Source organism: Oryx dammah, unplaced genomic scaffold (genome assembly GCF_014754425.2).
Source record: "Oryx dammah isolate SB20612 unplaced genomic scaffold, SCBI_Odam_1.1 HiC_scaffold_11, whole genome shotgun sequence".
Classification (NCBI taxonomy): domain Eukaryota; kingdom Metazoa; phylum Chordata; class Mammalia; order Artiodactyla; family Bovidae; genus Oryx; species Oryx dammah.
Window position 1 is genome coordinate 23,718,101 of NW_024070195.1, and position 65,848 is coordinate 23,783,948.

The window sequence follows — 65,848 nt, forward strand, 5'->3', positions numbered from 1 at the left end:
AAAATACAAGATGAACCTGGAACGCCTTATAATGCCAGAAAGGAAGGCAGTTCCCCAAAATCAAGCATGCCAAAGGGACATAGAAGCCAAACTGAAAAAGCTCCCTATGAACAAAGCTGGAACAAATTCAGCAGCAAAATAACAATAATATTGGATTGTAACCCAAAATAAAAAACATTGAGTTCAGGGACTTCCCTGGTGGTCCAGTGGCTAAAACTCCATGGTGCCAGTGCAGGGGGCCAGGGTTTGACACCTGGTCGGGAAACTAGATCCCACACGCCACAGCTAAGAGTTTCCATGCCACAAGTAAGACTGGTGCGGCCAAACAAAGACAATTTTTTAAAAAAGATTCGAGTTCATATTGGAATACATGAATGACTGGAAAACATTTTAAAGGGAGGGAGAAAGGACACACTTTCCTTACAGAAGAGTATCAGGTAATATATGAAGAGAATCCCCATTTCTTACAGAAGAGTATCAGGTAATATATGAAGGGAATCCCCATTGCAGGAGATGGAGTTTAATTACCCTCCCTTGAGTGTGGGCTGGACTTGGTGACTCATTTCCAAACAATAGAATGTGCTGTGTGCTCAGTCATTCGGGTGTGTCAGGGTCTTTGTGACCCTTTGGACTGTAGCCCGTCAGGCTCCTCTGTCCACAGGATTTCCCAGGTAAGAATACTGGAATGGGTTGCCATTTCCTTCTCCAGGGGATCTTCCCAACCTCGGGATCGAACCTGCATCTTCTGGGTCTCCTGTGCTGGTGGTCAGACTCCTTACCACTGAGCCATCTGGGAAGGCAAAAATAGAGAATGGAAAGGGAAAAACTACTACTGAGTGGAGAAATTTGGCAGATAAAGATCATGTTGATATCATGTACCCTTGATATGATGTGATAAGAAAGGCCTTTCACATCTACAGTGCTCTTCCCTAAAACCCATAAATCCAATTATTATAATCATGAGAAAATATCAGACAAACCCAACCTGACTGATATTCTCCAAACGTTCTGTCTGGTACTCTTCAAAATGTTCATGAAAACAGATAAAGAGTAAGAAACTCAACAGATCAGAGGAGACCAAGGAGGCATGACAGCCGAATGCATTAGGGTTCCCTGGATTGGCTCCTGAAATGGAAAAAGGACATTAGTGGAAAAACTGGTGAAATCCAAACAGTCTATAGCTTAGCTAATGGTATTGTACCAATTTTAACTTCTTAGTTTCTTGGTCTCAGCACAGTTTTGATAGATGTTAACATTAAGGGAAGCTGGGTGAAAGGTACCATATGATATTATCCATATGTGGAATGTAAAATATGACACAAATCAACCTAGAAACAGAATCAGGTGAGAGTGGTGGGAGAGGGTTGGGTTAGGAGTTTGGAATTAGCAGATACAAACTGGTGTATATAGAATGGATAAGCAAGGTCCTACTGTATAGCACAGGAAACTATATTTAATATCTTATGATAAACTATAATAGAAAATAATATGAAAATATACATATATATAGCCAGTCACTTTGCTGTACAGTAATTAATACAACATTGTAATTCAATTATACTTCAATAAAAAATAAATTATATTGGCATTTTTTACAAATCAAAGGTTTGTGACAACCCTGTGTTGAGCAAGTCTATCAGCGCCATTTTCCAACAGCACTGCTCTTTAAGGTATGCACATTGGTTTTTTAGACATAATGCTATTACACACTTAACAGACTGCGGTATAAAGTATATACAGGCTTCCCCAGTGGCTCAGAGATAAAGAATCTGCCTGTCAATACATGAAATGCAGGAGACACAGGTTCAATCCGAGTGGGCAAGATCCCCTGGAGAACAAAATGGCAACGCATTCCACTATTCTTGCCTGGAAAAGTCCATGGACAGAGGAGCCTGGAGGGGTGTAGTTCATGGGGTTACAACTTAGTGACTGAGCCCACACACTCACACGTTGTATAAATATGACTTTTATATATTTAAATTGAGAAACCAAAAAATTCATGTGACTCACTTTATTGCAATATTCACTTTATTACAGCGGTCTGCAAAGCCATAATACTTCCAAAGAATGCCTGTATTGACAAACTGATTCTAAAATGCGTATGGAGAGGCCAGAGAGCTGGAACAGCCAGCAAACTATAGAACAGTCAGTGGACACTTGAAAACCCTACCTGAGTTCAAGACTTCCTATAAAGCTATGCTAATCAAGACAATGTGGTACTGGTGAAAGAAAAAACAAGTAGGTCAGTGGACAGGACAGAGAACCCAGGGATAGACTACATAAATGGTGCTGGGACAACCAGACATTCACATGCCAAAAAAAGTGAAATGAGAAAGTTCTCTTGAAAAGTTACCGTGAAGGTCACCTGTGACAGGAACAAAAAGTGCCTCTCGGTAAACTTCTCAGATTAAAGCAGTGGGTGAACTTAAACATACCTAAGTACCCATCTCCCCAAGTTTCACATGAAGGGTACGTGACTCACGTCAGTCCCCCCAAGGCCTGCTCATCCACTGGGCAGGATGCGGCAGTGAAGGTGGCATCAGCAGGGCAGCCCCTTGACCTTGTGCCAGACACCGCCCATAATCCTCTGCTTGTCCCTGGCTGAAGACAGGCCCCTCCCGCAGAGGCCAAGCCAGACCTCTCATTTGATTACGACTATGAGACATAAATAAAACGGCACCACATAAAGAAAAAGACCATTAGCCCCTCAGGAATAACAAGAATAAATATACACAGTGACATAACTCTAGGTTTACATTTATCTACTTTCATCCCTTCATTTCCGTGACTATGAGATCCACAGCTCACCCAATCTGAACTGATCCAAATACCAGTCTTTTCTTTTTTAGCTCTCCCAGACAAAGCCAAATCCAGACTCTACTATAATTCGTGGCTTAGGACTGCCTACTGCAAATCACTGGATGTTGGTCTGTTTTGGAGTTCGTAACCTGAAACAGAAATTCAGATGATAGAAATGTCTAATCTTCGGGTAGGATATTTTGTTACTAGTGCCTCATCTAGACTGTTTTACAGAAGTTTCTCAGTTAATAGCTGCTAATCTTGCTTTTAATTTATAAATGTGCTTAGTTGCATTTCCATGTTATGTGGCTTGTTTAACCTTGTACTAGTTTCCCTTATTTGTAACAACAGTAGTTTGGGCCGCTTATGTCTCAACAAGACTTAAAGCTGTGCACACACTGCAGTTCAAAAATGAGCCCCCACATATAACCCTATCACTGAGAGACAAGAGGGAAGGCTTGTCTCCTCCAAAATTGTACAGGGACTCTCCATTCTTTTTCCACTAAAAAATGGGAACCTGCCAACTAATGGGGAACCCAGAGATCTCTGACTTCATCTAAAGTTGCTTCAGCCCAAGTTCAAGAATCACTGACCTCCAGGAAGGTCTCCCTCTCTGCTCCTCTGACCCCCACACTATGGCAGAGGCCATCTTCCCTCCAAATTCAGTGATGTCCCAGATAGCAAACTGCAGCTATCCACTGTCCAGCAACCTTGCTTTCTGGGGCATGTTTTTCTGAGGACCTACTTTTTCCTAGAAGATCAAAGGTGGAACCATCCACTCTGTGAGCCAGGGGTATGACTGTGCCCTCTAGCCACAATAGGACATTTCAGAACACACTGCAGGAAGTCCAGTATGTATACACAAGCCTCAGTGAGTGGACAAGGCTTTTGTTCTAGTGCGGATTTGATGGGAGGACTCACCAGTTCAACCAAGCTTGAAACCGGTAACTGTATATGGTGCCGACTTAACAGAGGAGGCAAACCCCAACAATGTACAGTGTACAACAGGGACAAGAGAAAGGTCAGTGGCAAGAAGAGGAAAGGGAAATAAAGTGAAAATCAATACTTGAGCCAGGTCAAGGGTGTGAGCTTTCAAGTCTGGCAGACCTAGGCTTTTCCAGCAGGCTGTGGAGCCTTGAGCACATCCGGCCCAGAGCAGGTCCCAGCCCATACTTGCTGAATGAGTGCTAAATGAAGTTCTGAGCATTTCCTCATCTGCCAACCAGTCATGTAATTCATTCTCCCTTGCAGAACTGAGAGGAACAAGTAAGAAACACACAGTGCTAAGAATTACTGACACAAGACATGGTAGGCTGAGGACCAGAGTTCTAAAGCAAATTTTGCCTGGCAGGAACAACTTCACACTAGGGAACCTGAGTTCCTGGACTCTGGGGCCAGGTTGGGAGGTGGGTGGGTGCAACAGAGCAGGGCAGGGGCAGGGCCAGGCATTGAAGCGAGGCCACAGCCCGGAGGGAGCCAGTTCCTGGTGGCTGTGGGGTGGCTCAGACAGCTCCCTGCCTCACCCGCCATGGTCCTCCCTCTGGCCTGGCTCTCCCAATGCTGCCGTCACCTCCTCCTGCCATCCTGGGCCCCCACACTCCGGGGCTCCTGGAGGTGCTGCTCCCAGGGTCCCAGGAGCACAGCAGAGACGAGCTCCACACGCAGTGGGAAGATGTCACCTTCCAGGGTAAGTGGCACCAAGGAAGGTGGAGGGCATGAGGGCAAATTTGTACTGGGGGGGCAGAGAACCCCCTCCGTGTCACCAAAGGTCAGCTGAGAGCAGACCCGGTGGCTCAGGGGATAAAGAATCCACCTGCACTGCCAGAGACCTGGGTTCGATGGCTGGGTTGGAAAGATCCGGAGGAGGGCATGGCAACCCACTCCACTATTCTTATCTGGATAATCCCCATGGACAGAGGAGCCTGGAGGGCTGCAGTTCATGGGATCGCAGAGTCCTAGATGACAGCAACTAACCACAGCACAGCACATGACCCCCACCCCACGCTTGTGGCCTAGTCCCAACCCTCAGTTCCCTAAAGCACCCTCCCTGCCCCCACTCCACTCGAGACAAGACACCCTCTATCTGCACCCTACCCTCCTTGCAGTTCACAAAGGCCTTGAACAGAGTAACTTCCCCTCATCTATCAGTTAATTATTTCTCAGGAGGGTTGGGACAGCCAGTTCTCCCCTTCCCAAACGCACCTTCAAGTCCAGTTACAGCACCTGGGCTGTGAACTACCACCACCCCACACCCCACTCCAGGACTATGCCCAAGACAGGAATCTGCTTTGGCTCTGCAGTAAGATGACCTCAAATTAATGGGGCAGAGGTAGAATTCCTGACTTCCAGTGAGCCTCAGCCTACAGCCCTGGCTGATGACCTCTCCCTAATGCCCTGCCCTCCCAGGAGTGCCAGCCCCGCCCCACAGCTGAGCTGGCTCAGGCGGAGGAGCTGCTGGAGCAGCAGCTGGAGCTGTACCAGGCCCTGGTGGAAGGGCAAGAGGGGGCCTGGGAAGCCCAGGCCCTGGTGCTCCAGACACAGAAGCTAAAGGAACAGATGCGGAGACACAGAGCCTGGGAGAAGTCGCCTAAGCGTTCCATCAGTGGCCCCTTCACCCTCCAGCCCTGAAAACTGCATGCCACCCTCCCCAGCCCTTGGATCAGCAACATCCCAGCCTCTCCTAGGGCCTAAGAAAACAGACGAAACTGCCACAAAAGGGCCAGAAATTGGATAGTCATGAGAAGTCACGGCCTCTGCAGTCTTCACTCACATCCCAATTCAACACCTCCCGCTGACCTCAGCCCACAGCAGGGCAGTGTCCCCACAGGAATTTACTCTGGATTATGCCCCAGAACCACCTCACCCCAAATTCAATAAAGGGATGGAATGCTCATAGACACCACAGACGCATGAGTTTTTTAGTTTTGTTAAAAAAAAAAAAAAATATTCCGACAAATCGGGGAAATGGGTTTTAGGAGTGGTGGTGATGGCAGAGGGAGTCATGGGGTGGGGGCCAGGGCCAGTAGTGTCTCCTTCACCCCCACGCCTGGTGTGGTCTCCTGAAGAGGACTGTCGCGTTCCAGAATGGGTGGCTGAGTCCTCTACCGTGTCTGTTCAACTGAAAAGAAAATAAAGCAGTTAGACTAGAGCATAGGATAAAATTTTTTTAAAAAATCTTAGTCGGCACAAACAACCCTCTCCCAACACATCCAGATGTCTGTGTGGTATGCGGGTCAGAGGGTAGGTCTGGGGATAAACAAAGAGAAATAATTTGATAAGAGACCCCCATACACAGGCCAACTAAACATCCAACAGAGCATGAAAGTGGGGGCAGCAGAAATATGGATGATGACCTTGTCAAGTAGCCACCATGCACCAGGGGCTTTAAGAAAAAACCCACTAAGCAACGAAGAGAATCTAAAGGACTGGGGGAAGCAGCTTCATGAGATCATTACTCACTGTAGGAGGAGATGTCTATCTCATCAGGCAGCTCACTTATATTGACTTCAAAGCGATCCTGCACATCATTGAGGATCTTGGCATCATTCTCATCTGACACAAATGTGATGGCCAAGCCCTTGGTGCCAAACCGGCCTGCTCTGGCCACCTGGAAGGAGACATGTGATAGGACCAGCAGGTCCCACAGCAGGAAGACTCACAAGAGGAGGGATGAAATGCAAGGCATGAGAAGATAAAGAAACTGAAGGACGGGGAGAGGACACTGGGCTATCCTCCAGGTGTGGGGCCTACCCGATGCAGGTAGGTGTCTGAATCCTCAGGCATGTCGTAGTTAAAAGCAATGTTCACCCGCTCGATGTCCATGCCTCGGCCAAACAGGTTGGTAGCCACAAGAATCCGTCGTTGAAAATCTTTAAACTGCTGATACCGAGAAAGCCTTTATGAGAAAGGAAAGCAGAAAGAGTGTTGAGATTCTCTTCTCTCAATGGTCCCTTTTGCTCACAAGGACACAAAACATCTTGCCCATCTCTGACTCACCTCTCCTCCTGGGGCATCCCACGGTGGATAGCAATGGCTGGGAAGTTCTGCTCCACCAGGAGCTGGGCCAGGGCAATGCAACGCTGCACAGACTTCACAAATATCACCACCTGTGTGCGTGCGTGGTGTGTATGAGATTGGAGAAATGTGCGTCCATGTGGGTGTGTGTGAGAAAAATTACGAGCGGGAGTTCTCAGTAATTACACTCTTCTAAAAGAACTCCTTAGTCCCCATCACATACTTCCTCTTCTGCTCTAAATACTAAGTCTTTCCCGCTTGGCTCTGACTTTTCCTGAGCAGACAAACATGCTGCAGAGGATATGGAAAACAGTAACCAAAACTAGCAGATACATTAGGAGACAAGAATGAAGCCACCACATGAGAACGGTAAAAATCTGACCTAAGTCTGGAAAGACATGACCATTATTCCCACTCAACAAAACATCAAACATAGTTAAGAGCTTATAGAAAATGATTTTTAGTGCAAACAAATCACACAACAGGTAAAGTAATGAAACACTTCTCCCTAGTGAGCAGTGCAAAACACAAATTTAAGAACCTAACATGTCCAATTATTGTGGGACTCTCATCAACTTTAAGACTCAAGGATTTTGTAATTTGAGGTTTACTTTCTGTGTCAGGCATGGAACAGAAAAGCAGTTCCCATCGCGCTCACGCTCCTAAAAAGCCCCTAAGTCTCTCATTTAAAAGAATTTTTCCACCATTCTCTTTCACATGGCATACATGGCTTCCTCAATAAAAAGGTTTCTGCCAACAGTTGGAGACGTACTCATTCTCCCTACTGGACCCTGCACAACTAACCTGGTTGAATTCAAGGACATCCAGAAGGTCAAAGAGCTTCCGGTTCTTCTCGTTGTCCTTCAGTTTCACGTAGTACTGCTGCAATCCATGCAGCGTCAGCTTCGTCTCATCATCCACGAAGATCTCCATTGGCTGGGGGGGGGGAGGGGGGAGGGAAGGGGTGGGGAACGGGAGGAGGGCAGAGTGGGGGGGTTAAACCTGGGGGGGTGGAGGAAGTTGCTCTCCAATACACCCCATGGGGGGATGGGGAGAAGAGAGAAGATTGAAAACCCAGCCCCACCCCCAAAAATACCCACATTTTAATGTGGTCTTTTGGACATTAGATCTGATTTCCTTCCTATCAGTTGAGTTTTAAGATTTCCCAACTGAAAATTGTTATAGGAAAGGAACTCTGCAGGGAGGAAAGGGCAGAGTCCAACCATTGAATGGCAAGATGCCATTACCTCAAACGGAGGTGGTGGAGGAAAGAAAACAAAGGGAAGTGGTTCTCAAAGCGAGAACATGAAGCAAACACCTGGGAAATCATGGCAACAGTGACTCGAGGTCAGAATAACTCCATTAGAGCTAGTTTAATACGGGGGAGAGCTCCATTTGCATATTCTCTCAACTAGGAGAATCATATCTCCATAAGGAAGGTAGATGTCTTCCCATATCCCCATTAGGAAGGTGGAAGATCAGAATACTTCAATGGACTTAAGGTCAAAATGCCATGAAAAGAGAGGCAAAGATTGAGTAGCAACTTGCTCTAGGACCACAAGGAAACAGTTTTAGATGAGATTGGTCTCTGAACGAAAAATCAAACCATCTACAGTGTTACAAGGAATGTACAATGAGTGGTGGTAAGAGGCAAATTCAGAGCAGCAGAGTTACTCAGTCATCTTTAAAAACAAAACACACACACACAACCCTTGAAGGGAAGGTAGATAGCATTTACCAAAAAAAAAAAGTGGTAATTGGCACAAGAGTCAACTCTAAAGCCCAATTTCCCTTGTGTGCTGTGCTTAGTCACTCAGTCGTGTCCGACTCTTTGTGACACCATGGACTGAAGTCCACTAAGCTCCTCTGTCCATGAGGATTTCTCCAGGCAAGAATACTGGAGTGGGTAACTTTTCCCTTCTTCAGGGCATCTTCCCAACCCAGGTCTCCCACATTGCAGGTGGATTCTTTACCATCTGAGCCACCAGGAAGCCATGATTAACATAAAACCCCAGGGTACAAGATTTGGGGAAAGGCTAAGTGTGTCATAGGCGAAAACCAGAAGCCGAACTTCAGAATGCAGACTAGCAAAGGAAGGATTTCCAAAGAGAAGTTCCATGGCTTCCTTCCAATCTAACTTGAACCCCCAATACAGCTAAAGGTAAGAGTTATGGTCCATGGGAAGGAGCACAGCAGGGAGGGAGGGAAAGAACACACTCCACTGCTTACACAAGGGCCCGCCTAGCCCAGACCCTACCACCACCTGGTTACACCCAAGTGGAGCTCCTCACTTTACTTTTTCCATATCCCTCTGAATATTAAAAAAGTTAAAAAGAAGAAAAAATAAAAATCTACCACCCTACTCAGAACACCCCTCCCCACCAACACAAATGGAAAGAAACAGGGAGCACGGCACGCCTTGGGTTCAGGAAAAAAACCGGGAACAGAAAAAGAGGCTGGTTTGGTCCTCAGCTTCCTGGTCAGGTTCCCCGCGGCCTCCGCTGCCGCCATCCACCGCCGGGTGCGTCCGCATTCCCCCGCCGCGCCACGGTGCTTCTCTGCTGCTGGTTCACATCAACCGAGGTTCCGACGGGTGCGAGGAGGTACGGGTAGGAAGGAGTATGGACTCGGGGATTGAGGTGCCAAAGGCCCCCACCCCTGGAGGTGGGGAGGGAGCGGATTCGTGTGTGCTGTTTGCTCTTCTTTTGGACATGCCCTGCCATCTGTCTGTCCCTCTCTTGCTCTCCTGCCACCGGGAGGTTATGACTTTGGGGAGCAGAAGGCTCCGGCTGTATGCTTGACGCCACCTGGAGGGTGCGTGGCTGTAGGGGGTATGTAGAAGATGATGGGTGGGTGGTAGGGCAGAAAATCCTGCCCTCCCCCAAAAAGGAAGAAGAGGTTCAAAAATGCTGTGATGAAAAAAAAAAAAAGTCGAACACTACCCGCTCTCACGTTAACCCGACCAAGTCTTCCGGAGTTTCCCTGGCGCCGCGCAGACCCTAACACTAACTGTCTCTGCCTCTGTGTGTCTCTTCAAGGAGTCATCACTTTCAAATGGGCACGTGCCCCCTTCTTGGCGCTTGAAGGACAAGGGAGTCTGGAGGAAGAGGGCGCGGAGGGGGAGAAGGCAGCGGGCGGGGAGTGGAGGGAGAGAAGGTAGAAGGGTATTTACGTCTTGCATGAACTTGCGGCAGACTGGACGAATCTCTTTGCTCAAGGTAGCACTGAACATCATGACCTGCTTCTCATGGGGGGTCATGCGAAAAATTTCCTGGACATCCCGACGCATGTCTACAGGAAGAAGAAAAAAAAATTATGGTAGAAAAGAGACATATTATCATAAATGAAGATCAGAGACAGGCTTACCAATGAGGTAAGGACTGCTGGAAATGGGTGAGCCAAGAGTTGCGGGTCAGGGTTAAGATTTGCCTCAGGTCTCTCTCTACTCTATTATCTCCAACCGCCATGTAATCATGTCCAGGGTTGCAATACAGTGGGAAGAACAGTGACTATGGACCAGGTTCCAGCCATGTATTTTAACCACAAAAGAAATTAGATGAAACCCCAAAGCCCACAACTGGAAAATGGGGATAAAGCCCACTGCAGAGGCTCACAAGATTAAGTCCTTACAAAGCCCTTCTCCCTACTCCTCTCTCCCCAAGCTCCAACTGTCTACCAATGTCGCGCACCTATTACATTCCAGCTGTCAGAGTCCATTCCACGCTTCCTCTGGATCACACTGTCCTATCCAGTCAGGCAAATATGACATCTCTACTTGGAGCCCACTTTATAGCTCGCCATCTAGAATAGCCAAAGATCATTTGGAATGACTTATCCCTGGGTATATGCCCATCCCTAGTCTCATTCACCAAATTTGAGTTCTCATAAAACATCTTCTTTTCTTCACAGCACTTAGCACACTGGAACACCACACCACACAGACTCCCACACACACTCTCCACATTCATTCCAGAACTTAAGTCGAAACATTTATTCAGCTATAATCTGATGATACACCCTGAGTTGAGGATGCCAAACAAGTAGACTGTCTCCTTTTCCAGCTCCATTTTCTTCCCTATGACACCCACTATAGAGATTTACAAAGGACACAATGGTGGTGTGACTAACATCCAAGATTAGCTAAGTCCCTCCTCTCAAAGATAAACATCTACCACAAAAAGGAAGAACATGATCCCCTTCTCCTTGATCACCAAGGAAGCTTAACAAGCCTAACAGAGACTGACCAGGGAAGCCAGAGCCATCAGTCATGGGTGATAGATTAAGAGTCGTCCTGGCACTAAAGTGCTCCAGTATCAAATAAGCATCATTTGGCTCCAAAAGGCAACTTCCCAGATCACTAGACCAGCCCCAGCCCGACTGGGACAACTCACCGAGCTGTTCAAGCATCTTATCGCATTCATCCAAGATAAAGTGTTTAATGTGTTTGAGGTTGAGGCTCTTATTTCGAGCGAGGGCTAGGATGCGGCCAGGGGTCCCCACGACAATATGCGGGCAGTTCTTCTTCAGCACCTCTTCATCCTTCTTGATAGACAGACCACCAAAAAACACTGCAACCTGCCAACCCAGAAGAGAACAATATTTCACAAGGAAGGAAAGGGTCAACCTTCCCAAGGTTCCCATCCTTTCAATTTGCTCTAAACCAATTATCAGAACATTTCAGAGCTAAAGGGAACATGAGATCACCTAATCTCAAAGTATCGTATCCCCCAAACATTGAAGCTAAGAAACAAAAGTGACCTGTCCTAAACTACATGGCTGATCATGGCTCTGAGGACTAGCATTTAGTTCTTCTGACTTAATCTAACAATTTTCCTTCTCCAACTCCAAAGCCAGGCTTCACTGTAAAAATGAGGATGGCAAGAAATTAACAGTGTCAAGTACCCAAAAAAAGCTGACGGGTATCAAGTGTTCCTAACTGACCCTAGATTTTTTAATTCCTTTGAATAGACCCTGTTTAGGCTACACGTATTACTCCACCTTAAAACCATTCGGGAAATGGCTGTTGAGCCTTTAATACAGCATCAGAAACTGCTTTTTTAGTTTCAAAGGGGGAGACCAATCAAGGGATCAGACTATCACAACCCTAAGTCTAGGGTAAATCTAAAACCATTAATTGTGGGACAAGTGGTTTGCAACAAAACAGGAGATACACAGCATCATCTATGAAGAATTTTTGCCCCAAATCTTTAACTTGAATCAGTTAAGCTTTCAAACATAACTTTCAGTTTAGGGACTTCCCTGGCAGTCTAGTGGTTATTGCACTTTCAGTGCAAGGGGCATGGGTTTGATCCCTAGTGGGGGAACTCAGATCCCACACACTAGGTGCCACAGCACCAAAAAAAAAAAAAAAAATTCAGTTTACAGGAAACACTGGGAGTGAAAAACAAGTTAAAACACCACCACAGGAGAGTAACCAGACAAATCCAGAGGTAGGACATTTTGCAGAACTAGCCCAATCTCTCTATCAAATCACTGAAGCATAATATTGAGCAAAAGGACAAATAGACTCATCAAATTTATATTTGATCTTGACACCAAGAACATCCTCTTTTTGAGTCCACAGGTGATGAATTAAACCTACTGAGGTGAAACTACATCCTAGCTCTCTATTGAGCTCAACAACAAATGTTTTCATAGTCATAACAATGGAAAGTTATGGAAAGTCTACTTGCTAAAAGGACAGAAAGTAAATGCTAACGAAACTGACAATGTATGAACACAGATATACTTTACACACACACACAGAGCTTTGACTATATTTAGAAAATTAAATAGTTTCCCCAAGTTCTGGGAAAAAGAACCGTGTAAAAAAGCTAAACAGTCTTACATGAAAAGTCAAAATGGCTTTTAAGTAGACAAAATGAGAAAATAGTGCCCAATACTTGGTTTCACAGAACATTAGAAGTAAAAAAAAAAAGTTAACAAGTGGTACTCTGTGTGAAGTATGATTAGACAGGAGAACACAAATTCATCATAAGATCTTTCGGATTAACTACACATTTTATCAAGCGCAAGTACTACTACTACTATTTTAAACAAATTACTTTTAGTTTAGCGCTACTACTCAAATATTCTTAGTTCTAAATATAATAATTAAGGGGGAAAATTTTAATCTGGACAAAACTATATTTTTTCACCCAAGGAAAATAAAAAATCATATACATCAAGCATATACATATGCTTCTCAAACTCTAATTACCTGAGAATCTTGTTAGAATGCATGTTCGTACTGGATAGGTCTGGGTGGAACCCATGTTATCTACATTTCCAGCCACTCCCAAGTGACACTGAAACCACAGGTCTGGGAACCACACCTTGAATATCACAGCTACACAATGCACACCCATATTGACACAGTGTATATACATACTGATACAATGTATACACATATCAATACAATATAGGAGGCACCTCTAACAAGTATAATTCATAAGGGAACATAAATCTCTTACACACTTAAGCTGCAGGAACTTACTATGTCCTACAAGTTTATTTGTGTACAGGTATTTAATATCTGTGGGACGTGAAGACTACTGATCTAGCAAGTTCCCAATGCCTCCAACTCCCCACACCCTCATTCCCCCAAGCCTCTTACCCTGGCTTACCTTGACGCTGGGCATGTATTTGGAGAAGCGCTCATACTCCTTGCTGATTTGAAACGCCAACTCCCGAGTGTGACACATCACCAGTACAGACACCTGGGGGTGGGGGGGGTGGGCAGTAGATGGAGACACAGACAGTACATCCCTTCACCAGGGATGCCACAAAAGCATACCCAGCAGATCACAAGCGGCTACAATTCCGGGTCTAAATCATTAACCCCATGATTACTACAGAATATTCCCCAGAGCTCTCAGTCAAGAGTGATAAAGGTCATCTTAGCAGCAAGAACTCACAGCTCTGAAAGCATCATGTAGCTGAGACAATACCCCTCCTGAACACTACTAGCCAAGAGGCCTTGCCCAGCACTCTCCCCAAGTGTACCTGTCCAGTAACTGGCTCCAATTGTTGCAGGGTAGCCAGCACAAACACTGCTGTCTTTCCCATGCCTGACTTGGCCTGGCATAGGACATCCATTCCCAGGATGGCTTGAGGGATGCACTCATGCTGGACTAGAAGTAGGGAAGAAAGGGTAAATTAGACTTCAATCTCCAGAGAACTCCACCACATTTTTGCACCAGGCCAAACCCATTTCTCACCACTCAATTCTCAAGTAATTCTTGTCAATTTCTATACCCTCTCTCCGCTCCCTCAATCAAAGTGAAAGTGAAGTCGCTCAGTCGTGTCCGACTCTTTGCGAGCCCATGGACTATAGCCTACCACACTCCTCTGTCCATGGGCTTTTCCAGGCAAGAATACTGGAGTGGGTTGCCATTTCCTTCTCCAGAGGATCTTCCTGACCCAGGGATAGAACCAGGTCTCCCGCACTGTAGGCAGACGCTTTACCGTCTGAGTCACCAGGGAAGTCCCTCAATCTAAGTGATTCCCAAATCAAGACCTTCCCAGTTCCTTCTAGTAGCCTCTTCTAACTCCAGGGCCCAAAGTCCTGCCATCAACCCTCTGGGCATCTACCAATCAGTCATTTTAGGTGCTCCTCTGTCCCAATGCTCCTTAATCTGTAACAATCCATGATTTTTGAGTGCCTGTCACAGGCTACTTCTCCTACTTAGACTGTCATGCTTTGGGTGACATAACTCTGCACCTTGGGCAAAATGAACTTGGTGAAAGTGAAGTTGCTCAGTCATCTCCGACTGTGACCCCATGGACTACAGACTGCAAGGCTCCTCCATTCATGGGATTTTCCAGGCAAGAGTACTGGAGTGGGTCGCCATTTCCTTCTCCAGGGGATTTTCCCGACTCAGGGATTGAACCCAGTCTCCCGAATTGCAGGCAGACGCTTTACCATCTGAGCCACCAGGGAAGAACTTAGTACTTGACCCAAAAGACAGCTATCTTTAGACCAGCCATAAAGGTTTGCAGAGACCAGAGGTGACTTGGTCCAAGGGTCCAACCAGCTCCTCTTTGGAAATTTTAAATTAAAAGACAAAATTTAAAACAAGGAGACAAGGAGAAAAGCCACTCTAAGTTGCTTTGAAATCACTAGCACTTACATACTATCATGAACAAAGACTAACCTACATAAACATCTTCTACTGCTGAAATAGGTTCTGGTACTTATTTCCTGATCTATCCTATATATAAAACTGTAAGGGACCGTGGCTATTATCTGTTTTCTTGTATCCTTAAAAGCACCAATGAGTACTCCATGCCCAACAGGAAATTTACCTTCTGATGGATGCTCAAAGCCACAGTCAACAATGGCCCGGAGCAACTCTGGCTTGAGCAGGAAGTCACGGAAGCCAGAGCTGTGGATGGAGACATAGGAGCCCTTGACATCCTTCTTGGCAGGGGCCTCAGCCCCATCTCCCCCAGCTGCCGTCTCCACCTCATCATCTTCATAATCCAAGAGCTCATTGTCCACATCGTTCTCCGCCATAACTGTGCCGGCAGGAGAAGGGGGTCTCCGGATGGGTTAGCGCAGAATAAAGGAAGACAGAGGAGGAGAGTGGGGGCTTGAGGAACAGAAGAGGAAAAGAAACACAGTAGTTTCTGACAGAAGAGCTGGGAGGGGGGGAAAAACAGGGAGAAGACATCAGTCATGAGCAGAGCCTTCACCATCTATCCCGTCCATCGCCACACTCTTCCTTTCCCTAAACTGACACAAGTACGTGGAAACAAAAGTAACAAAGGGGGGAAAAAAGTAACAAAAAAACACAAGACAAAGAAACAAAAGGTAAACATAACACACGGAACGGGAAAAGTGCGTTTCCCAGGAGTGACGATTAGGACATAGGTTCCCAAAAAGACAGGATCGGGGAAGCAGAAACCGCAAAGCTAGAAAGGCAAGGCCAGCTTCTCAATTCCTGCTCCAGGACAGCAGTAAGGATAAAAATTAAAAACACATAAAAAACAGGCTGCTACTAAGAATTTACAAGACTGGAGAATGTTAAGTGACAAAATGAAAAATCCTCAACGAAAGACCTTGTACTTTCCCTATAATCTCAAGGTGTGGACAGCAGCCATCAGTCAAGGGTGATAGATTTACGGTCGTCATTGCGCAAAGCGCTCACTTTTCAAAATGGAAACATCATGTGGCTGCCATCCACCTCTCCCAACACTCCAGTGTCCCACTCCTCAGACACCTCACACTCGCGCGTAAAAAATCCTTCGGCGGTGGTGGCGGAGGAGGGTGGGGGCTAGAGAATGGCTCGGCAGGAGAAAAAACCCACTCCTCCATCACTCCTCAGGTATGGCTCGTTTCCGAAAAACACACAATGACACCACTCGTAAACACTTAGGAAATGCTCCAAATAACGGTGGGCAAATCGGGCCGAGAAACGCCCAGGTAGGCCTAGAAGCCGGCTCCTCTTCCTATTCCCGCCGCGGACCGAGGACCCAGAAATAAGCGGGAAAGTGAGAAGACCCCGCCCTCCGCAAATACCCAGGACCAGAGGACGCCTGGCGCCGCCTCTCAATGTCACTGGGGCCTCGAGTAATCGAGGGGGCCACCGAAGGAGCAAGAAGCAAAGAAAACACAATGGCGCCGGGGCCACCATCTTGGATTGGGCCCCCCTAGCTTCCCTACCCCCCCCCAAAGTTTCTTCATCTCGAAATAGATGCAAGCGATGGAACTAACGACCCAATCAGACGCCAGCAACCAGACCATGGCCTGTACAAGGGCTATCAGGAGCTCGTGCGACAGGATGGCCGCAGAGAAACGCAGATGGAGGCGGATGGTGCCGAAGGCCCAAAGCTTACCTGAGCAAGGCAAAGACGTATGGCGGCGGCAAGAGCGACGAAGAAGGGAATCTGCCTTCACTTCCGGTTCCCGGTTTTCCCTCCACCCGGCCTCCCGCCTTCGCTGATGCGAGCGCGCAGGCGCAAAGAACCGGAAGACGGGCCTTCTACGGTTGTGTAGTTCTGCGCGTTCTAGGGTTGCCTTTAGAAAATGCCTGCGTGAAAAAAAAATTTTTAAGCCACTTCTTACTTTTTTGCTACTACCAGTAACAAAATGCATCAAGGAAACTATAATCCTTCCCATTGTTATGTTTTTTCCGCTTGTCCAGTTCTTTTCCGCGCCTCTCTCTTCATTTAGATTCTTGCCACTCAGGTCTTCTCTCTGGGCACCCCTCCTCTGAGCGCAGGAGGACCCAAGGTTGCGGGACTTCGATTTCCCACGGGGTCCTTGGCCCGGTAGTCAAGGTGACCTGGGGGCGCTGGCGCTGGAGTTAGGGAACGGCCAGCCCCAGGTGTAGGTAGTGAGTAGGTCTCACGGATCCTACCCCCTACCTTTTCCCCAGCCTTGGAACGGCATTTACCCAAAGTAATGGTTGGCTGATGTATCTGATGTCTTAAGGGCCGTGGGCTTGGGCTGTAAGTCAGGAAGGTGTTCTGAAGCCACTGCGTGCAGGACTGGGGGTCTAGATTCTGCCCCAAGTGTTAATGATAAATACTAGGGCATGAGGGTTACATGGTGGTGGGTTAGTCGCTAAGTCGTGTCAGACCCACCAGGCTCCTCTGTCGATGGGATTCTCCAGGCAAGACTACTGGAATGGGTTGTCATGCCCTCTTCCAGGGGATCTTCTCCACCCTGGGGTTGAACTCAGGTCTCTTACATTGCAGGCTGGTTCTTTACCTACTGAGCCACCAGGGAAACCTGAGTGTTACATAACATTTTATAAATGTTATTTCAACCAGAATGTGCTTAACCCTTTACCCAATAATCCCTCCCTTGGTTCATCCTGGATATTTTTCCTGAATGAAACATTTGATATCTCCCGCCTCACTTTTATATGCTACAGAAGTCAGATGTGACTTAACTGATAACAAAAGTTTGATCTTTTACCTGTTATCACTTAACCATTTAACACCAAGGTGTACCATTATTCCCATTCTATATCAAGCAAACAGATTCAAAGAAATAAATCAACATGTCCAAAGTAATACAGCTAGCAAGGTGACAGAGCCAGAACGGAGACACCTTTTTATTCTCTACTGTATCCCGTCTCCCTGATTAAAGAGTGCTTAATAAATACCCTACAGATAACCTCATTGGTTCAAGGCTCGTTTTCTGTGGCAAAAAGAAATAACAGTGATTCAAGGATGATGTTACAGAAGGGCAGTTTTTCCAACACACAAGATCTTTTTTTCAACAGCATTTATCAACTGCCAGTCCTGCGTCAAGTGCTAGCCTAAGATCTGGGTACATAGCAATGAACAGCCCTACCATCACAGAGTTCATTTAACAGGGGAGACGTCAAGTAAGGATAAATGCTATGAAGAAAAACAAAGCAACGTTCAGTTCAGTCGCTCAGTCGTGTCCAACTCTTTGCGACCCCATAAACTGCAGCACGCCAGGCCTCCCTGTCCATCACCAACTCCCAGAGTCCACCCAAACCCATGTCCATTGTGTCGGTGATGCCATCCAACCATCTCATCCTCTGTCGTCCCCTTTTCCTCCTGCCCTCAATCTTTCCCAGCATCAGGGTCTTTTCAAATGAGTCAACTCTCCACATCAGGTGGCCAAAGTAATGTTACTACCTTTACTTTACTTTAAAAAGTAATGGCATTACAAAGTAATGCCAAAGCAATGTTACTACCCCTCAGATTTTCTCTCTAGTTACCATCTACAGTCCTCAGGTTTGCAAAGGAGGAGCCATGTGTTTCTCACTTAGGAGAAAAACTTACGTGCCATTTGCTTTTGTTTCTCCAACAAGCTTCAAAGGACATCCCTTTTGAGTGGGGAATACATAAGCAAGGAACAAAAATGACTGAAAATGATAAATGAGAAGCACAAGGAAGCTGACTCAACCCACCAATTGATTTGCCCATAATTATTTTATTGACACTTTTATTGTCACAAAGGGAAAGTATGGTGTTGAGGATGTAAAAGGAAGGTCATGCACACAAGGAGACACAACATCACTTTAGAACTCAGGAAGCAGTAAGCAACTGATGGTTCTTTAAGGAAATAAGAAAAGGGGGAAAGCCAATAAAGAGAAAGACCAACTTAAGAGAGACAAAAAGGCTAAAAAATGCAAACATCTTCCTGGAACCACAATAGAGAGGCTAAATAAAGCCATCATTTCATCTTTTCAGGGATCATAAGGTCTTTGGGAAAAGAAAGATTGGAAGAACCAATTCTCTTGAGAATTAGGAGGGTCACAAGATGAATGAGTAGAATTAGAAAGCCACAGACAGAAGTGAGAAAACAGTTGTGTTTAGGTTTTGGCAGGTGGGCAGGGGGTCTTTATAAAATCACAGATTTGTCACTTATTGAATCCAGCTAATAGAAGCCATGCTAGGCTCTTTACAGAATGATTTCTAGTTAATGCAACAACAAGGTAGCATTATTCCAGCCTTACAAAGGACACGGGAGTTACAGTTTAAGTAGCTTGTCATGGTTGCCCAGCCAGCAAGTGGCAGAGTCAGGAGAGGGACCCAAGCCTGCCTGGCCCTGAAGTCAGTGTTTTCCACATCCCTACTTCTCCAAGCTACAAATTTCACAAAGGATCTGAGTGAAGGTGACTTGGCAGTTTACACGGTCCCGGTAAAAGAGCAATAAGGATTCTGGTCTGAGCAGGGTATGTCTAAGTTTCACAGGAGAATCATTGGATCCTGCTTCCTAGAATTTCTAGGGAATGCAAGGGAGAGAAGAATTATGGTGGAAGTTGATTTTGACTTGAGGATTTCTTGGCAGGAAGGAGCTGGGAGGAGGAGTCAGGCCCTAGGTTAGGTCCTAGGCAGCAATCCGGTAGTTGGGATGGACCTGGGGCCTGACGTCGCAGACCATGCCGAGAAGCTGGGCCAGGACACGTTCACGGTTTCTCTGCTGGGAGCTCTGCATGCCCTGCACCTGGCGCCTTGTAGCCTGCTCCACCTCAGCTGACAAGTTCCCTTGGGAGCCCATGGCCTAGAGAGTGGGAGAAAGGGTGGAAGAGAGAAAAGAAAAAGCAGAAACAGAGAAAGAAGCATCCAGGCACGTGGAAGGAAGGGTCCTGGAGCAAGGCCAGGAAGCAAGGCCCTCTCCAGAGTCATGCCCACCCATGGAAATATCTAGATAGACACCACTCGCATCCACAGAAATATCTGGACACCAAAGAGACCAACATAATGCCCTCTCCTCTAAGATCTGAAATGCAGCATCATCCTACAACAGACTGTAGGATCCTCACCATCTGTGCCCATAAAACTCTGCCCTCCACCCCAAATGTCATCATACCCTGCATGGACCTCAGCCATTCCCCCACCTCCACCAGCTACACGAGTCCTTCAAAACTCCCAGACTCTCTTACATACAACTAAGCTTGACCTCCCCAGGGTCCCCTTCGACCCTTGACCACCTTTTTTCTTGTGGAATCACCCTGTACACATCCCACCAGATATACCCACCAACATGCACACTGGGGGTCCCATCTCAACTCCCCCACGACTCACTGCCTGCTGCTTGCTCTGGAATTCTTGCTCTCTCTCTCTGCGGTACTGGTCCACCTCCATTTGTGCCTCCTCCTTTGCCTGCTTCAGACGCCGGGCCTTCCCTGGAGGCAGAAGAAAGGACTGAAAGTGGGGGTAGGACCCCTGCCCCATACACACACACTGTAAGAGTAGGGGGTCAGTCTCTCCCCCAAAGTTACTGCCTTCTCTCTGTCAGCCAAGAACTGGATTCTCATCACCCACCCATTTCTTCCCTCCTAAAAGCAACCGCAGCCCCCAGCTCTCTCTCTCCATCAGTCTTGGGTTATCCCAAGGACTCAAATGTCTGCTGTCCCTCTACCCCCAATTTTCTCTCCAGAATCCTAAGGAAAAAATGAGACTCACTCTTTCTGGCATCTGCCACCTTCTCAGCCGCCCGCTTCTCGGCTTGCAGGAGCTGCTGGATACCCTGGGATTGACTGGCCATTTCTGTTGTTATGACCGATGTTGTTTGTTTCAGAAGCCACCAAGGTACCAGATGGCTCCCCCTCTTCCCTCTCCCCACAACGCCTAATCCTCCTTCAGCTGTTTGCTGCAGACTTTCACTCCCCCTGGGTCTTAGTGCTCCCCTTTCGCTCAGCCTCCTGTACCGGGTGTCTCCCCCAAACTGATCCTCCCATTGATGGCTGGTCCTCCTTTCCCACCTCTCACACTGGCAGTACTCAGAATTACCGCCTGGTGGCAGCAGAGACCAGGTCCAAAGGTGCCCGCTAACTACAGCAGGTGCAGAGCTTTCCCAGTTGGAAGAAATGGGGGGCGGCGGCCGAAAGGAGAAGAATGTTTAGGAAAGAAGGCGGCAGAGAGAGATTGAGAATGGGGTGAGGAGGTAAGGAAATTATGCGTGGTATGTTGGGAATAGAATATCTGGGCTTCTCTGAATTCTTCCAACTTCTCTTCCCTTCTTTTTTCTCCCTCCCATTTCCATCTTTTTTCGCTACATCTTTCCAATTCCAAATTTCTCCATTCATCTCATTTGCTTTGTCCTACAGTTGTTTTCCTTGTCTTTTACTGTATTTTTCTTCTATGATCTGTCCCTTCCTTGGCCTTACTGTGGTTTGGGGTTTAGTTTTGCATTTTAACTGCGGTTTTTTTTCTTGTCTTTATCTCCTCTGTTTTCTCTCTCGTCTCATCTTTTCGTCTATCACTGAACCATCTCCTCTCTCCTACCAGTTGAAGGAGGCGGGGTTAAACTCCCCAAGAGCCTTGGCCTCTGTTCTTTTCCTCGCCTGTCTTCCAGACTTCCGGTTTCAGACGGACCCTTTATCTTAAGTTCCCTAGTTTCCCCCCGGAGGCTGGGCCAAGGAAACACCTCCTGCCCCCTCGGGGAGGAACGACATCCGGTAACACGCCTCACAGTTCATTTCCGCCCTTTACCTGCTTCTCGGCTTGCGCCACTTCCGTCAGTCTAGAGTGTCTCCGCCCTTCCCGCCTCCCTTCCTCCGAGCTTCTTAAACACGGGCTTCGGGCCTACTGCTCCGGGGGTACTTTGGGGGCGGGGGGGGGGGGGCAGGTCTGATGAGTAACCCCTCCCCCCAAGTCCCAGAGGGAGAAGCCTCTACATCTGTCTGCCGGGTACATTATATTCAATTTCTAGATCATTATTTGAAATTGTCTGTGACTTTTTAAAATTCAGGTATCTATTGATAAAAATTTCCCCCATCATTCTGTTTTGTATTATATAACAAAATCCTTTATGGAAATTTACCTGGGCTAATGAGCCTTTAAGTAATCATTTACCCTTTTCTCAAATTTTACATTAAAAAAAAAATGTGACCCCAGCGCCTCTCAAAATTTTTTTCAAACTTCTCATCTGGTAAAGGGATGAGGGTTCGGATTGGCCTCATTTCTTGTTGAAAATTGTCAGAAGCAATGGGGAACCGAAGGGAGAAACAGAGAGAATGCCAGAGATGGAGGGGGAGGGACCATCCAAGGCTGGGGTCCTGACTGCTGCCTTCTTATCCTTCTTCCTCAGCCCAAGAGTTCCATGGCCTCCACTTCCCGTCGCCAACGCCGAGAGCGTCGCTTCCGTCGCTATTTGTCTGCAGGACGGCTGGTCCGGGCCCAAGCCCTCCTCCAGCGACACCCAGGCCTTGATGTAGATGCTGGGCAGCCCCCACCTCTGCACCGGGCATGCGCCCGCCACGATGCCCCTGCCCTGTGCCTTCTGCTGCGGCTTGGGGCTGACCCTGCCCACCAGGACCGCCATGGGGACACGGCGCTGCATGCCGCTGCCCGCCAGGGCCCTGATGGTGAGTCTGCCTGGTGGGGAACAAGGTCATGAGCAACGATGGGGTCTGAGATGAAGGCCAGTGGTAGAAGAAATAAGCTAGTTTTTTGGTCCTGGGACTTAGGGAAGTAGTTGACCAAGTTGGCTTATGGCTATCGTTTATGCCTTCACATTACTGAGCTACCACTGTCTGAGGAGCCCAACATTACCCAAACAGCAACTAGTACTTAAGCTTCACATCTCTCTAGATTGTTGTATGTTAATTGCTCAGTAGGGTCCGACTCTTTGCAACCCCATAGACTGTAGTCCACCTGGCTTCTCTGACCATGGGATTCTCTGGACAAGAATACTGGAGTGGGTTGCCATTCCCTTCTCCAGGGGATTTTCTTGGCCCAGGGGTCAAACCCCGGTCTCCTGCATTGCAAGCAGTTTCTATACGGTCTGAGCCACAATATCTAGGTTAGTAGCTACTTCTTTTTCTTAACTGGTTGTTTGCCTGTAGTATGAAAAGTAAGATAGAGGCTACTCTCGGCAGTTATAATGCATGGATTCAAATCCCAGCTCCACAATTAACAGCTGTGTGTTCTTGGGCAAGTAACTAAACTTTCTTGATGCTTAATTTGTCCCTGTGCAAAATTAATTAGTAGCAACCTTTGCTGAGTGCCAGGCACTTCTCACAGAGCAACTCATTTAGGGCTGCCCTAGTGGCTCAGACAGTAAAAAATCTGCCTGCAATCAGGGAGACCTGGTTTCAGTCCCTGAGTTGGGAAGATCCCCTAGAGGAGGGTATGGCAACCCACTCCAGTATTATTGCCTGGAGAATCCCCATGGACAGAAGAGCCTGGCGGGCTACAGCGCATGGGGTTGCAGAGTCAGACACAACTGGGGGACTAAGCACACAGCACTTCCCACGAAGCCACTCATTTAATCCTCACAACTACCCTGTGAAGATATAAGCACTAACATCAACCTTCACTTCTCAGATAAGGAAACAGCACAGAGAAGTAATTTGCCAAAGTCAAACAACTATTAAGTGGTAGAGCAAGGATTGTATCCCAGCAGCCTAACTAGATCGTCTCTGCTCTGTGGTACTTTATAGAATTACAGTGATAACACCTGTGTTCAAAGCACCCATGTTGTGACATATGTTTTTAGCATCAACTGACACAGTACATAATGAAGCACCCAGCATGTGATAGTTCAGTTCAGTCGCTCAGTCGTGTCCGACTCTTTGCAACTCCATGAATCGCAGCACGCCAGGCCTCCCTGTCCATCACCAACTCCCGGAGTTCACTCAAACTCACCATCCAGCCATCTCATCCTGTCATCCCTTTCTCCTCCTGCTCCCAATCCTTCCCTGCATCAGAGTCTTTTCCAATGAGTCAGCTCTTCGCATGAGGTGGCCAAAGTATTGGAGTTTCAGCTGCAACATCAGCTGGTCTCCTTTCGGATGGACTGGTCGGATCTCCTTGCAATCCAAGGGACTCTCAAGAGTCTTCTCCAGCACCACAGTTCAAAAGCTCCAATTCTTCAGCGCTCAGCTTTCTTCACAGTCCAACTCTCACATCCATACATGACCACTGGAAAAACCATAGCCTTGACTAGATAGACCTTTGTTGGCAAAGTAATGTGTCTGCTTTTTAATATGCTGTCTAGGTTGGTCATAACTTTCCTTCCAATGAGTAAGCATCTTTTAATTTCATGGCTTCAGTCACCATCTGCAGTGATTTTGGAGCTCAAAAAATAAAGTCTGCCACTTTCCACTGTTTCCCCATCTATTTGCCATGAAGTGATGGGACTGGATGCCATGATCTTAGTTTTCTGAATGTTGAGATTTAAGCCAACTTTTTCACTCTCCTCTTTCACTTTCATCAAGAGGCTCTTTAGCTCTTCTTCACTTTCTGCCATAAGGGTGGTGTCATCTGCATGTCTGAGGTTATTGCTATTTCTCCCGGCAATCTGGATTCCAGCTTGTGCTTCATCCAGCCCAACATTTCTCATGATGTACTCTACATGTAAGTTGAATAAGCAGGGTGACAATCTATAGCCTTGACATACTCCTTTTCCTGTTTGAAACCAGTCTGTTGTTCCATGTCCATTTCTAACTGTTGCTTCCTGACCTGCCTACAGATTTCTCAGGAGGTAGGTCAGGTGGTCTGGTACTCCCATCTCTTTCAGAATTTTCCACAGTTTGTTGTGATCAGCACATGATAAGCACTCTAGATACTGGCCATTGTTCCTGTGGGTATTAATAGATCCATACTCCTTTACCCACAGTTCTGAACCTCAGATACACTCTAAGAACCATATTTTTTCATCAGCTTGCCACCAAACTCATTTGGTGACAAAAATCTAACCTAAACTGAAGCTAAGCTATTTATGATATGCTGTCATCCTACTGATGTCAATATTCGTACATTTCACTGCAGAAACATTCATATGTTTGGTTACCAGGGCTAGCCATGCTCTCCCAGACTCCCTGATATACAGTGTACCATTGTCCCTTGGTATCTGAGAGGGATTGGTTCTAGAACCCCCCACTCCCAGGATACCCAAATCCGCAGGTGTTCAGGTCCCTTTTATGAAATGGTGTGATGTTTGCATATAACCCATACACTATCTTCCTGTAGATTACTTAAAATACTTAATCCAATGAAAATGTTATGTAGATAGTTGCAGGCAAACTGCAAATTCAAGTTTTGGCTTATGGAACTTCATGGAATTTTTTTTTTCCCCCTGAATATTTTAGGTCTGTGGTTGGTTGACTCTGCAGATGTGGAACCTGAGGATATGGAGGGTCAACTATATGTACTTTCAGATCAGCTCTTATTAAATCCCCCAAATATCTGCATTCTGGAAAGCCTTTGATACTGATGGGGGCTTGTTGATACTGTAGTGGCAGTGGAGGCAGCTCAGAAGAGGTGCAGCTCTCCCTAAGAAAATAACAGGTGAAACGCCATTTCCCCTTTTAGAGACTTTCCTTCTAGAATAAGAACGTTAGATGAAAATCTCTTGGTGGATGAGCAATCTGAACTCAGTTTGATTGCTGTTGTCATCCCCCCCAGCTCCCCAAGAATGTACAGGAACCTCACCCACACCCCGAAACCTCCCCCATATAGTCAAAAACCCCCTATTGTTTAGTTCCCCTAACATAGTGAGATAGGCTGACCTATTCAGATATTTTTTAAACTTAGAACAAAGAGAGGAGGTTTACAAAGTGCAGGCACCCAACTTGACAGTTGATACTGTAAATGACAACGGAGCAGAATGCCCTGAGGCAGACCTCAGACCCCGTCAAGTCCCAGCCCTGCCGCTTAATGGGCTGTGTGTCAAGCCCTCTCCAGTTTAGCCTGCGTGAACCTAATTTGCTTCTCTAGAATGGAGGTTGTGGCGAGTGAGGCAAGCACTTGGTGCAGTTTTGGTATTCACTAGATGATAAGTAGGGCTTCCCTAGCGGTCAGCAGTAAAGAATCCACCTGCAGTGCAGGAGATGTGGGTTCGATCCGTGGATCGGGAGGATTCCCTGGAGAAGGAAATGGCAACCCACTTCAGTATTCTCCAGAAAATCCTACAGACACAGGAGCCTGGCAGGTTAGAGTCCATGGGGTCACAAAAAGTCAGATACAACTTAGTGACTTAACAACAGCAAAAGATGAGAAGTGCTGTTATTTTTATTCTTTTATTACTCAGTTAAGGCTTCGTTAGTGACAGAAATGTCTTTTATGGTAGGTGCTTCCTTCACTGTATTGAATTCTAAGAATCATGTGAGATTGACATTATGGTTCCATTTAAGGATGAGGAAAACAGGGCCCAAAAACTTCAGGACCTTGCTGAAATTTCACCTACACTCAGGTCACTCCCAGGCCCTCTCAGGCTTTCCTTCCTCCTGGTCCCCTGCCATCCTTACCACCAGGTGGCCTTCTAACTCCTTGGTAGGAAGGCCCATCTCTAGGGACCATTCTGCCTTAAAATCCAGGTATTTTCTTTGAACAGGTGAAATGACCCAGAATCTTCTGGGGGAGGGTAGATTTCCCTTCAGTTCCCATGGTGGGTCCAAGGGATATGTCAGTTCGTTCTGAATTGGCTGGGCTGGGTTGTCACACCCAGTGAGATGCCAGTAAATGGCCACTACCTTTGAGGCTTTTGGTAACACCTAGGGAGGTGGTCTTAGCTGTCAGAGACCCCTGTATAAACACACCTTAATCCAACAATAGCCATTCTCTGCCTTCAGCAAGAATGAGTGAACAATGACAAACAGGGTCGTTTTGTCACCATCTTTGCAAAAAGAGTAAGTCCAAAGCCAGCTTGATTTTTTTGTTTTTATCTCCTTAGTGTAGCATTCACTGCACCTCTGCCCTGTGCCAGCACAGTATGAGACATTTCCCATCCATTACCCACTTTGATCTGCTCAGTAGAAGTAGGCTGTGGCCCTGCTTTACAGATGACTGGGCCATCCGGTTTACGTTCCCTTTGCCTTTCCAACTTAACCTCCCACAGCACACCCACAAACCTGAGACTCCTGCTCCATGACTGTCTTCAGTGACCCCGAGCCTGTTTTCAACAAGCAGGCCTGTCTTTTATCTGCCTCTTGCCTGTCGCCTTCCTGCCCGCCCTAGTAAGTTTTCCACCTTGCTAAGTTATTCTCCCTTCACAACCCAGTGTAGGCCCCCACCTCCTGCTAGAAGCCCTCTCCAACCAGCCCGCCCACTGTTACCTTTTCTTCCTCTGCATCTCAATCATCACTGAATATAAACTTCTGATCTGGCATTTTTTAAAAGTGTTCTGTACCAATTAGTATCAAAATCTCATTAAGACAGAAGTTGTGTCTCGTTTTGGGGTGAAGAACAGTGCTTCCATCACTAAGATGAAGTACGTGTTTACGCCACAAAGCTTTTTTTCACATTTATTTTTCCCAGTATAAAAGTACAACATATGAATTACAGAACATTGGGAAAAGTTGATCTGTACTGTTAAACTGTCAGTAAATTTGGTGTTTCAAATAACTGGAGAGGGTGGAGGTGAACTATTTAATAAATAATACCAGACCATTTGTCTTCTCTGGAGAAAAATAGTCTTACCTTACACCCGACTCAAAAGTAAATTACAGCAGATTAAACATCTAAATGCAACAGGAAAGTCTCAAATTCACGAAAGGGTTTTCTCTGGGGAGATAAAACCTGGAAGACAGTATCAAAGAAAACTTTAGTTTTATCTCTGATGGTTTTTTTTTTAATAAAATTATGTTGCAAAAATGAAAATACATTAACATACCTTGTGGTAGGAATAGGTTGCTTATCATATATACTTGGTACTTTTTTCCTTTTTTGAAAAAGAAGTTTTTTTTCTAGGAATAAATATAGTAGGAAAAAACACAAGGGCATAATCTTGGAGTGGAGAAAAACCCTTCTAAGAATGAAATAAAGTCAAAAGCTGTAAGTTGAAAATAGACACAGATTTAATGACAAAAACTTTGAAAAGATAGAGGAAAATATTTACAATATATGTGAAATAAACACAAAGGATGGGTACCCATATTATATAAATAATTCTCATATCTATATATTATCCAGAGGAAAAGTAGACAAAGAATATGAATATGAAAAACTTTCATTAATAAAGTCATTTTTTTAATCTATCAGATGGGCAAAATTTAAAGGGTTGGTGATATTCAGATTTGATGAAGGACTTCACAGACACTCATATATTCTTTTTAAAAATACTTTGATAATTACCTAGTGTATTTCAAGAATAATTGAATAATATTCCTTATCACATATAAAAAGTTTCCTGAAAGTGATAAAACTATAATTTCATTAGGCACTCCTATTTTCTTGATGAGGTGTACCCTGGCACAAATTTTTTTGAAAGCAATTTGGCAAAATTGCACATTTTGTTTGACTCAGAAATTCCCCTTCTGAGAATCTACCCCACAGAAGTACTGTAAGGAGTCCACAAACACATATGTATAAGACTGATCATTTTTGGAAACACAGTCTTTCTATTGGGGGTGGGAAGATTTGTTTCATAGACACAATGGAACACTACACAGTCACAAAAAAGAATGAGGTAGTCTGTGTATACTCCTGTGGAAATTATAAATGAACTGCTAAATGAAAAAAGCAAGTTACCAAACAACATGTAACTCTTGAAAAGAAATTGTCATGCATATGTGTTTATATACACCAAGACAGGACTGAAAAGGGACCACACCTAGCTGTTAACAGTGATTAAATTTGTTCTTCAATCTTTAAAAATAAAAGAAAATTTCATATTAATTATGTCCCTTTCACATTAAAATATCAGGTACGACTTGGAGGGAAAGCTACTCATAGTCTACCACCCTGAAACTAGAATTTTTACATATTTCTTTCCAATCTTTTTTTCAACCATTGATTTGGTCTCTTTTTTCACACAGTTGTGATTGGATCCTATATACAGTTTTGCAGCCTGCTTTTTCCCCACACCAACATAATCTTTAGTGGCTATTTAATATGCTGTACCAGATTTTACTCATAGTGTTTTATAGTTGGAGGCCTTACCCCTTCAAACCTATGAATTTAAAAACCTCCCATGCAAACCTGAGCACCCACCCACCCTCACACCTGCTGTGAGCCCTGGTGGGAAATAAGCTGTTGAAAGACAAGGCCATTTGCTGGGTGGGACAGGTTGGAAGGGCTTGTGACAGGTCACATCGGTACTAAAGAGAAGTTCCCCCACCCCTCATCCTGATGTGGTTTGCGTTGAGTGACACTCAGGTATGCCAGGAGATGGTTGGGGGGCAGTGGGCCTTGGCCAGCCAAGGCTGGACCCATTCTATCTTGCGCCTTCCTGGTACTGACAGGACAGCCCTTCCTTTGTCCCATCGTTTTGCCAGGCAGCCAGTATGTTCTAGCATCAGTGAATAAAGATTGAAAGACTGCTGGCCCACTTCCTCCTGCCCTAGGGAGAAAAAGTAGGTCTACAGGAAGGGAGGGTGCCTCACTCACCTTCCTCTGTCCTGGGAGTGCAGGGGGTGTTGGTGGCTGTGGCAGGGGGCACTTAGGTGCAGTGTTGGCACTCAGCTGACAATGGAGCAGGTGCGTTGAGGTCAGGACTCAGGAAGAGGGGAGCTCAGGCATGTCAGTCCCTTTCCTGGTTTCCCCCAGCCTCCTGTCAGCCAGGTTGGGACCCTCTGTCTCAACCCCTTTCCCCTGCCTTAGGTCAGCAGTCATTTGGAAAGAGTTTGCCTTGCTGCTGGGAACATCAGTGGCTTAAATTCATTACTAGACTACCTCTCTATTACCCTCTCAGCATCCCCTGGCTAAGGCTGGCTGAGAGAAATTTCCCTGAGAATATTTATTTTTCTCAGTTTATTGAAAAGTGATACAAAAAGAAAAATATTATGTATTTGTATATTTATAATGGTACAGATTGGGGTGTTCAGGTATTCTATATAGGATATAGTTTTATATGAGAAACACAATAAAAAGTTTAAAGTAACAGTATTTTTCAAGCCAAAAAATGGAATATACAGGCAAAGAGAGGCAAGCTAGAAAATATCATTTGATGTAGTGGAGCTCCCAGGACACCAAATTGGTCTGCAAAGACAGAATATTTTAAACTACCACACTTACTCATGAGGTAAAGTATCAATAAGTATTTGTCAGTGAGGATGATTGCATAGTACCCAGGAGGCATCCGTGTGGGCAACCCTTCCATTGCTCTAAGACCAAGGGAGTGAGGGACCTGCCAGATTCAAGATGGCGGCCCTCCTAGCTAATTTGTGCTCACTTCTCTCCCGTCAACAGCCTACACGGATTTCTTCCTGCCACTGCTGAGTCGCTGTCCTTCTGCCATGGGAATAAAGAATAAGGATGGGGAGACCCCAGGGCAGATTCTGGGCTGGGGACCCCCCTGGGATTCTGCTGAGGAGGAGGAGGAAGATGAGGCCTCTAAGGAACAGGAATGGAGACAGAAGCTGCAGGGAGAGCTGGAGGACGAGTGGCAGGAGGTCATCGGGAGATTTGAAGGTAAGGATGCCATTTTCATCCACAGCCACCCTTCTTCCCCACTGGCTTCCTGTGCTCCCTTCTCCCATGCTGCCCATCACCTCCTCACGGCCTCTCCGAGACCACCCCCACCTGCCCTCCCAAACAGATGATGCTTCCCATGAGACCCAGGAACCCGAGTCCTTCTCAGCCTGGTCAGATCGCATGGCCCGGGAACATGCCCAGAAGCACCAGCAGCAGCGGCGTGAGACAGAGGGAGCCTGCCGACCCCCACGGGCTGAGGGCTCCGGGCACAGCTGGCGGCAGCAGGAGGAGGAGCAGCGGCTCTTTCGAGAGCGAGCCCGGGCCAAGGAGGAGGAACTGCGTGAGAGCCGAGCTCGGAGGGCGCAGGAGGCACTCGGGGATCGAGCTCCGGAGCCGGCCAGAGCCGGGCCCCGGGCAGAGCACCCCAGAGGCGCAGGGCGGGGCAGACTCTGGCGCTTTGGTGATGTGCCTTGGCCCTGCCCTGGGGGAGGGGACCCAGAAGCCATGGCTGCAGCACTGGTGGCCAGGGGTCCCCCCTTGGAGGAACAGGGGGCTCTGAGGAGGTACTTGAGGGTCCAGCAGGTCCGCTGGCACCCTGACCGCTTCCTGCAGCGATTCCGAAGCCAGATTGAGACCTGGGAGCTGGGCCGAGTGATGGGAGCCGTGACAGCCCTTTCTCAGGCCCTGAATCGCCACGCAGAGGCCCTCAAGTGACCTTGAGGGGAGAAGAAAAAACTGCAGGAAGGGCAGGACAGTAGGAAGGTTAAGGTCAGGAGGCCAGTACCGAAGGGCAGAGGATATGGGGTGGGAGCAAAACTTGCAGTGAGTGGGGTTGTGGGGGATGCGGGCCACCACCCTGCTCCTTGACTCTGCCATTTCCTAATAAGACCTGGTTCCACGTTGCACACCCGGTGTCTCCTCTGCCTTTTTCCATCACTGTGGTTTTCATCACCCGTGACTTCTCATTTCCCACTCCACATGCCAAAACCTGCAGCTCTTACACCCCTGCACCATGCAGGCGCATACTGACTGGTGCCCTCCGCTGCAGACTAGAAGCCCCCTGCCCGCCCATAAGGGCGGCGCTAAGAGGACCCAGCTTGTCTGCCCTCCAGTCTCTCCCCTTCGTATGCTGGGCTCCTCTCCACTCTTCAGTCAGCGGTTGGAGGAATAGATGTGAACAGAGGCAAAAAGGGGAACAAAGCTAGTTTCCCTCCCCTCCCCAGCCAGAACCACATCCTCCTCCCCACTTAACACCCTCTTCCCCTAACACAGGGCTTTCCCTCTGCTGAGTCACTGAATGATCTGAATTGGGGGCACCTGGAGCTGGGGGACCATGAGAATGTGGTGGGAGGATAGGGGGTAGAAGCAGAGAGGAGAAGGGAAGAGCCCTTGTGGGGGAGTGGAATTTCAGCTACTAAAATTAGGAGCAGGGGAAGGAGGCGGAAAGAGCCAAATTATGTAACCTGGGTTGTCTGTTCTTGGGCAACCAGAGATCCACACCCGAGGCCATCAGTCCCGGGCTTCTCAGTCCTGACTCTCCTCCTCCAGGGCTCTAGTTCTCAACTCCTCCAGCCACCTTCTGCCCCCATCCCAAACCTGGGCTCCATCTCTGGGCAGCCCAGTCTTGGCCTTCCAGGTAAACATCCCCTTTTCCTGAGGTTAAGGAAAAGGTCCTGGCAGGTGGTGGGAGAAGGTCTAGGGTTCCTAAGGGGGGAGGGTAGTGGGAGCACCATCTCTTCCACTCTTCAAACTCAGTCCCCTTTTCAGCTCCCTTGAACGAGGGTAGGAAGTTGCAGACAGCTCCGCACCCTACACCACCGGCGGGATCCCACAGTACTGGCAGGACACAGCAGGAACTCAGGGGCAGGACTCAGGAGAATATGGGCATGCGCCGGCACGTGCGCAGTCCACACATGTCTGCACCAGAGAATGTTGTGAATCAGAACTTATTTTTCAGGTTTGGAATGGAATGCTGGTCTACACAGGAGAATCCCAGGTGTGGAAGCAGAGGGCGATGGGGGACGGGGAGGGGAAGTCTCTGGAAGCATGGGCACACGAGGTGGGTGTGAGACCCTCGGAGAAGACAGAGAGCCAACAGGCCCCAGGTCTCCCAGGACCCGGCAGATGTTCAGGGGGCAGGAGGAGGGAGGGCTGATGAGAAAGATCCTGTGAGAGGAAGCTGCCGTGATTCAGAGAAGAGACTGAGCTGTTAGCAGCCCAAGCGTCCGGTTCCTCTCACAGGCCGGAGACTTCGGAAGTAGCATGCAAAGAGCTCAAGTTCGAAGTGGTGGGGGTGGAGTTGGGGTTAGGATCTTTAAGCTGGGGCTTGAGAAGTGAGCAACAGAAAACTCTGGTGTCCAGATTTGTTCCTTCACCCGGGAGACAGTCTGGTTTTTAAGCACATCATTGGCCCCTCTGCGAGTCACATAAAACCCAAGCAAGATAAGTCCCACTCTCCGGCCCCCTGACCTCCCTCTTTTCAACGTCTCTCCCGGGTGTCTGGCCCCCAGCCCGGTTGGGGGTTCCCCTGAGATGAGGGCTGTTCACTTTCTCTGACCACACAGTTTCCGCTTCTGTGTCTCTTATTTCCTAAGCTGATAAAAATACTGAGCCCTAGAGGCCCTGGCTTCCTCTGACCCCCTGGGGCCAGGAGGCAGGCATCCTGTCTTCCACAGTTGGGGTGGGGAGGGGAAGCAGGGATCCCCAAGGGGTGACTCAGAGCCTTCTGTGCAACCCTGGGGACATGGACATGTGCAGCCTTGCTCTAGAGCTGGAACGAGGAATTGCTTCTCAGTGGAGGGTGCATTGGGGCTCAGTTAGAGACATGGGGTTGGGAATGAGACTGATGAGATTGAAGAGAGTCCGTTGGGAGATTTGGGTTGGGGCAGATCTGGTTAAGTCAGGAAAAGGGTGTGGGAGGGACTGTCTTCAGTGCAGTTCAGCTGAGCATCAAGTAGCCCAAAGATAAATGCAAACTGCTTCAAATTTGCTGTCCAGTAGGGGAGGCAGACCTAATCAACTGATCAAGGCATGCTGAGTGAACCAGATAGAATAAGATACAGTGGAATAGAGTAAGACACAGTGGATGTAGAAGGTAAGGGGGGGGGGGTGTTCCATCTGTAAGCACCCAGCAGGCTCTGAGGGAGGAGAGAGCATTTGATGAACAGGTGGGATTTCTCGGGGAGGGGTTGAGTGAAAGGGCCCTGGAGAGGAGTGAAACAGCTTGAGCAGAGGCTGGGAGTCAGAAAACAGTGTACAGGAAAGGTGAGCATCCTGTGGTAGGTGGAGTGCAGGTGTGAGGGAGCATGTGCTGAGGAAAGGACAAAGAATGTCAAGGTAAGGGGTGTGGACTGGGCAGCCAGTGGCACTGTGACAGCTGTAGAGAAGGGAGGCAGGGACTACTTCACATGTACAGACAAGGAGTAAAGAAAACAGGTGCCGTGGGCAGTGGGGGACACATACTACGTGTTAACCATGTCACACCCTTTTCCCAACATCAGAATCCTGCCGGCAACTGTCCAGAAGGATCTCCGTTATACAGATGAGACTGAGGCTCATAAATGTACTGTAACTTACAGTTAGACAGCTACAAAGTAATGGAATTAGCGTTAAACTCATTTTACCCCAAAGCCTGTGTACTCTCTACTTAAGTCCCAGTAACTCCAAGTGGCATTAAAGGAAGGGACAAATCTTACAACTTTGAGAGGGATAAGTCATTAGGATGTGCCAGCTGATTGGATGGTGGGAGTGAGGGAAGAGGAGTCCTAGATGGCTCCAAGTTTTGAGCCAGGGGGATAAGAAAGACCAGAGTACCCTAAACCAAGGAGGTATGTGGCTGAGGGGAAAATGAGTTGATTTCAGACAACCAAATTTTTATTAAGTACCTGATAGGAGCAGAGTGCTCTGCTAGACAATGGATATAAATGAAATAAAGTCACTGCCCTCAAAGGGCTTGCAGTCTATTGAAATATACAAACAAGTGGGCTTCCCAGGTGTGCTGGGTGGTAAAGAATCCACCTGCCAGTGCAGGAGATGCAAGAGACGCAGATTTGATCCCTGGGTCGAGAAGATTCCCCTTGAGCAGGAGATGGTAACCCGCTTCAAGATTCTTGTGGAGAAAATTCCATGGAAGATGATCCTGGCAAGCTACAGTCCATGAGGTGGCAGAGTCAGACACGGCTGAGCACACATTTCACGTTTAGGCTACAGTGAACCGAATGATCTAATGTGGGTGGAACAAACTAACAGAAATCCTAGGGATTTCTCCAGGGTTCTCCTATGTACAAACAAGCACCAGCCACATATGATGAAGGGAGGTGAACCTGCTCAGAGTAATATAGTGCTCAGGAATGTCCTGCAGGGTTGGAGGTAGCAGCATGACCCTGAAGTGCAGGTTTCCAGCAGCAGGTCTGGAGCTCAGAAGAAAAGTTGGAGCGGCTGGAGACAGATTTGGGCATCCTTTTCTGAGTGGACAAGATCCCTCCAAGAGAGGGTGATCAGAAGAACCTTGAGGATGATCAAAGGGAGGGAAGCCAATAAAGGAGAGAGATTGAAGGGACAGAAAAGTAGGGCAAGAGAGGTGTGCCAAGCAGAGACCCGGCAGCCACATCTGACACTTCAAAGAAGTCTAATAGGTGAGAGTTCAGAAGATCTTTTGGGTTCAGGGCTAGACAATTACAAATTTTGAGAAAACAGTTTCCACTTATCAGAGGGGCAGAAATCGCTTTACATAGGTTAAGGAATGAGTGGGAGGTGAGGAAAAGGAGGAGCTGAGTATAAAGTCATAGAATAGTGAATGCTGAAGGTAACCGAGAACCATCTCTTTCAACCCACAAATTTACAGTGAGGAAAATTTTACCAGTTCCCGAAAAAGTGGTTAGAGGGCTAGTCTCGAGACATCACACAGAAAAGGAAGATGAGAGGTGGAATGGACATTTAAGGGGGAGAGAGAGTCCAGGAAAGGCTTTTTATTTTTGAGAAGTAAAGTTGAGTATATAAAATGAAGGCACATGGGAAGAGATACTGAAAACAAGAACGGAAAGGGAATGGTAAACATGGGGAAATGAATTATGGAGTACAAAGAGGCTACCTTAGGAGAAAGAGTCCTCTGACTTGAAAAAGGAAACATGAAGGGAAAATAAGGCAATAAAGTGTACTCCTTAGGTGACCCTAAGTTCAATAAAAACCTAATAGCATCACCGAGAGTAAAGAGCTAGGGAGGTATGTAGATTTAGAACATGGAGTAGATACAGTACTCCTGCAGGAATAGAACTAGGAAGTCAACAAAGATAGGGGACCTTAAGGGCTTCCTGAGGTTAGATGACCAGGATTAATAACAGGCCTCTTGCTGTTTCATGATCTTTTCCTGAGCCCCATCCAGACCCACAAGGTTGCCTCTACAATCTTCTGGAGAGACAACCAGAAAATAAATGGCCTTGGGAGAGAAATACTCTATAATATCCAACCCCCTAATCCTACCCACTACTGGTCACACTGGAGATCTTGGGGACGCCCAACTCCAGTCCGGGGGTCCCAGGAGGTCATCACGCTTCGACCTGCCCAGGGACCCAATTCTCGGGAGGCCGTCACGCCTCGGCCTGCCCGGGGATTCGATCTCTAGGAGGCTGTCACGCCTCAGCCTGCCTGGAGATCTGCACCCTGACCCGGGACGCCTGGCTCTCAGGTTGCAACAGTTCTGGGTAGGATAGGGCTTTCCCTGGTGGTGCAGAGGTTAAAGCGTCTGCCTGCAATATGAGAGAACTGGGTTCGATCCCTGGGTCGGGAAGATCCCCTGGAGAAGGAAATGGCAACCCACTCCAGTGTTCTTGCCTGGAGAATCCCATGGACGGAGGAGCTTGGTGGGCTTCAGTCCATGGGTCGCAAAGAGTCAGACACGACTGAGCAACTTCACTTCTGAGGATGTGACTCGCTTGGCAGTCCAGGAGAAGGACCTATGAATGAGACCACTGAGTTCACCCAAATCAACTTTTTCAAGATCTTATTGGTAGAATATCAGGTAGGGAAGGAGAGGTGAAGAAAGACTGATCTAGATACACAAATTGTTGGATGCCTGGTAGAGATGGTGGTGGAGGAGGTTGTGTTATGAAGACCAGAAGGACATGGAAGATTCAAAGGCATGGATTTCAACAGAGGAGGAGATTATCAGTGGTGCCGAGGAGAGAGGAGAACAGTGCCCTCTCCTGCCCCTTGCTCCTAGTGATGGGTGTGGAAGAAAGGGCAGCCTTCACCATAGACAGAATGAACATTCTTAGGGAAAAGCCAGGTTTCAATGTCCCAGAGGAAGATGCTTTCAAAAGTGAAATAGAGGATTTAAATATATGAGGAGTTCCATAAAATATTGTGGAATGGGTTGTTACAAGCATCCTGTGTTGGATAGGGGATCGAATCCAGGGAGGTTAAATCCCAGTGAGAGTTCTAGAGAAAACTAAGTCTGGAGGGTTTTGCTTCTAGAAGAAAGAGGTTGCTGGCTTCTGACATTTAGAATAGGAGATACATTGCATTTATCATGAAGGAAAACATAAATACCTCGAAGGGGTCTTAGGAGTGTGTGTAAGGTATTTCTTCCATCTCCATGGCTTGCTTTGTGCTGACACTTCCCACCGTTGACAACCTAGTTCTGACATTGCCTCTGAAATCTAGACTCACGTATATTGATAGAATTGCCAAGTGACATTTCTTGGCAATTTCTTGGCAACATAACTCAAATGTTATCCAAGACTTCGATATCTGGCCAATAGATTTAAATCCAAAATTGAACTTCTGGTTCTCCCATCCCATCAGAATCCGGCTTCTCTCTCAGTCTCCCCATCTTCCACCTCCGTCATCATCAATCCATCATCTGGACCTGTCAATTCTACCCTGAAATGTATCTCAGTATGTCCCAGATTTGTCTACTTCTGTCCCATTTTCATGGCAGCCACCGTCTTCTCCCGAGGGTTACTGCAGTTGTCTGCTACCTGGTGTCCCTGCTTGCAGTCTTACTCCGCACAGTCCAGTCTAAACACAGGAGCCGCAGTGCTCTTTTAAAAACGTGAATACAATCACGTCTACCTCACACCTCCTCTCCTCGCCCCACTCACCCACATACATGGACACACCCTGACACCCTCCAGAGCTTCCCCTGGTTGACGACAGTTCAGATGCTTTACCTGTCCTTGCTGGGCCCGGCATGCTCTGGTCCCTGCCGTGCCCCTGTTCTCTGAGCTTATCCATCTCCCACTCTCTCTGCTCCAGCTTCACTGGCTTCCTTTCTGTTCCTCAGCACCCCCAGCTCATTTCCATCCTCCGGCCCTTGCAGTAGCTGTTCCCTTTGCCTGGACTGTTTCTCCCCCAAACCTTCACTCAGCCACTCCTGTCATTTAGGTCTCAGCTTAAAATGCCACTTACTCAGAAAGGACTTTTCTGACCACGGGGTCTAAAGTAGACCCCTGCCACTCTTAGCACACGTCCCTGTCTTACCTCCTCATAGCACTACTTACTGCTTTCTTCTTCAGTGTATTTCCTTTCTCCCTCGCCTCATGAGAAGGAAAGCTCCCCGATGGCAGGTGCATTGTCTGACCTGTTTACCACTATATCCTGGGACGGTGCCCGGCACGCAGTAAGCTCCCAATCAGTAGGTGTCCAATATGCTACTGGGGAAGAGCGGAGAAACAGCTCCAGAAAGAGTGAAGAGATTGGGCTAAACCAGCAATGTCACTGTCTGGTGGTCAAACTCAAGCCCAGTGCTTTAAGTCCCCACAAAAGACTCGTTAAATGGAAGCATGAGTGAATAATGGGGAAAAGCAGGGTAAAGCTCAACTTCAGGTATGTAGCTCAGACTGAACTTACATTTTGAGTCAGGTTTAAGTATAGGGTTAGGAATGGAGATGTGTTAATCCCAAGATGAGCTCCAGAAACAGCGCTGGGTCAGTTTAGTGCATAAGTTTATTTAGGGGGTTCATTATTGAGATGTGTTTAGATTTGAGGTTAGGGTTGATTTTGAGTTGCGATTTGGGTTGAGGTTAAATATGGGTTAGGATCAAAGTTGATGTTAAATCCCAGTTTAGGTTTTGAGGCTAAGTTCAGGTTTGAGGCTGGTATCATTTCAACCTCATTTTAGAGGGCTCAGCGATTTCACTAGTTTTCTCCACAGAGACCACTGTTGAAACTGTACTTCCTTGGGTTTGGAGCACAAGACTCTAGTCATCACCCCTCCCACTCAGGGAAAGCCCCAAACCAACTGCTGGCCTCCTCAAGAAAGAAACTGAATCTCACACAACCTCCGAAACTAAGATTGAAACCAAGATTGGTCCATCTCGAGGAGCGTCCCTCAGCGCATCGCAAACGCCTGTGACACAGACCCAGCTCTCCCCTTTCCTTCCTCCCTCTCACGTCTCCCTCTCCTCCTTGCCTTCCCCTTTCGCTCTCCCATGTCCCAGTTTTCCTCTCTGACCAAAGCTTCTCCACTTCTGTTTTTCACCATTAATTGCAATGTCATTTAACACTTTATTAATAATATAGCTGAGGTCTCCGAGTCCATCAGCTCGTACCACTGGAGAGGCAGAAAAAGACAGCAGGAAGGAAAAGGGACTCCAGAGAAAGAGGGTCCCAGAGCAAAGGGAAGGAACAGGGACCAAGAAGGAGGCCAGCAGGGACACAGGACACAGGTTAAAAGAAAGAAGCTGATGCCAATAGAGACCAAGATGCTTAAAAAGAGGCACCTGTGGCTGCCCTTCTTCCACCATCGCACCTGGTAAGCCACCACCTGTAGATTTTTGCCTAGAAACTCCTTTCCATTTTCCTGCTACTACCTCAGTTTATATGCTGCAGGCTCTTGTCACCTCCTTGCTGAGTTGTTGCAAAACCTTCCCAACTGGTCTTCTCACGTCCGGTTTCCCCTCCAGACCCCAGCTCCCATACCTCAATTCATTCTTCCTGTAGCTTCCAGACTCATGTTTTAAATATACCAATCTGGGTGGGTCCCTCTCACTTAGAAAATTTGGTGGCTTCCCCTCAGAATGAAATCCAAACCAATTAGAATGAAATCTTTTCTTGGCTCTAAACCTCCCAGGGTGTGTTCTCAGCTTGCCATCCAAGCCTCATCTCTGTCCCTTCTATCTGTGTTCACTTGCACATGTTAGCACACTTCGTACTCTCTTTTACCTCCAGTCTTTGCACCTTCTGTTCCCTCTGTCAAGAGTGTCCTTCATCATCTTCTTTACCTTGATACTTGATGCCTGGATCACCTCCCCCCCAGGTCAAGTTTGATGGCTTTACTGTGGACTGTGAGAATCCCAGGGACAGGAGAGCCTGGTGGGCTGCTGTCTATGGGGTTGCGCAGAGTCGGATACGACTGAAGAGACTAGCAGCAGCAGCAGCAGCCATAAGCGCACTGTCAGAAAAACTTACCACACTTTATTGTAATTTTAACTAACCTGTGTCCCGCACTGGTCTTTGAGCTCCCAGAGGTTAGGAGACTGTCTTCCACACGTGTTTCCTCAAATGTCTTGTGCAGATGCTTGATAAATGTTTGTGGAATAGAGAGAAAGCTGAAGAGATGGAAGGAGGGAATTCCCTGGCAGTCCAATGGTTAGGACTCTGCACTTCCACTCCCGTGGCCCAGATTAAATCCCTGGTCACGCATGGAATTAAGATCCTGCAAGCCACGAGGCATGCCCCCATCCCCCCCTCCCCAAAAAAAGAATGAAAAGCAGTAATTAGATTAGACTAGGAAGGCATGAAAGGCAAAGTTGCTGGGCCTCAAGTAGGGGGAGAAAAACAGGAGAACTAGCTCATACACACCCCGAATGTGACTTACTGCCACAGGACACCATGACCCCTCAGGGACTTTCTGCAGGTGCAACGGAGGGCTTGAATTTCCATCACCACCATCCTCGGCCCCAGCCCCTCCAAAACCTTCCACATGAAAGCATAACAAGTCATAAGAGTAATAATAATATTTGAGGGGGCCAATTGTTTTCTCAGTCTTATGAAATGTGATTAAAATCATCTTTAGAAACGTTGCTGGTTTTTTTTGACCTGCAACCTACAAGCTAAGCAGAAACTCGTGTTCAAGAATATTCATATCATCATTTTTCATACTAGCCCCAAACTAGAAACAAATTGAATGCCCACCAACAGAAAAATGGATAAATAGAGTATATTCACACAGCATCACATCACAATGAAATAATTGCTACTGACACACAACCGTGTAGATGAATCTCACAAACATAACACAAGAGAAAGGAGCCAAACACAGGTGAGTTGTCTGTGTGCTTTATTTATATGAAGTCCAAAAGTAGGAAGAACTGGGATTTCCCTGGTGGTCCAGTGGCTAGGACTCCGAGATCCCAGTTCACGGTGAGTGACTTCAATTCCTGGTCAGGCAGCTGGATCCCACATGCCACAACTAAAGGTTCCATGTGCTGTAACTAGGACCCATCACAGCTAAATAAATAATTTTTTTTTTAATAGGAGGAACTAATCTGTAGTTGTAGAGGTCAAAAAGTTGGTTGGTTATCTTTGGGAGGTTTGAACTGAGAGAGGGCATGAGAGAACCGTCTGGAGAAGGTTCTAAAAATTTGTTGAACGGGATGGTGGCTGCATGGCTATAAACAGATGGAAAACTTCATCAGGCTGTCTGCTTAGGAGAAGTGCACCTCACTGTACCTGAGTTCCAGACGGACAGAAATGGGAAATCCTTAATGATTTTACAGAGGTGTACTGAGGCTTCCCTAGTGGCTCAGTGACAGAGAATCCACCTGCCCACACAGGAGTCCGGGTCCAGGGGAATCCCACCCGCCATGGAGCAACGGGGCCCGTGCACTACAGCTACTGAGCCTGTGCTCTAGAGCCTGGGAGCCACGACTGCTGGAACCCATGCACCCTATAGCCGGCGCTTCGCAACAGAGAAGCCCGCACCCTGCAGCTAGAGACAAGCTCCCGTTCACCGCAACTAGAGAAAAGTCATAGAGCAACACAGACTCAGTGCAGCCATAATGGAAGGAAGGAGGGAAGGAAGAAAATTCTAAAACCAAAACAATGTATTGGCGTTACAAATGCAGCTTCAAGACAGGTCATTTTGCTATCCCCCACCCCATCCTCGAACACCACCCTTGACCTCCACTTATGTGGAATTCTGAAGCCTGCAGTGTAGAGCACTTGAGCAGTTGATGCTGGCATGTGTGTGTTTGGGGTTATATAAATCTGATCTTCCGAGCCCACCTAAGGTTGGGATGAGGTGGAGGGAGTCCTTCAGTAAGATGAGACCTCACCATACGTGAGTTCATAGCCTCATTCCTGAGTGGGATTTTCCAAACCAAGACACTTCTGAGAGCAGAACGGAGCTCCACAAATGTTTCCACCAGGACAACAGGCATAAACCAGGATGTCCCAGGCGGGAGGGTATATACTGGAACTTCTTGATATGAAACCTGCCAGATGACCTGGAAAATACACAGACTGGGACAAGTTGACTTGAGTCTTTTGGGACAAAGGCGTGGGGTACAAGAGGAGGAAACATGCACACAGAAGGCTGCAGTCAGTCAAGGGTGCAGAGGTGTTACACAAAATCACTCTTCAGGGAACCGGGCCTCCAGCCCACACCCTGGCAGCTCCCCTTCTCCTCCTCTGAATTTACTGTCCCTTCTCTAGAACTCCTAAGCCTGACCCCGCTCCCTGGCCCTCCCAGCCCACGGTTCCCCTGACCCCACTCCCTTTCCCAGAACTCAGTCGTCTGAGCCCCCAGCCTGCGGTTCTGTCCTAGGCCTCAGCCTTTCCTGCCTTCGACTGAAACAGCAGCATCTTCTAAGCCCTGGGGGCTTCCCCAGGCCCCAGCCCCGGCCTAGAACCCGCCCGCCGCCTGCCACGCTGCCACTGCCGCTTCCTCTATAAAGGGACCCAGGCGTCCGGGCCAAGGGGCCCCCGCACAGCAGGTGAGACTCTCCCAACCCATCTCCTCGGGCTGCCGGGGCGGTGGACTCCTTCCCCGGGGGCGTTCAGTCCCTCCTGTCACACCCCAGCCCCTCCTGCACCTGCAGCCAGGGCCAGGGCCTTGGTGGGGCTGGTTTTGGTTGGTTCCCCTCTCTCTGACTCCATCTGTCAGTCTCTTTCTCTCTGTCTGTGTCTCAGGTCCTGAGCCCTTTCTGTTCCCCTCCTATCTGTCTCTCTCTCTCCCCCTGCTCACCTCGGGGTTTCCCTGATTGCATCTCGTCCCCTTCTCTGTCTGTCCCGCCGTGGGTCTCTCTCGGGGTGGCTGTCTCCACCGGCAGGAGGCCCGTCTTCCTCATCGTGCCCCGCCCCGCTCACTGTCTCTCTCCCCACAGGTTCTCCCCATGACACCACCTGGACGTCTCTGCCTTCTGAGGGTGTGCAGCACCCCACCCCTCCTCCTCCTGGGGCTGCTGCTGGCCCTGCCGCTGGAGGCCCAGGTGAGGCAGCAGGACCAGGGGGCGCCGTTGGGGGCGGCCCAGCCCAACCCTGGGCCTTAAAGCCTGTCTGACTCTCTTCTCCCCTAGGGGCTCCGTGGCGTTGGCCTCACACCCTCAGCTGCAGAGCCTGCCCATCAGCAACTCCCGAAGCCCTTCCCCCGTGGCACCCTCAAACCTGCCGCTCACCTTGTTGGTAAACATCCACCCGCCCTCCCGACAAGTAGCCCCCAGCCCTCCTCCTGCCCCTTTCAGAGACCCAATATCCACCCCCACCAGCTCACCCCTCTCCCACTCCCTCTGTCCTCCCAGACATCCCCGGGAACTCAGTCTAGCACCTGTTGCCTCAGGGACTGAGACCACTGACCCCCAAGTCCTTGAGCATCATCCCCTCTGGCTCTTCCCAGGAGACCCCAGCACCCAGGACTCGCTGCGCTGGAGGGCAAACACGGACCGCGCCTTCCTCCGCCACGGCTTCTCTCTGAGTAACAACTCCCTCCTGGTCCCCACCAGTGGCCTGTACTTCGTCTACTCCCAAGTGGTCTTCTCCGGGAAAGGCTGCTTCCCTAGGGCCACCCCCACCCCTCTCTACCTGGCTCATGAGGTCCAGCTCTTCTCCCCCCAGTACCCCTTCCACGTGCCTCTCCTCAGCGCTCAGAAGTCCGTGTGCCCAGGGCCACAGGGGCCGTGGGTGCGCTCGGTGTACCAGGGGGCTGTATTCCTGCTCACCCGGGGAGACCAACTATCCACTCACACAGACGGCATCTCCCACCTGCTCCTCAGCCCCAGTAGTGTCTTCTTTGGAGCCTTCGCTCTGTAGAAACATCCAGAAAGAAACAAATAGGCTTCAAGTCCTTCTCCCCATTTTGCCTCCATTCTGACTACTTCAGGGGTCACCGCACCTCTCCTTTGACCATTCCAACAGCCTTGAGTCTTCCCCCTGCCCGGTTCTCAACACCTGGAGCTTCCAAAGAAGGAATTCTAGGCACACCAGGGGACCAGACCTCCCTGGACCACCCCAGATGCTCAGCCGAGGACTTCAAGCCTGCCTCGAAATGCCCGCTCAGATCCCTTCCTCGGCCCTGCCCATCTAGGGGGCCTTGTCCTGGACATGGAGAGGGGAGCTGACACATGAGGGAGCTTGGGTGGATGACTAAAGGCAGGGAGGGGGGGCTTATTTATGAAGGGAAAACAATTAAATTATTTATTTATGGAGCATGGAGAGAAGGGAATAATAGCGAGACATCAGAAGAAAGAGCTAATACACCCGAGAGATGACAAGTGAGAGGGTGTGGGCGCAAGGATGACCCAGTGGGAGAGAGAAAGCATGGCTCTGAGGGACCAAGGGGTTCTGGAAGGAAGTGAAAAGCTCTTAAGAGCCAGCCGCTGCTTACTGGACACCCCAAAAGGAGATGTCTGACCCTCAATGAAGCCAAATAAACTTTTTTCTGAAATGCTGTCTGCCTGTATGTCTATTGGGGAGGGGAGAATTCCCCAGATGTTTCTGAGGAATGGAGGGAGGACAGGAATCAGAGAGGCCTGAGGGGCTCTGGGGAAACACTGTGGGCTTGCGGGGTGGGGTAGCCAGCTCACTGCAGGGGAACCAGAGGAAAAGCTGAGAAGACAGAGGCAGGTCCAAGGTCTGGAGAAGCGGGGGTCGGGGCCCCCTGAGGAATGGGGGTTACAGGAGGATCCTAAGGAGCACTGACAACACTAAAGAGAGTTCAGGAGGATGGAGGGGAGCATGGGGCCCCCCTGGAAGACAGGGCCATGCCAGGGCCCCGAGAAATGGGACAACCTCCAAGGCTGGGGGCTGGAGAACACCAGGGGCATTTCAGGAGACCTGGCTATATACACGGGGCCTCTCAAGGGCAGTGCTGTCTCCAGGAAACTGGAGGGAGCAGGGATTCTTTGGGGATACATGGCCACACACAGGGACTCTGAAGGGGGAGGGCTCCGTGCAAAAGTTGGGGAGGCATTCCTTGGAAACCAAGACTGAAACCAGCCCAGAGTTTCAGTGAGTCCCTGGTCAGAGTGAAAGGAGAAGCCCAGCCGTGCTGGAGTTCATGAATTCCCAGCGTTACTTTCAGCCCCTGGGGCTGTCCCAGGCTTGGACCTGCCATCCGCCCCCAGTTCTTGCAGAGCCTCAAGCTTCCCTTTCTCCAGCTCCTCTCACCCCCCAGGGCCCCAAACACACATCTCAGGACCCAGCACAGCTTCCTCTGAGTTTTCTGTCCATGAAGGACTCAGCTTTATAAAGCCCCTCCCATTTCTAATTCTACCCCTACATGAGTCCTGTCTGGAAATCAGAAGGAACAGACCACAGAACTGACTCCCATCCCCAAAGAAATGGAAACAGTGGGAGCTGGGAGGCAGAGGGGAAATAGGTCCAGCCCTCAGGGTCCCATATTTACAGCAGTAACTGGCCTAGCAAAGCCCACTCAGAATCCGAGCGGGGGAGTGTAGGAAGTATCCTTGATGCCTGGGTGTCCCCAACTTTCCAAACCCCCGCCTCCGCGATGGAGAAGAAACCGAGACAGAAGGTGTAGGGCCCGCTACCGCTTCCTCCAGATGAGCTCATGGGTTTCTCCACCAAGGAAGTTTTCCGCTGGTTGAATGAGAGCCTTACCCCGCCCTCTTCTCACCCCACAGCGTATAAATGCAGCTGTTTGCACACCCAGCGAACAGAAGCTCCCAGAGCGGGGACACCAGGGGACCAGCCAGGAGAGAGACAAGCAGCTGCAGAACCCCCTGGAGATAACCTCCCAGACAACACACCCCCGAGAGACAGCCAGGCAACTTTCTCTCTCATACACCCTGCCACAAGGCTCTCCTGTCTCCCGTCTGGACTTGGACCCTTCTGAAAAAGACACCATGAGCACCAAAAGCATGATCCGGGATGTGGAGCTGGCGGAGGAGGTGCTCTCCAAGAAAGCAGGGGGCCCCCAGGGCTCCAGAAGTTGCTTGTGCCTCAGCCTCTTCTCCTTCCTCCTGGTTGCAGGAGCCACCACGCTCTTCTGCCTGCTGCACTTCGGGGTAATTGGCCCCCAGAGGGAAGAGGTGAGTCTCTGGCCGGCCTTGGCTCATTCTCCCACCCAGAGAGAAATGAGAGAGAAAGAGGGTGAGAGATGGGGTGGGGAAAGAGGTGTGCTGATGAGGAAGGATGGGGAGGAAAGTAGTGGAGAAAGATGGGGAGGCAGGAGGAGACATGGAGAGAGCTGGAGGGGGGAAGAGAGAAGGACAAAGAAATAAGACACTTGGCACATGGGGGATGCCCTCGAAATATTTGTTGGACGAATGAGTAAGCAGAGATACAGACATAAAGAGAGATGTGTAGACAGATAAGGGGTGTGAGTGGAAAGATGGAGATTCAAAACAAGTGATCTGGATGAAGATGATGAGACAGAAAGAGATACAGACAATATGAAAGCGAGATAAGGAAAGATGAAGCTAAGCGTGTCTGGCACGTGGAAGGAACTCAATGAAAGAGCTGTTAAATGGATGAATGAATGAAAAAAATGGATGAATGGAGAGAGAAGACAAGACCCATCCGGGCAGAGAGTACAAGCTAGAGAAGCAGCCAGCAGTTTCTCCTTCAGGGGTGACTTGCTCTAACACTCATCCTCCTTTTTCTCCCCAGCAGTCCCCAACTGGCCCCTCCTTCAACAGGCCTCTGGTTCAGACACTCAGTAAGTGTCTCCACAACCTCTTTTCTAATTCTGGACTTGGGGGGTGGGTGTGGGTGGGGTTCAGTCCAGGGATGGAAGCAGTAGGGGAAATTTAGGGTTTGGGATTGGCGGGGGTGGAGGGGGAAGGAATGGAGGTTAAAGTATGGGATGTTTTCTGGGAAGCTTACCTTTTCCTTTGCTCTTTCCTCCTCAGGGTCATCTTCTCAAGCCTCAAGTAACAAGCCGGTAGCCCACGTTGTAGGTAAGAGTTCTGAGGATGTATCTGGGGCATGAAGAAGCAGAGAGACAGGGCGGGGTAGGATTGGGGGGCTGAATCCAGACTGAGACAGTGTGAGAAGGATTCACGAGCTCAAGGGGAGGGTGGAGGATACTTAGAACTTGAGGGGGATACTCAGAACCTCATGGCCAGATGGGATGTGGGAACACAGACAGAGGGGACAGGAACCGGATGTGGGGGGTGGGCAGAACTCGAGGGCCAGGATGTGGAGAGTAGAACTGACAGGGTCGCACTGACTCACTCCTCCCTGTTCTTCCCCCTCCCTCCAGCCAACATCAGTGCTCCGGGGCAGCTCCGGTGGGGGGACTCATATGCCAATGCCCTCATGGCCAACGGCGTGGCGCTGAAAGACAACCAGCTGGTGGTGCCCACTGACGGGCTTTACCTCATCTACTCGCAAGTCCTCTTCAGGGGCCACGGCTGCCCTTCCACCCCCTTGTTCCTCACTCACACCATCAGCCGCATTGCAGTCTCCTACCAGACCAAGGTCAACATCCTTTCTGCCATCAAGAGCCCTTGCCACAGGGAGACCCCAGAGGGGGCTGAGGCCAAGCCCTGGTACGAACCCATCTACCAGGGAGGGGTCTTCCAGCTGGAGAAGGGAGATCGCCTCAGTGCTGAGATCAACCTGCCGGAATACCTGGACTATGCCGAGTCTGGGCAGGTCTACTTTGGGATCATCGCCCTGTGAGGGCGCAGGACATGCATCCTCTCCCACCTCAGTTACCTTATTATTTAATCCTTCAGACCCTCCTTATCCCCTTCTGGTTTAGAAAGGGAATTAGGGGCTCAGGGCTGGGCTCCAAGCGTCCAACTTTAAACAACAGCTGCACTTAGAAATTAGGGATGTAGGGAAGTGAGGCCTGGACAACGGGCCACCAACCACCATCAAGGACTGGACCTGGAACTTCCAGAACTCCCTCGGGTCCACAAGTTTGGGTTCCCGGATGCAACCTGGGACACCCAGAATGTGAGGGCCAGGGTTCTTACCGGAATACTTCACAACGTTCCTTGAGAAGATCTCACCTAGAACTTGACATGGGTGGGCTTCAACTCTCCCTTCCTGCCAATGTTTCCAGATTCCCCTGAGGTGGGAAGCCCAGCCCCAACCCCACTGGGCCAACTCCCTCTGTTTATGTTTGCACTTATGATTATTTATTATTTATTTATTATTTATTTATTTACTAATGAATGTATTTATTCAGGAGGTCAAGGTGTCCTGGGAGACACAAACTAAGGGCTATCTTGGCTCAGATGTGTTTTCTGTGAAAACGGAGCTGAACTGCAGGTTGCTCCCACCGTGCCTCCTGGCCTTTGTGCCTCCTTTTGCTTATGTTTTTTAAAAAATATTTATGTGATCGAGTTGTCTAAATGATGCTGATTTGGTGACTGATTCGTCGCTACATCACTGAACCTCCGCTCCCCAGGGGAGTCATGCCTGTAACCGCCCTACTGGTCAGTGGCGAGAAATAAAGTGTCCTGAGAAAAGAAACATGCCTCTATCTGGAAATTAATTCTGCATGGGCCTCTTCTTGGGGGTGAAGTGAAGTGAAGTCGCTCAGTCATGCCTGACTCTTTGCAACCCCATGGATAGTAGCCTGCACCAAGCTCCTCCATCCATGGGATTTTCTAGGCAAGAGTACTGGAGTGGCTTGCCATTTCCTTCTCCAGGGAATCTTCCTGACCCAGGGATCGAACCCAGGGCTCCCGCATTGTAGACAGACGCTTTACCATCTGAGCCACCAGGAAAGTCCTCTTGGGGGTGAGAGGCTGCTAACCGAAGTTCTTCTCCATAGGGCTTAAGATCTCTGGACCTCACTCCTTGGACTTCTGGGGCTCAAGAGATCCTACCTAAGACAAAGCCCAGCTGAATATGCCCCTACCCCAAGAAAGGAACTTGAACTTAATTACCTCTCCCTCAGGACATGGGAATTTCCAACTCTGGGAATTCCTATCCAGGCGGGGCAAATCCTGTTCAGGTGAGACTTCCGGCTGTTGTGGCCTGAGAGAAAGAGCCGGGGAGCGGCCAAATTCTCAGGTACCTGAATCACAGCCAAGGGACTTTCAGACAGTTGGGCAACTGGGCTCTTGAAGCTCCTGCTCCCGGCCCTCCCTCTGCCAATCCAGTCCTAACTGTGCAACTGAACTGGACCTCGGTTTACCAAAGGTTCAGTATCAGTCACCGAACCTCATCTATCAAAGAGAAGTAGGGACCCCCACCACACGTGGGGCCACACGAGGAACATGAACAAAAGACCTAAATGACACGCGAGCGCCTCACGGAGGGCTCTGTGCATTCTGGCTTTCTCCCTTTGTCCAGGCCCCAGTCTTCTACCCGCTTCCGTCTCTCAGTGGATGGAAGTGAAGAGGAGGAAGAAGATTAAAAAACAAAGAAAGAAACAAAAACAAAGAATAAGATGTAGGTGAAGGACCGCCCTGCTCCCCCCATGCCAGCTTGGTCTCCCTGATTTTTGGTGAATGATGAGGTAGGTGAAGTGGAAAGAGAAATGCATTCTGCCCCTCCAGGAAGCCTCTTCCGGACACAGAGTCAAAGACAAATATGGAGTCAGAAATAAAGACTCAGAGAGTGGGACCCCTTGCTGGGCTTTCCTTCTTGCTAGGGTTGCCAGGCAAGGGGAAAAACCACGCGGTGTGCCACAGAGGTGGGGTGACCCACTGGGGTAACCTAGATAGAGCCTTGGCTCCTCCTCCATCTCCTCCAGCCCCAGGCTGAAAGTCAGTCATGGAGCAAGGGGCCTGGTGTTGCTCACCCTGAGGCCCCCACACCTGCCCACTCATGGAAAAGGAACCTGAAGTGTGAATGAGTGGTGAGGATATGCCATCTCTCCCTGGACAGGGCCAGGTGGCATCAGTTTTTCTTCCTCTCCCTCCTCTCCAGGTTCTTCCTGGTGTCCTCAGGCACCACTCCCCACCCCCGCGCCCCGCAGGCCCCGCATCTCCCTTTCTCCATCGCCCTCCCAACTCTCTCCTTCAGCCTCCTCCCTTTACCCCATCCTTCAGCACCACCCACCCACCCACTCCTGCTCCCCCAGCTGTGGCTCTTGACTGTGGCTAACTGGGCAGCTAGCAGAGAAGTGCAATCTCCTCAGTGCTTCACTATCAGCCCTATTCAGGTTTACTCTGCTGACTGGGCCATTCTGAGTGGTGCTTGCCTTCCCCTGCAATGACCCCACCACTACTGGGATGGACCCAAGAGAAAAGAGTGCAGTGCAGAGTCTGGCGGGACCGTGTGGCCTTGAAAATCAGGGTGCTGGGAGATGCTTTGGCATTTGTGGAGGGCCCTTTCCTCCAAATGGGCTCATGTCGGGGAAAAGTCATTCAGAGGCAAGGGTGGGTGGGACCCACAGATCCCCCACCCCAGGGAACAGAGGCCATGCCAAGTACTATGAATTGTTTCAAGCAACTAGAAAAATAAGGAGAATATTTAACCCACACTTGTGTACCTACCCTGAATGAAGACACCTTAGCATCTCTGCGTTTGTATTGGCAACATTGAAGTTTACATTCTTTATTTTCATAGGGCTCAAAAGTCAGTTTCCAAACAGTCATCTACATTTTCCCCACAGCCATGGGGTCCCCGGTGTCTGGGTCCCCAGTAACTGGGCTGCGTCATTCACATACTCTCATCAGGCAGTAGCTGTTCTTAGGGATGCAGCTAGCCCTCACCCCACCATCACCGCCCCGAAGAAGGTCTTTCCCCTCCTGTAGTCCACCATGTCGGGGTGACTGATATTGACGTACACCCTCTCGCCCCTCCGGAGCTGCACCAGGCCACCGAATCCCACGCTTGTGTACCAGAGGGGCCCATAGTCGTGCCTCCTGGCGGGGTCCGAGGCAGGTGTCACGGTCTCCGCGCCCTCCAGCAGCAGCTCGGGGGTCCCCGATCCATAGGCGCCCCCCGCCCGGTACAGCCGGCTGAGCAGCGTGACCGAGCGGTCCAGGGGCTCCACGGCGGGAGGGGGCGCCCGGCCCCGGTAGCCGACGTGACAGTAGAGGTAATAGAGGCCGTCCTGCGGGAGGGCCAGCCCTTCCGCACCCGAGAACAGCGTCCCGCTGCTCAGAAACGCCTCTTCTTTCTTCGCCTCCCAGCCTAGCCCCTGCCCCGTGGTCCAAGCGCCTGCAGAGAAACGGGCCCATCGGCTCTCGGAAATCAGATCCTGAAAGGAGTGATCCAGGCCGGGGGCTTCTGGGAGGGTGGATATGGGGGACACTGGGGGCGTTTAACCCCCTGCAGGAGCCCAGCTGGGTAGGGGAGCGGGCTGATGGCGCTCTCCTGCAATGAGTACGAGTTGGGACTGAGGGCACCTGGGTGTGCGGTGCGGAATGCTGAGGTGGGGCGATCCAGGCCGGGTTTTCCCTCCTCCCAGGAGTGGGGCGGGGAAGCAAGAGGCTAGAATGCTGGTGGAGCGGAAGGGTGGGCGAGATAGCTGCAGTCAAGTGGGTGGGCAAGGGAGCACCACAGTGACAGAGCAAAGGGACTCTAACCGTGGGTGAGCAGAACTGGCACCCCTGGACCCTTCAGGTCCGTGAGGTCCTTACCAATGAGATGGGGTCCTTATCAGTGAGATGGGATCCTTACCAATGAGATGGGCAGCTGGGAGCCTAGGGCTGAGATCAGTTTCTGAGTCCTCCTCGGGCAGCTCCCGGGACTCTGGAACAGGTAGGAAGAGTCCACAGTTGGGGGCAGGGCGGCCACCCACGCATGGTCACCCCCAGAGGACAAGGTGCCAGGGCCCAGGGATGGGGCATCTGGATTCCTGGAGGAAGAGAGTATCTGGGGATGCAGATGGTTGGGAGCTGGGAGTCCCTGAGGGGCAGAGCCAGGGGAGGGAGGGTAAAATGGTGGGCTCTTACCAAATCGCTGATGGGCAGGTGCCTGGGCGCCTGGGTCAGCCGTCCCTGTTACCTGAGTGGGTGGGGTCGCAGCGCCAGAGTTCCCTCTTAACTGATGCCAACCACCAGCCCTCCCATTCCCAGCATAGATCCAAGCTCCAGACTTTGGGTTTCTCCCACCAGCCCCAGCCTCCACACACACCTCCCTGGAATGGAGAGCAAGCGAGGTGGCTGTACTTGAGCAGAGACACAGAGGCCCTAGTATGTCTTGGGAGGAGGAGAAGAGACATACAGACGACCAGGAAGGGGCTTGGTGACACCGGGACACAACAGCATCACACGAACATGAAAAGAGGACCAGCAAAGAGACAGACAAGACATCCGCACACGGGGGACAGCCAAGGCAGCTGAGCAGGATAAGGCAAGGGGCATAGCCAGGGGCGAGTGAGCATGGCAATAGCCGGCCCGTGGAGGGTTTATTGTGGCCACTCACCAATCCTCCCTGCTCCTGGGGCACCAAGGCCAGCACAGCCACAACAGTGATGGGCACAGCCAGCAGGAGGGTCACCAGAGAAGTGACTCCTGCCACAGCCAGCAGCAGGCATCCTTTCCTCTGGGGCCTCCTACCCCGGCCCTCCAGCCCCCGTTCCCCCATGGAGACTGAGCTAGGGCCCGGGCAGGGGGGCTTTCATACCTCAGGGGTGGGGCCACCCTCTCCCCAAAGACCCATACACCTGGCTGGGACTTTCCGCACACCCCTCACCCTGCTTCCTGTTTACCCAGAGCTGGGGTGAGGCAGCTGGATGCCTGGGTTCTCTGAACTGGGGAAGGAGTCGGAGGTGAAGAGACAGGCTTTCAGGGTAGAGGTGGAGGGGGACTGGGAGATCTTCTGACTCAGTGGGAAGGAAAACTGACCGAGGCCCCGGGAGGGGAGCTGGCTTGCTGTAAGCCGGGCAGCTACAGTGAGAACACACAGATTGCTCCAGATTGCCAGTGGGGTCTGCAGTCTTCTGTACCCCAGAGGTGGGTGCTGAGGGGAAAGGTGCACCCACACCCCTGAGACCAAGGGCGAGAACTGGAGTCTTCAGGGATGGGTGTCTGGGTCCCTAAGAAGAACTTGTCCCCATGCTGGACTGACCTCCTCTTCCCATTCCCTTGCTCCCTCCAACCCCCCAGACCTGGGTGAGAAAGACAGAGTTAAGCCAGTCCATGGTAATGGCAGCTGAAGAGGTCCTCAGCCTCACCACAGACTCTTAACTCACTGATGAGAGATGGAAATAGAGCATCACTTTCCTTGTTACGCAGTGTAGACAGGAGTGCAATGAGCACCCACCCACAAAGAGCTTTGCAGTCTAGGATGAGCCGCATGCTGACTAAGTGTTAAGTGAAGAAAGGACAGAAGAATGAATGAGAAAGCAAAAGAAAGCAGTGAGGACAAAATGAATGGTGGAGGAGACAGAGCAGTAGAAGATGAAGGGAAGAAAGACCAGGTCAAGGGAGCTGGAAGTGGTCCCAGATCATTTCTGTTTCTTGATATCTGTGGGTTCCGTTCCGTTCAGTTCAGTCGCTCAGTCATGTCCAACTCTTTGCGACCCTGTGGACTGCAGCATGCCAGGCTTCCCTTTCCATCACCAACTTCTGGAGCTTGCTCAAACTCATGTCCAATGAGTCAGTGATGCCATTCAACCATCTCATTCTCTGTCATCTCCTTCTTCTGCCTTCAATCTTTCCCAGCATCAGGGTCTTTTCCAAGGAGTCAGTTCTTCACATCAGCTTCAGCATCAGTCCTTCCAATGAATATTCAGGACTGATTTCCTTTAGGATGGACTGGTTGGATCTCCTTGCAGTCCAAGGGACTCTTAAGAGTCTTCTCCAACCACAGTTCAAAAGCATCAATTCTTTGGCAATCAGCTTTCTTTATGGTCCAACTCTCACATCCATACATGACTACTGGAAAAACCATAGCTTTGACTAGACGGACCTTTGTCAGCAAAGGTCCTCTGTGTGTTCAGATAATAATAATAATAACATAGCTTATATATATATATATATATATATAATTTGGTATGTGCCTGTCACTGATCTACACACTTTATATACAAGAATGCTTTTTGGGGGGGAACCACGATGCACAACATACAGGATCCTAGTTCCCCAACCAGAGATGGAACCCGTGCACCCTGCAACAGAAGCACGAATTCTTAACCACTGGACTGCTAGGGAAGTCCTATATAATAATGCTTTTAATCCTGATAAACACTCTAAGAGGAAACTGAGGCAAGAGAGTTTAAAGAACTTCTATAAGGTCACACAGGAGTGGCAGTCAGGATTTGAACCCAGGTAGTCTGGCTCTATACCGTTAACCACAAGACAGTTTAAAAAACTGAGTGCTGATTTCAGATTTGTCCATTTCAGGGTATGTAAATCTTGCCTTCCTCACCAACCCTCTAAAAAAGAAATGGGGAAACAAATACTGAACTCGAGTCAATGATAAGCATAGTAAAGGGTTTAGAGGTAAAATGTATTGATGTCTGCAACTTTGAAAAACATCAAAAAATGAGATGGATTGATAGATATGTGATAGAGCAAATATATGGAAGAATATTAATTGTAGAACCTAGATGGTAGGAATAGGTTCATTGTATAGTTCCTTCACATTTTTCTGTTTGAACATTTTAATAATAAAACATTAAAAAAATATATTGGCCTACTGTCCTGCATGGGGAACACTGTGGATGGGGGGAGGGAAAGAAGTAGCAGAAAGCTTCTGAATTTGGAGAAGGAAATGCAAATTCTTATGGGCCCAGGCACCAGGTGAGCTCCCCAGTCTTCACCTTCCTCAAGGACAAGGTGTGCCATCCTCCAGCATCCATTTCCCTCTCCTTCATCCAGGTCTCTGTCCAGAAGGCCTTCGACTACTGCCCTTACTTACTTTTTCGCTCAACATCAGAACGCTGCTCCCTGCAGGAAATCCACCTGGGTTGCCTGCACCTCCTTTCCCAGCACCAGCTTGTCATCAACTTTCTGTCTTAGATCTACCAGCAGTGCTCATGTAGATCTAGTCTGGCTGTCTCTGACTCTCCTGTTGTTCATCCGTCAATCAAGTGCCCTGTTAGATTCAGCTCCAGAATACCAGGAGAGTTACCCAAATCCACCAGCACTCCCAGTTTGTCTTGGGAGCTGGGGGTGTATGTCCACACATACCAGGATCATGGCTCTCAGGGACCCAGTATAACTGGGAAAAGTGAATCAGGGCAGGCATCTAGAAGGTACATGATCACTGACGACTTGCAGGATCAATAGGAGGGCTGGGGTGGAAGGGGATGACAGGCTGAGTTACAGTCCTGGGAGTCTGAAAGGAAAAGACGTTGTAACCCCAACCCTCAGAGCCTAACTTCCTCTCCCAATCATGCTGGGGAGGAACCCAGGCTGGGGGAGAAGTTAAACCAGGGGAGGGGCAGGAATGTCTGAGGCGGCAACACCACTCCAGGGCAGCTCCGGCCAGTCTGCAGTCCGTTCATCCGCAGGCCACAGGCTCTGGGTAAGCTGGGACCCTCCGGGGGGAAACTCAGGGAGAGGACAGTCATACCCCAGAGTGAGGTAAGTCTAAGATAAGGGAAGGGAAAATATAGTTTTGAGGTTCCCTGGGCCCTGGAGGACTCCTCTGTCCAGCCTCTGTCTTTGCTCCCCAAAGAAGTGTAAACCATCCTCTTCTGCCCCAACTTCCCAGCATGGCCACCTCAGGCCCTCCTCTCCACCTGGGCTTCTGCTCCCCACCCGCCACCCCTACACATCCCAGGAATCCTCTTGAAACCAGGTCGGTCTCAGTTTCCACACACTGGTCAGTGCATCTGGCTCTGGGTGAAGTCAGCAGCCCCCTCTTTGCCCTCAAACAGGAACCAGTGGTTGTAAGACAGGAAGTGCCTTAGGGGAAGTTATGGGCCCCAGACACTTCTCCATGCCCCACTTTAGCCCCAGCAAGATCTGCTCAAGGGGAGTGGCTCTCCACACCAGCCAAGCTGGGGCCCCCCTTTTCCTGAGTTGCTCTGCCAGGTGGTGCTGGACACCACCCTCCCTATTTTTCTGCCAGGCCTCGGCTCCTCCCTCAGCCCCCTCATGAGAACCTAGAGCTACCTGATGCTGGAAAGGCTCCTATGAGCCAGCTCGTCAGCTTAGGGTAGGGGAAAGGTGGTAGGCTCTGGAGCTGGACAGAGCTGGCCTTGAACCCCAACTCTGCCTCTTCTGGGCTGGATGTCCTTGTCAGGATCCAGCCTCGAGTCTCAGGTTCTTCACCCGGGAATGGCCACCATAGTACCCTACATTGTTATGTGGATTAGCAGTGACAAACAGAAAGTGCCCCGTTCAGGGTTAATACAGAGCTAAGGCTCCCCAGCTTGGGAAACTATTGTAACAGAGACACCCGAGTTTACGGATGAGGAACTTGGGGCACGTGATTCACCCCAGGCCATTTAGCCTGGAAGAGCTGTGCGAGGTTTCCCAACCTACAGGCTAGTCTTCAGTCCCGAAAGCATGGGGTAAATGGCAAGGTAACCCTCTGCAAGGGGCGGGAGGGTGGGGTGCACAAGGAGCAGTGGCTAAAAAGTGCTGTGTGCGGTTCGTGGGTAGGTGGCCAGGGCCTCTTGGGACCAACCAGTGCTGGGGGGCAACAGACCTCATGGGGAGGCCCAGAGATGGCAGGGGTGGCGGTGGTAAGCTTCTGGAGGGTGAATGGTCTTGGGAACGAGTGAGGTAACTGGTGAGGGATGGCCACCTATGGTAAGAAGTGAGTCAACACAGTCTGGGGTGAAGAATCTCTGGGAGAATTTTTTTTGTCTCTAAAACTATTAGAGGGAGAAGCTGAGATTCACAACAGACGAGGGGGATGGAGTGAAGTGAAGCGAAAAAAGGTCCCTCTAATATTTACCCCTTTTCCCTGCAGGAATGCCATGGGAGAAATGGAGAATTATTACCTATTTGGGGGCTTAGGGCTGGGGGTGCTCCTGCTTGCGGTCGTTCTGTCCATCTGCCTGTGTCGGCTCCACAGGAGAGGTGAGCCCCACCCGCACCTCCCTCATGCCCCCTCTGTGAGGAAGGGGGCAGAAGTCAGACAGAGCAGGGCGGAGAGAGTCCAGAGAGAGAGGCCGTGGCTTTGGCTGTGGGAACCCCAGGGAGGTTGGCAAGTGAGGAAACACCTGGTGGGGGTGGGGAGAGTGAGTGAGCAGGGCTGGGAGGGGGCACCAGGGAGGCGGGGGCACGGCCAAGCTGAGCTTCTTCTTTCCTTCCAGTGAGGAGGCTGGAGAGAAGCTGGGTGAGTCTGGGCGCAGGGGAGAGGGTGATGGGGCAACAAGACGGGGTGGAGTTGGGGGAGCAAAAGGCAGAAACAGGAGCATGAGGGAGACAAGAAATAAGAGAGAAACAGAAAGAGGGAAATAAGGGATGAGAAAAAGAGAGGAAAGGAAAGGTGTGGAGACGGAAAGAGGGAATAAGACAAAGGAGAGAGGGGGAAGAAATGAGGGAGACTGGAGACGGAGTGAGGCAGAGAGGTCAGAGGGAGAACGAGAGACACGGGGAAAATGAGAGAAACCAAGAGAAAAAGGAAGAGAAGGAGATTAAGCGGGATGAAGCGGGAGAAAATGAGAGAGTGAGAGAGACGCGAAGAGGAAAGGACAGGACAGACTAAAAGAGAGATGAAGAGAGAGCTATGGATGAGCACAAAGAGAGGCAATGAGGTAAAAAAAAAGAAAAAAGTGGCAGTGGGGGCAGGGAGTGGCCGAACTTAGGGAGGGGGTGGACAGGGCAGGGAGGCTCCTGAGGACCCCGTCAGTGCCCTCTGCCCGGGCCCCAGGTCCAGGCCTCAAAACAGGAGCTCCACTACGCGTCCTTGCTGAGGCTGCCTGAACGGGAGGGACCTGATGTCCGAGAAAGGGAAGGCAACAAGGAGGACCCCAGCGGGGACTATGCCTGCATTGCCAAGAACAAACCCACCTGAATACCTGCAGATGCGCGCCCCCAACCCACGGCCATCCTGTGGTTCACCCAGTAAAGACCATGGTCTTGCCACCCTCTGTGTCTCAGGCTTCTTCATCTATTTCAAGCCCCAGCTCCACAGGGCCAAGGTCAAAACCGAAGTTAGTGGGACTTCCCCGGCTGTCCAGTGCTCAAGGCTCTGGACACTTCCACTGCAGGGCGTGCGCGCAGGTTCCATCCCCGGTCAGGGAACTAAGATCCCACCTGCCGAGTGGCCAAAAATAATAACAAAGTGGCCTTTCTTAAAAACAAAACAGAATCCTAAGCGATTTACCCTCCCACTCATTCTGGGATCAGGTAGGGGAATTCACTGGGTGAGGAAGGGTGTTTGGGGACCCAAGCTCCCCTGAAGCTCAGAGAAGAGTATTTGCCTGTGGGCCATAGACAAGTAGGACCACTCATGTCAGATACTCTGCTCTTCTCAGGACAAAGGGCCTTAGCCTCCTGGGCAGGAAAGAGAGGTGTGCTGAGTCCCAGGATGGTGGTGGGAGAGGGCAGGATTGCTAGAAAGCTCCCTCCTTGGACCCTTCCAGGCCAGATTTAGTAGCAGGAGGTAAGAATTGGGAGAATCCAGAATGAGACACATTGGAGCATCTGGAGATAGAGCAGGAAATACACAAGACTCATAAGAAGGATGATGGTGGGGTAGAGAGGAATTTATTAGGGTCTCTTGAAGAACTTGGGATGACCGGGGTCTGGAATCACTCATCAGAGGCCATCCAAGGAGTGACAGGGTGTTCCCTTGTGACAGTGGCCTGGAGGAGAGGCCACAGGAATCACTCAGTGCTGCAGCCCTCCTCCTCTTTCTTGGTCTCTATCTCTGCCAGCTCCAGCCTTCTCACTTGCCCTCCCATCTCCACGCCCATGTGTCCCGGCTCCAACACTCACATTTGCCCTGGTAATACATGCTGCTGCCCATAAACACCGAGAGAAAGCTGAAGGCATACAATCCAGCCCGAAGGAGGAGCACTGTGCCAGCCGCTAGCTGAGCAGATCCTGCATTTTGCAGTGGGGGGAAAAGGGGGAGAAGGGCTCAGGAGAGGAGGCCCTGGCTAGAAGTGTGCAGAGGCTCGGGGAGGGCAGCAGGCCTCGGGGAGGGACTCTCCAGTATCAGGGAGGGTGGGGCCTCCAGTCAAGGGGACATGGCTTTCTGGCACCTCACCTTCCTCCACCACCAGCAGGGTCCCATTCCCTGTTCCGACACCGAGGCCCAGCACCTCCACCCTGCACACGTAGACTCCGGTGTCATGGCCTCGGGTGTCCCAGATGTGCAGCTCAGCCTGGTGGTCACAGAGGAAGCGGGAAGAGGGGAGAGGGGCCAGGCGGCCCTGGAACTCTGCGGTCTCATTCCTCACCTCCATCCCTGGGGCCACTTTGTCCCGGTACCATGTGACAGAACCAATGGCCAAACTCCCTTGGCTGGCATTGAAGGAACAGGGCAGGAAGGCAGGGGACCCCTCCTGGGTACGGATTTCAGGGAGCTGGGACACCCAGAGAACACAAGATCCTGGGGGCAGAGAGAAGACCCAGAGGAGTGCCTTCCCAGTTAGTCCAGAGAGAAAGACCTGACAGCTTGTGGTAGAATGTCCCCACTGTACCCCCACCCCCAGAGGGTTCCCAGGGACAAGCACTTTAGATGTCCCATTAAACCCTTTTTACCAATCTAATTGCTTATTAAATAGTTTTTCAAATTCTTTCTCATAACAACTCTCACCCTCTCCCATCATTCTCTAGCTCTGTCCACTAGTAACATTTTGCTGAAATTTAACTTGTCACAGTTCAAGTGAAGCTCATTAATGAATGTGGCTGCCTAGTTAACTAATATCATTAATTATATTATGCCAGGTATTATTTTAGTACTAATAGCATTCTGCACCATTACTACTGTTTTTTTTGTTAAAGATCATTAAGCAAATCTCCAGGTGAAGCTGTGGCTATAATTGACAGGGATCCCTATTGAATTCATCTAAATCGATGAATTATATAAACTATTAAAATTCTTGATTAAATTCTCTAGTTAATGAAATTTACCACTCATTCTTTTGTTTCAGTGATTCTCAAGCTTGAGAGCTCATTGGAAACATCTGGAGTGTTTGTTAAACCACGTTCCCAGGCCCCACTCCCGGAATATTTTATTCCGTGATTTTGAATAAAATATTTGAATTTGCCCTAGGTCCCTGCTGATGCTGAAGCTGTAGGTCTGGAGTCCACACTGCATTTAGTTAATGAGTAGATCAGTTAATTAAAATCAGTTTCGTTAAGAAATTTAACTTAGATTTAATTAAATTCCTAAACTCCTAATTATATCTAAACCCTAGATAATAAGCCTAGTTTAATAAGCTTATTAAACTCATCGAGTTAAAACTGACCCCTTAAAAAAATCTGACCCCTTCCTTCAAGCCCTTTTTACTGGTTCTTTAGATTTTATCTTGTTAGGAAGGTGGCTGGGAAGAAAAAGGCTTCCCTGGTGGCTCAGATGGTTAAAAATCTGCCTGCAATGTGGGAGACTCATGTTCAATCCTCAGGTCGGGAAGACCCCCTGAAGAAGGGAATGGCAACCCTCTCCAGTATTCTTGCCTGGAGAATCCCATGGACAGACGAGCCTGGCGGGCTGCAGTCCATGGGGTCGCACAAAGAGTAGAACACAGCTGAGCAACTAACTTTCACTGGGAAGAAGAGTTCTGGTGTGGAAGCTGGGGAATGACCCTCCCAGCGGGTGATATGGAGGGAACTACAAACTGGAGGAGTGCACTGGGTTTCAGCTCTACAGAGGGACCCCCTGCTTTCAGCCCCCACCCAGTCTGCTCCCCCTATGTCCAGCCTCCCCCATCCTTCCTCCTCCCAGCCCCACACCCCTCAGGTTCCTGGGAGAAAGCCCTGTCACCTGGATGAATGGTGATAAAGATGAACAACAGCATCCAGGCCATGTCGGAGGGTGTTCCTGTTGATGAGGGACACGAGCAGTGAGGTCTGGGTGAAGGAAAATGACCCACTACTTGTGACCAGGCCTTTGGTCACTGGAGGGGGGTGGGGAGCTTCCTATGACACACAGGACTCACACATCACTTACCAAGGACCTTAACTCCCTGGGACCTCAGGCATCGAACGCATCCCTCCCTGAGGAAAGAGGATGCTGCTGACGGTGATATCTGCATTGCTAGGGGGAGGGGGCAGAGTGGGGGCGGTTGCATAAGTGTTTGAGGGGAAGGGTGTGGCTTAGATGGCTGGTAATGCTTAGGTGGGTGGGTGGACGGGTGAGATCAGGATGTGGTTCCCCCATCTTCTAAGGTTCGAGAAGACTAACCCTTTACCAAGAATAAGCCTTCAAGAGCTTTTCTGAGCCCAGAGCTAACCCACTTCCCCTCCCCTTGGCTCAACAGCACCCAGGTCCACCCCATTCATTCCCTCCTCTCAAGTTAGGGCCCTCTGCCAGGGCTACTCAAGAAATTCTGTAAATGAGAGGATTAGCAGAAGTCAGCTGACTGGCGGCGGCAGTGAGTTGCCAGGGGCTTTGTCTGGAAGCTGTATTTGCACAGCAATCACCCTGTTTTGCTGGTGGCTCAGATGGTAAAGAGTCTGCCTGCAATGCAGGAGACCTGGGTTTGATCTCTGGGTCAGAAAGATCCCCTGGAGAAGGAAATGGCAACCCATTCCAGTATTCTTGCCGGGAAAATGACATGGACAGAGAAGCCTGGTGGGCAACACTCCATGGGGTCACAGAGAGTCGGACACGACTGAGCGACTAACACACACACTGTTTCACTTAGGCTGTGTTGACTTGGGTAGAGCTGACGGAGAAGTTTGGATTCATTCAGATTCAAATCTCCATTAAAGGAATACACTTCTCAAAGAGGTCCACTTGACCAAGTGTGTTCTACACAGATTTAGGTAAAGTCACTCATCTTTATTATTTTATTCATTCGTTAGCTAACATTTCTTGAGAAATTACAAGGTGCCCCCACTATGGGAAATGCATTTTTTACAGACACAAAGGAAAGGAGACACACTGTGTGACTTCCCTGGTGGTACAGTGGATAGGAATCTGCCTGTCGATGCAGAGGACAAGGGTTCAATCCCTGGTCCGGGAAGGTTCCACCTGCTGCAGAGCAACTACTCTAGAACCTCCTCACTGCAACTGCTGAACCCAGGTGCTGCAGCAACTGAAGGCCACACGCCTAGACCCTGTGCTTTACAATGAGAGAAGCCACTTCAATGAGAAGTCTGCACACCGCAACCAGAGTAGCCTTTGCTCTCCACAAATAGAGAGAACCCTCGCACAGCAACAAAGACCCACACAGCCAAGATTACTTATTTTTTAAAAAGACAGTTTGTGTTACACATAGGTCCAAAGTTACACAGGGATTAGTACAAGTGTGCCACATACTTTTGTATATGTATAAGCCACCTACATGAGATAACACAACACACAGAAAAGAAAGATGACATATACGAATGCGGGGTGAAATCTGCCCAGCCCTCACCACACATTTTCTCTGTGACTTCTTTTATAGCGGTCCATAGTCTTTCTTTCTGACCAAGTTTCTTGCTGTTTCGCAGCACACTCGTGGATCATGCAGTTCTCCATCTTCCACAGCAGTGATCTGGAGCTTTTTTTTTTTGATAAGTTGTAATTTTATGGTTAAGAATGCTGACTTGGAGTCAGGCTGTGGTCAAAATGCCAGCTCCCCTACAAACTAGTTACCTAATTGTGGACAAATTATTGAACCTCTCTGAACCACCTAGACAACCACAGGTACCTCACTCTGGGAAGGACTGACTCAGCCATTCAGTGAGTGGAGTGGCAGCCTCCTCAGGGCCATCTAACCAGAGGGTGTGGAGAAGAGGTGACATAGCAAGGCAAGGACCGCCCCCTGGTGGCCACAGAGCATGGGGCGGCCTGAGGCCCCAATACACGGCTCTTCACAACTGGGCCTTAATTGTAGCTTTCGCTCTGTTCCATGCCTTGCCTTGTCCTGTCAATAACCCATCCTCACACCCAAAGGGTGAATGTGGAGCAAACAGTCTCTTCCACTCAACTGTGAGAATCCCATGGTTTGGGAAAGAAGGGAAGTTCACCCCAGCAGAGTGGGGGTGAGGGGCTGGAATGGGCAACTGGCCTGAAGATAAAAAAACTCCATAATTCACAGACTCAATCACATGGCACTACTCCATGTCTCAGGGCAATGAGGCTTAGAAGTCAAGGCAACGTAAATGGGAATCATGGTTCCACTACTTACACATCTGTAGAATAGGAGTAGCTTTTGTCAGTTTCCAGACCCCACTGTAGCGGAGGGTCAGTGTATGTTATGCTAGCCTTTATCTCCCTCCCAGTCCTGGGAGAGAATGACCAGTGGTACAGTTGGGCCTGAACTCAAAGGTTTTTTGCTCTTTCCACCTCTTTTTGCTACCTAAGATTTCCAATACCCCAAAATGTTGTGGATTCTGAAGACAGGACTTGGCTTGTTTTAAAGACCATCTAGAATAAATCCTGATGTATGTGTGGATTCAAGGACCCTTTTCAATAACTCTGAGAGCCTCTAAAGAACTTTAACCTGTGCTAATTAGATAAGCAAACTCAAGGATGGAATTTTTCTTTCTTTAATAATTTTACTTTTGGCTGTGCCGGGTCTTCGTTGCTTTCTGCAGGTGCAGCAAGCAGTGGTTACACTATGTTGCAGTGTGCAGCCTTCTCATTGCGGTGGCTTTTCTTGTTTCAGAGCACAGGTTCTAGGAGCATGGACTTCAGTAGTTGCAGCTCGTGGGCCCTAGAGTTCGGGGCTCAGTAGTTGTGGGGCATGGGCTTAGTTGCTCACAGCATGTGGGATCTTCCCAGACCAAGTATCGCACCTGTGTCTCCTCCATTGCAAAGCAGATTCTTATCCACTAAGGGAGTCTTTGAATGCAATTTTTCGAAAGAAACTTTTACCAGCTACTCGAGAAGAAAGGCAAGAAGTATGAATAAAAAAGTTGTGAAATGGATGTATACATATCTCTTGTTTGATAAATCTGACAGTGGTCTGCCTTGAGGGTGGTCAGGGCCAATAAACTCCCAACTTAGAACAGGGAAAGAGGTGAAAAACCAGAAGAGCTTCTGGAATCATAGCACAAGTGACCCCATCTCACCTAGTGTTTCCTCCTCTAAGTGTTGACAAGGGTGAGATGTGGGTAACTTCTCCAGTCAGTCAGTTCAGTTCAGTTCAGTCGCTCAGTTGTGTCTGACTCTTTGCAACCCCGTGGACTGCAGCATGCCAGGCCTCCCTGTCCATCACCAACTCCCAGGATTTACTCAAACTCATGTCCATTGAGTTGGTGATGCTATCCAACCACCTCATCCTCTGTCGTCCCCTTCTCCTCCTGCCTTCAATCTTTCCTAGCATCAGGGTCTTTTCAAATGAGTCAGTTGTTCGCATCAAGTGGCCAAAATATTGGAGTTTCAGCTTCAACATCAGTCCTTCTAATGAATATTCAAGACTGATTTCTTTTAGGATGGACTGGTTGGATCTCCTTGCAGTCCAAGGGACTCTCGAGAGTCTTCTCCAATACCATAGTTCAAAAGCATCAATTCTTTAGCACTCAGCTTTCTTTATAGTCCAACTCTCACATCCATACATGACCACTGGAAAAACCATAGCCTTGACTAGATGGACCTTTGTTGGCAAAGTAATGTCTCTGCTTTTTAATATGCTGTCTAGGTTGGTCATAACTTTTCTTCCAAGGAGTAAGCAATTTTAATTTCATGGCTGTAATCACCATCTGCAGTGACTTTAGAGCCCAAAAGAACAAAGTCTGCCACTGTTTCCCCATCTATTTCCCATGAAGTGATGGGACCGATGCCATATCTTAGTTTTCTGAATGCTGAGCTTTAAGCCAACTTTTTCATTCTCCTCTTTCACTTTCATCAAGAGGCTCTTTAGTTCTTCTTCACTTTCTGCCATAAGTGTGGTATCATCTGCATGTCTGAGGTTGTTGATATTTCTCCTGGCAATCTTGATTCCAGCTTGTGCTTCTTCCAGCCCAGCGTTTCTCATGCTGTACTCTGCATATAAGTTAAATAAGCAATCTACAGTCTTGATGTACTCCTTTCCTATTTAAACCAGTCTGTTGTTCCATGCTGTTCCAACTTCTCCAGTCAAGTCCTTATAAATATTTTTTGACTAATTAATGGCTCCCAGGTTATATTCTCAATCTCTGACCATGACTTCTCAGAGGTTCACCCCACCTTTGGCCTTTTTAAAAAAAAAATGTTTACTGGGCTGTACCAGGTCTTACTTGTGGCATCTTTCAGTTGTGGTTCATGGGATCTTTAGTTGAGGTGTGTGGGATCTAGTTCCATGACCAGGGATCCTACCTGAGCCCCTGCATTGGGAGTACAGAGTCTTAGCCACTGGACCACCAGGGAAGTCTCCTGCCTCTCCTTCTCGCTGTCATGGTCCAACTCCCTCACATTCACCAAGAGCAGGCCCCTGGCTCTCCAGCTTTCTATTTCAACCTCTGCCATCTCTCTAGAAGACTTAATGTCCATGTATATGATATTTTTATATACAGATATAAATATATACGGTAAAGTTCAGTTCAGTCGCTCAGTCTTGTTCTACTCTCTGCAACCCCATGTACTGCAGCACACCAGGCTTCCCTGTCCACCACCAACTCCTCAGTGCAATTCAGTTCAGTCGCTCAGTCGTGTCCGACTCTTTGCGACCCCATGAATCGCAGCACGCCAGGCCTCCCTGTCTATCATCAACTCCCGGAGTCCACCAACTCCTAGAGCTTGTTTTTTCACCTCTTTTCCTGTTCTAAGTTGGGAGTTTATTGCCCCTGACCACCCTCAAGACAGACCACTGTCAGATTTATCAAACCAGAGATATCTGTACATCCATTCCACAACTTTTTTATTCCTACTTCTTGCCTTTCTTCTTGAGTAGCTGGTAAAGGTTTCTTTTGAAAAAATTCCATCCAAGGACTTCTCT

At 49.2% G+C, this 65,848-nt stretch overlaps 9 protein-coding genes, 1 long non-coding RNA gene and 3 other non-coding genes across 20 annotated transcripts in view; 5 read left to right on the forward strand and 8 right to left on the reverse strand.

Moving 5' to 3' along the window:
- Window positions 1–4,282: 4,282 nt before the first annotated feature.
- MCCD1 (mitochondrial coiled-coil domain 1) lies at window positions 4,283–5,701 on the forward strand. Its single transcript, XM_040250245.1, has 2 exons — window positions 4,283–4,486; window positions 5,206–5,701. The coding sequence occupies exons 1-2, from the start codon at window positions 4,328–4,330 to the stop codon at window positions 5,425–5,427; spliced, it is 381 nt and encodes a 126-aa protein (XP_040106179.1). The 5' UTR covers window positions 4,283–4,327; the 3' UTR covers window positions 5,428–5,701.
- DDX39B (DExD-box helicase 39B) lies at window positions 5,692–16,759 on the reverse strand. 2 transcript variants are annotated; one of them, XM_040250242.1, is made up of 11 exons: window positions 16,654–16,759; window positions 15,121–15,456; window positions 13,819–13,946; window positions 13,440–13,532; window positions 11,205–11,388; window positions 9,986–10,104; window positions 7,618–7,749; window positions 6,796–6,905; window positions 6,550–6,694; window positions 6,259–6,406; window positions 5,692–5,917 (listed from the first exon to the last, which is right to left on the reverse strand). In XM_040250242.1, exons 2-11 carry the CDS (start codon window positions 15,329–15,331, stop codon window positions 5,901–5,903), a joined length of 1,287 nt encoding a protein of 428 aa, XP_040106176.1. In that variant the 5' UTR covers window positions 15,332–15,456; window positions 16,654–16,759; the 3' UTR covers window positions 5,692–5,900. The 2 variants fall into 2 exon arrangements, with proteins under 2 accessions (XP_040106176.1, XP_040106177.1); XM_040250243.1 differs by lacking the exon at window positions 16,654–16,759 and adding an exon at window positions 15,877–16,631 and having other exon boundaries at window positions 5,704–5,917.
- LOC120870629 lies at window positions 11,070–11,146 on the reverse strand. Its single transcript, XR_005722833.1, has one exon. It is a non-coding gene; the product is annotated as a small nucleolar RNA SNORD83 (small nucleolar RNA).
- Window positions 13,683–13,752, reverse strand: LOC120870630. Its single transcript, XR_005722834.1, has one exon. It is a non-coding gene; the product is annotated as a small nucleolar RNA SNORD83 (small nucleolar RNA).
- Window positions 15,913–15,991, reverse strand: LOC120870628. Its single transcript, XR_005722832.1, has one exon. It is a non-coding gene; the product is annotated as a small nucleolar RNA SNORD83 (small nucleolar RNA).
- A 1,954-nt stretch (window positions 16,760–18,713) lies between the features above and the next one.
- Window positions 18,714–21,032, reverse strand: ATP6V1G2 (ATPase H+ transporting V1 subunit G2). The gene is made up of 3 exons (XM_040250250.1): window positions 20,713–21,032; window positions 20,332–20,432; window positions 18,714–19,807 (listed from the first exon to the last, which is right to left on the reverse strand). The coding sequence occupies exons 1-3, from the start codon at window positions 20,792–20,794 to the stop codon at window positions 19,634–19,636; spliced, it is 357 nt and encodes a 118-aa protein (XP_040106184.1). The 5' UTR covers window positions 20,795–21,032; the 3' UTR covers window positions 18,714–19,633.
- A 74-nt stretch (window positions 21,033–21,106) lies between these two features.
- Window positions 21,107–31,511, forward strand: NFKBIL1 (NFKB inhibitor like 1). Of its 3 annotated transcripts, none has more exons than XM_040250247.1 (4): window positions 21,107–21,193; window positions 22,340–22,616; window positions 30,382–30,603; window positions 30,731–31,511. In XM_040250247.1, the coding sequence occupies exons 2-4, from the start codon at window positions 22,352–22,354 to the stop codon at window positions 31,318–31,320; spliced, it is 1,077 nt and encodes a 358-aa protein (XP_040106181.1). In that variant the 5' UTR covers window positions 21,107–21,193; window positions 22,340–22,351; the 3' UTR covers window positions 31,321–31,511. The 3 variants fall into 3 exon arrangements, with proteins under 3 accessions (XP_040106181.1, XP_040106180.1, XP_040106182.1); XM_040250246.1 differs by lacking the exon at window positions 21,107–21,193 and adding an exon at window positions 21,756–21,939; XM_040250248.1 differs by lacking the exon at window positions 21,107–21,193 and adding an exon at window positions 21,848–22,000.
- Window positions 31,512–40,868: 9,357 nt separating this feature from the next.
- LOC120870536 lies at window positions 40,869–47,276 on the reverse strand. The gene is made up of 2 exons (XR_005722794.1): window positions 46,891–47,276; window positions 40,869–43,848 (listed from the first exon to the last, which is right to left on the reverse strand). It is a non-coding gene; the product is annotated as an uncharacterized LOC120870536 (long non-coding RNA).
- LTA (lymphotoxin alpha) lies at window positions 42,942–44,488 on the forward strand. The gene is made up of 3 exons (XM_040250252.1): window positions 42,942–43,037; window positions 43,125–43,230; window positions 43,442–44,488. Exons 1-3 carry the CDS (start codon window positions 42,942–42,944, stop codon window positions 43,852–43,854), a joined length of 615 nt encoding a protein of 204 aa, XP_040106186.1. The 3' UTR covers window positions 43,855–44,488.
- Window positions 45,724–48,492, forward strand: TNF (tumor necrosis factor). Its single transcript, XM_040250251.1, has 4 exons — window positions 45,724–46,094; window positions 46,675–46,723; window positions 46,917–46,964; window positions 47,270–48,492. Exons 1-4 carry the CDS (start codon window positions 45,909–45,911, stop codon window positions 47,689–47,691), a joined length of 705 nt encoding a protein of 234 aa, XP_040106185.1. The 5' UTR covers window positions 45,724–45,908; the 3' UTR covers window positions 47,692–48,492.
- Window positions 48,493–50,498: 2,006 nt separating this feature from the next.
- Window positions 50,499–53,414, reverse strand: LTB (lymphotoxin beta). Its single transcript, XM_040250253.1, has 4 exons — window positions 52,348–53,414; window positions 51,876–51,927; window positions 51,601–51,672; window positions 50,499–51,138 (listed from the first exon to the last, which is right to left on the reverse strand). The coding sequence occupies exons 1-4, from the start codon at window positions 52,507–52,509 to the stop codon at window positions 50,684–50,686; spliced, it is 741 nt and encodes a 246-aa protein (XP_040106187.1). The 5' UTR covers window positions 52,510–53,414; the 3' UTR covers window positions 50,499–50,683.
- A 2,047-nt stretch (window positions 53,415–55,461) lies between these two features.
- On the forward strand, window positions 55,462–57,916 carry LST1 (leukocyte specific transcript 1). Its single transcript, XM_040250262.1, has 4 exons — window positions 55,462–56,401; window positions 56,794–56,903; window positions 57,140–57,162; window positions 57,700–57,916. Exons 1-4 carry the CDS (start codon window positions 56,394–56,396, stop codon window positions 57,841–57,843), a joined length of 285 nt encoding a protein of 94 aa, XP_040106196.1. The 5' UTR covers window positions 55,462–56,393; the 3' UTR covers window positions 57,844–57,916.
- A 600-nt stretch (window positions 57,917–58,516) lies between these two features.
- NCR3 (natural cytotoxicity triggering receptor 3) overlaps window positions 58,517–65,848 on the reverse strand; it is a 34,058-nt gene continuing 26,726 nt past the window's right edge. For 2 of the 5 annotated variants that reach the window (XM_040250259.1, XM_040250258.1), the window contains exons 2-5: window positions 60,766–60,822; window positions 59,044–59,388; window positions 58,770–58,877; window positions 58,517–58,636 (exon numbers count right to left, since the gene is read on the reverse strand). In XM_040250259.1, coding sequence (XP_040106193.1) covers window positions 58,590–58,636; window positions 58,770–58,877; window positions 59,044–59,388; window positions 60,766–60,808 — 543 coding nt within the window. In that variant the 5' untranslated portion in view covers window positions 60,809–60,822 and the 3' untranslated portion in view covers window positions 58,517–58,589. Of the gene's footprint in view, window positions 58,637–58,769; window positions 58,878–59,043; window positions 59,389–60,765; window positions 60,823–60,951; window positions 61,494–65,848 lie in introns of those variants that run through there. The other 3 variants (XM_040250255.1, XM_040250257.1, XM_040250254.1) reach the window with 3 other exon arrangements.

What these genes read in the sequence shown, in the direction of transcription:
- TNF (XM_040250251.1), top strand. Translation starts at nt 45,909, where the DNA reads ATGAGCACCAAAAGCATGATCCGGGATGTGGAGCTGGCGGAGGAGGTG. An exon ending in TTGGCCCCCAGAGGGAAGAG is followed by an intron (nt 46,095 to 46,674) that starts GTGAGTCTCTGG and finishes TTTTCTCCCCAG; the next exon opens with CAGTCCCCAACTGGCCCCTC. An exon ending in GCCTCTGGTTCAGACACTCA is followed by an intron (nt 46,724 to 46,916) that starts GTAAGTGTCTCC and finishes TTTCCTCCTCAG; the next exon opens with GGTCATCTTCTCAAGCCTCA.
- ATP6V1G2 (XM_040250250.1), bottom strand. Translation starts at nt 20,794, where the DNA reads ATGGCCAGTCAATCCCAGGGTATCCAGCAGCTCCTGCAAGCCGAGAAG. An exon ending in GGTGGCAGATGCCAGAAAGA is followed by an intron (nt 20,433 to 20,712) that starts GTGAGTCTCATT and finishes TTCTGCCTCCAG; the next exon opens with GGAAGGCCCGGCGTCTGAAG. An exon ending in TCCAGAGCAAGCAGCAGGCA is followed by an intron (nt 19,808 to 20,331) that starts GTGAGTCGTGGG and finishes CCCACTCTCTAG; the next exon opens with GCCATGGGCTCCCAAGGGAA.
- NFKBIL1 (XM_040250246.1), top strand. Translation starts at nt 21,883, where the DNA reads ATGAGTAACCCCTCCCCCCAAGTCCCAGAGGGAGAAGCCTCTACATCT. An exon ending in TGCCCGCCAGGGCCCTGATG is followed by an intron (nt 22,617 to 30,381) that starts GTGAGTCTGCCT and finishes TCCCGTCAACAG; the next exon opens with CCTACACGGATTTCTTCCTG. An exon ending in GGTCATCGGGAGATTTGAAG is followed by an intron (nt 30,604 to 30,730) that starts GTAAGGATGCCA and finishes CCTCCCAAACAG; the next exon opens with ATGATGCTTCCCATGAGACC.
- DDX39B (XM_040250242.1), bottom strand. Translation starts at nt 15,331, where the DNA reads ATGGCGGAGAACGATGTGGACAATGAGCTCTTGGATTATGAAGATGAT. An exon ending in CTTTGAGCATCCATCAGAAG is followed by an intron (nt 13,947 to 15,120) that starts GTAAATTTCCTG and finishes CCCTACTTCTAG; the next exon opens with TCCAGCATGAGTGCATCCCT. An exon ending in TAAGATGCTTGAACAGCTCG is followed by an intron (nt 10,105 to 11,204) that starts GTGAGTTGTCCC and finishes TTCTTCCTGTAG; the next exon opens with ACATGCGTCGGGATGTCCAG.
- LTA (XM_040250252.1), top strand. Translation starts at nt 42,942, where the DNA reads ATGACACCACCTGGACGTCTCTGCCTTCTGAGGGTGTGCAGCACCCCA. An exon ending in CCCTGCCGCTGGAGGCCCAG is followed by an intron (nt 43,038 to 43,124) that starts GTGAGGCAGCAG and finishes CTTCTCCCCTAG; the next exon opens with GGGCTCCGTGGCGTTGGCCT. An exon ending in ACCTGCCGCTCACCTTGTTG is followed by an intron (nt 43,231 to 43,441) that starts GTAAACATCCAC and finishes GGCTCTTCCCAG; the next exon opens with GAGACCCCAGCACCCAGGAC.
- LTB (XM_040250253.1), bottom strand. Translation starts at nt 52,509, where the DNA reads ATGGGGGAACGGGGGCTGGAGGGCCGGGGTAGGAGGCCCCAGAGGAAA. An exon ending in ACCTGCCCATCAGCGATTTG is followed by an intron (nt 51,673 to 51,875) that starts GTAAGAGCCCAC and finishes TACCTGTTCCAG; the next exon opens with AGTCCCGGGAGCTGCCCGAG. An exon ending in CCCAGCTGCCCATCTCATTG is followed by an intron (nt 51,139 to 51,600) that starts GTAAGGATCCCA and finishes GTTTCTCTGCAG; the next exon opens with GCGCTTGGACCACGGGGCAG.
- MCCD1 (XM_040250245.1), top strand. Translation starts at nt 4,328, where the DNA reads ATGGTCCTCCCTCTGGCCTGGCTCTCCCAATGCTGCCGTCACCTCCTC. An exon ending in GGAAGATGTCACCTTCCAGG is followed by an intron (nt 4,487 to 5,205) that starts GTAAGTGGCACC and finishes CTGCCCTCCCAG; the next exon opens with GAGTGCCAGCCCCGCCCCAC.
- LST1 (XM_040250262.1), top strand. An exon ending in GTGTCGGCTCCACAGGAGAG is followed by an intron (nt 56,904 to 57,139) that starts GTGAGCCCCACC and finishes CTTTCCTTCCAG; the next exon opens with TGAGGAGGCTGGAGAGAAGC. An exon ending in GGAGGCTGGAGAGAAGCTGG is followed by an intron (nt 57,163 to 57,699) that starts GTGAGTCTGGGC and finishes CCCGGGCCCCAG; the next exon opens with GTCCAGGCCTCAAAACAGGA.